The 51,026-nt window shown below is 29.3% G+C and overlaps 6 protein-coding genes across 6 annotated transcripts; 3 read left to right on the top strand and 3 right to left on the bottom strand.

Annotated features, from left to right (window-relative positions):
• Nucleotides 1-2,677: 2,677 nt before the first annotated feature.
• HELRODRAFT_105496 (hypothetical protein) lies at nucleotides 2,678-11,723 on the bottom strand (the record flags this gene model as incomplete). The annotated part of the gene is made up of 14 exons (XM_009011215.1): nucleotides 11,417-11,723; nucleotides 9,150-9,266; nucleotides 7,153-7,259; nucleotides 6,875-6,941; nucleotides 6,552-6,639; nucleotides 5,768-5,899; nucleotides 5,559-5,645; nucleotides 5,287-5,385; nucleotides 4,866-4,967; nucleotides 4,629-4,702; nucleotides 4,309-4,386; nucleotides 3,899-4,050; nucleotides 3,445-3,522; nucleotides 2,678-2,845 (listed from the first exon to the last, which is right to left on the bottom strand). The coding sequence occupies exons 1-14, from the start codon at nucleotides 11,559-11,561 to the stop codon at nucleotides 2,678-2,680; spliced, it is 1,494 nt and encodes a 497-aa protein (XP_009009463.1). The 5' UTR covers nucleotides 11,562-11,723.
• Nucleotides 11,724-12,491: 768 nt separating this feature from the next.
• On the top strand, nucleotides 12,492-19,360 carry HELRODRAFT_105492 (hypothetical protein; the record flags this gene model as incomplete). Its single annotated transcript, XM_009011214.1, has 12 exons — nucleotides 12,492-12,588; nucleotides 13,032-13,190; nucleotides 13,431-13,558; nucleotides 14,183-14,256; nucleotides 14,399-14,564; nucleotides 15,112-15,169; nucleotides 15,372-15,403; nucleotides 16,596-16,692; nucleotides 17,537-17,601; nucleotides 17,778-17,917; nucleotides 18,706-18,761; nucleotides 18,928-19,360. 12 exons carry the CDS (start codon nucleotides 12,492-12,494, stop codon nucleotides 19,005-19,007), a joined length of 1,152 nt encoding a protein of 383 aa, XP_009009462.1. The 3' UTR covers nucleotides 19,008-19,360.
• A 5,307-nt stretch (nucleotides 19,361-24,667) lies between these two features.
• On the bottom strand, nucleotides 24,668-25,177 carry HELRODRAFT_62837 (hypothetical protein; the record flags this gene model as incomplete). The annotated part of the gene is made up of 1 exon (XM_009011213.1): nucleotides 24,668-25,177. A coding segment is annotated over one exon (510 nt), but the record flags the coding sequence as incomplete, so codon positions are not given.
• A 6,077-nt stretch (nucleotides 25,178-31,254) lies between these two features.
• Nucleotides 31,255-35,412, top strand: HELRODRAFT_150593 (hypothetical protein; the record flags this gene model as incomplete). The annotated part of the gene is made up of 5 exons (XM_009011212.1): nucleotides 31,255-31,352; nucleotides 31,837-31,894; nucleotides 33,626-33,775; nucleotides 34,783-34,964; nucleotides 35,289-35,412. Coding segments are annotated over 5 exons (612 nt in total), but the record flags the coding sequence as incomplete, so codon positions are not given.
• Nucleotides 35,413-36,239: 827 nt separating this feature from the next.
• HELRODRAFT_137178 (hypothetical protein) lies at nucleotides 36,240-37,471 on the top strand (the record flags this gene model as incomplete). The annotated part of the gene is made up of 4 exons (XM_009011211.1): nucleotides 36,240-36,287; nucleotides 36,430-36,506; nucleotides 36,753-36,801; nucleotides 37,343-37,471. Coding segments are annotated over 4 exons (303 nt in total), but the record flags the coding sequence as incomplete, so codon positions are not given.
• A 9,940-nt stretch (nucleotides 37,472-47,411) lies between these two features.
• On the bottom strand, nucleotides 47,412-50,865 carry HELRODRAFT_184840 (hypothetical protein). Its single transcript, XM_009011210.1, has 9 exons — nucleotides 50,592-50,865; nucleotides 50,441-50,503; nucleotides 50,326-50,368; nucleotides 50,175-50,256; nucleotides 49,879-50,113; nucleotides 49,225-49,403; nucleotides 48,957-49,107; nucleotides 48,546-48,716; nucleotides 47,412-48,266 (listed from the first exon to the last, which is right to left on the bottom strand). The coding sequence occupies exons 1-9, from the start codon at nucleotides 50,801-50,803 to the stop codon at nucleotides 47,933-47,935; spliced, it is 1,470 nt and encodes a 489-aa protein (XP_009009458.1). The 5' UTR covers nucleotides 50,804-50,865; the 3' UTR covers nucleotides 47,412-47,932.
• Nucleotides 50,866-51,026: the final 161 nt, after the last annotated feature.

The following is a 51,026-nucleotide window of genomic DNA, read 5'->3' as shown; positions in this document are numbered from 1 at the left end:
TTATTAAATAAAATCAGAAAAAACGTATACATCTAATATACATACATGTAAATAGATATATTAAACAAGTTACTAAACACCTTCGAAAAATTCAAATTCATTTTTTTTACTGAGGCCGGTATGTCCTAATTTTCCACTACAATTCAACGGTTATTCACTGCTGAATTATCTAACCAGTGACTTGAATGAATAGCCTACAATAAAAATATATAAATATGAATAGGCAATATCGCTATACGTACTTATATATGTGTGTTGTGTGAGTAGTGTGCATATGCGTACGCGCACCTTTCTGCATAATAACGGCTTAAGTACATTGACCACAACTCAACGCAATCAGCCTATAACTGGCGTACGTATGTATGTATATATATTGTATGTATATGTGTATATATTGTATGTATATGCATATATGTATATATATTGTATGTATATGTATATATAAATGAATACATACATATGCCTATAATATGTTTATTTTACGTGTCAAAATATACATATATGCAGTGTACCATCACCATAATAATAATAATAATAATACAAACGCGAACAACAATTTAGAACGATGACCTATTTAAATACTGCGTAAAAATGAACTAACTGAACTTGCGTCTGGGACAAATTTCAATGTTAATATATTAGAAAATTTTCACATGCATATAATCATATATATATATATTGTACATACACATATAAGTGAATTATGCTGTAAATATAAATATACAGTATCATATACGTATATAATTTTTAATATTTTTTTAAACGTATGCAATCAATAAAAAATAAAATTACAAAAAAATATAGTGGGATGAGAAGCAAGGCATTTAGTATATATCGTGCTACTATACTCATCTAATGCATGTTTTAATGTATGAATGAACATACGGGTATATTCGTGTTTATATAATTCAAAATAAGTAATTATACATAAGGATTTATATATAGTGGGATGTATATATGTATGTATATATGTATATATATATATATATATATATATACATACATATATATATATATATATATATATATTGGAAGTAGACAATATTTTATCCAGTATTGTATGAATTCTACCGAATTGTTGACATTAGTCATTTTAAAGTGTTTTTTCAATTTTCTTTACTAGAGTTTTCTGGAAATTGTTCAATTTATTGAAAATAGAATTATTATCCAAGTTCATTATGAAAATTTAATGAATTTTTGTATTGATTGACTTGCATTTCCAAAATAAAGTAGTCAACTAACTAACTAACCAGCTAATCAGTTACGATAAAAGCTAATCTAAAAAACTGTATGGATGGGAATGAAACATAAATAGAGATTGGTTGAAATAAATATGAAAAAAACAAACAAAATAAAACCGTGTAAAGTGCTTTAGTGGAAAAAATTTTAAACCCAATTTAATCGTTGTAAATGAAAATTATCTGAAGCAAAAATATAAATGAAAAAATTGACGTATGTAATACGTATAATAAAGGTTACTCGAATGATTAATATAATCGAACGTGTTTTTAAATATTCGTTTAAATATATGCTATACAAATACAACAAATTAAACAAGACAAAAATGTGAATGGTAAATAAAAGTTGTTGAAAATTGATTAATATTATTTAAACTAAAAAATGGAACGAACAAATCACACGACTTGGAGAGATAAGCATCTATTTTATAATTTGAGATAACTGAAGAACAATTTATTTGAAGGAATTAAAAATATTGTAAAAAATTATTTTAATATAATAATAAAAAAACTGCCTATTAAACAGTACTTTGCAATGGAAGGAACCATGGACCAATGTTTTTCTTCATCTGAATGCCCATTATTTATGTTGTTGCATTATCAAAACACTTTAATACAATCGTTATACAGAACATACAATGACACAATATTGACAAATCCTAATATTTACAAATAGGCTTTGGCATTAGCAATATACGTAACTCGAAGAAATTCTTCCAACGCATATAACAAACAATGATGATAGACTAATTTTTTAACGTACGTTTGTCGTTAATTCTTTTAAAACCTCTCAATAATATGTATACTTAATGAATATACGAATATTATACATATATATATGTGTGTGTGTGTGTGTGTGTGTGTTTATATAATTATGGAACACTTTATGTTATCAAATGGAATTAAAAAGGCGCCTACCAGCCTTGATCATCGTAGCTATGCATGTAGATAGTGCGTTCAAAAATATCATTATTAATAATATGAACAATAACAATGATATAAATAACAGAATCGATGGTGATCATTACAATTTCTTTGCAAAAATAAAAAGAGTTCCTTGGGATATGTGACAGATGATGTGAAGAATAAAATTCGTAACTTGTTCACTAGTTTGATCGCACACACAAGCACGAAAACGGAGGTATAACACGCGCAGACACGCGCACAGAAACATACGCACACAAGCAAACAAATAAGTTCAATGTACACAAGGTTCAGAGGGATCGACGTTTATCAAAAATCTGACACACACAAACATCGTCAAAAGTTAGGGATAATTTAATGAAGATAGCATAAGTGAGTGAGATCATTAGCTCACTAACGAAAAAACAAACCGGAGGCACATACATTCACAGGCACGTACACTCGACCACACACACAAAACAAAATTTCCTTCGGAATATACATACATGCATATATGGCTAACATTTAAGAAGCAGTTATTTGATGAAAAGTTCTCTGTAGTATGATATTAAAAGAACCGTGCAGGAGTTGATCTGACTGATGCTGGCGAGGGAGGCCTGGTTCTTTGACCAGATGAGGTTTGGACCAAACACTATGGCCAGGTTGTATTCGTTCATCTTGTTTCTGCCACTTTCTGCCGATACCTTACAAAAAAGAATAGCAACGACATATAAAATGTCAAAATAAACATCACACACATCAACATCACCGTTATATGATTTTCTGAAAAAACATTTTTTCACTTATTTTCTTCCGAAACATTATAGTCAATGCAGCCACTAGACCTCTCACTCTTCCTTTCAACATCTCTCTGACCACATAATCTTCCATCTTCAACAATGTTCTTTTGCATACCAAACTCTGCATTGTTGCTTTTTATAATAGGCCTGAGAAGGACGAAACTTAACTACGATCTCTTTTTCAAACAAACATAAAATTTTATCTAAAGCTCTACTGATACATTCATGAATCTTCCAAACTTGAACATACAAGCTTGAACTTGTTGAAGTATTTCATGTGTAGCAGGACATTCAAAAATGATAATATCTCACTGTAAAGCTTATTAAAAAATATTTGATAACAATTAGCATGACTTTAACTTATTTAAAAGTAAACACTGAAAACCAGGCCAACACTAAAATGATTACTTCCTCTCATTTTAAGAGATCATAGAATTGTTTTAATTACAATGAATGTAAATAAATCGATTTATTAATGAAAAACAAATTCAAAAAAGGCGCACTTCAGTTAGGAAGCTGATGATGTACTTGAGAATGTAGTAGTTGTCTTCAACCAATTCCTCCACCAGAATTCTTCGCATCTCTTTCAATCTTTCTTCAAATTCAAGAGCTACATTTATGTAAAAAAAAGTCTGTAAATTCTACTTATTGTTGCATTAATTTATGGCTCTTGCATTAAATTCAATAATAATTTCATGAAGAAAGTGCAAAGCTATGATAAGGTTAGTAACAGGAACACTTGAGTAGGCTAATGTTACTAAAAGGCATATTTGAAGTTAGGTAAATGCGATGATAAAATAAAATATCCAGATTTAGATCAGTGAATTATATAAAACATATGTATAAAAAATGTAAAATAATATTGAAAAGCAAAAATATAAACAGTATAAGCAAAACAAAACCACCACAATAAAAATTTGAACGGGGAAACAAAACGACAACAACAACAAAGACAACAAAGATGGTAAGAAAAGATCTCATACATTGAACTTTGATGATGTGGTCGTAGAGTTCGTAGGTAAGTAGAGGTTCTGGAAGCTGTCTGAGGAAACTTTTCAAGATGGCAGCTGGAAGGTGAATGTCGTATGTGCTGAAGTCAACCTCCTTACCTGTTATAATATTAATCATGACATATTGCACACGTCTTTAATGTCATTGTTGCTAACATTTTCAACTTGTAAAGCCAATTCAACGAATTTTCAAAAGTTCATTAGTTTAAAATATCTTTAAACAATTTGCAGACACAAATTTTCAAGAGTTTACATCTATATTGAAATGCTGATCATAAATAAACATGAATTCATGTCAATAAAAGATCCATTCCTCCCGTGAGAACAACTTTCAGTGAGCAAATGTTAGCAGCTAACCTTCATTGAATGTCTTCTGAACCAACTTGAGTTCCAATGCATTGGCTGATCTTCTGAAGAGACCCTCCGTGTGCAATCCTTTGTTTGAATGCAATTTTTAAAATCATTACAGCTACTTAAATCGTTACATTCGTTAAATTCTCAAGATATTTAAATGTTATGGACTATTCCTGACAATTAGAAACCATTGTGTGAATAATAACAAGAAAACTTTTGTTAAAATAAAAAAAACAATTTAATAAAATATAATTTGATTGTGAAAAATTATAAAATAATATTCCTATAAAGAATTGAATGATACATTGAACAAACCAACAAACCATGTTCCCTGAGGTATTCAACACATTGACTGACTACAGTTGGAATGATGGAGCCATTATTGTGGCTCTTTATGCTAGTTGAGTGGTTAGTTGGTTAGTCAGTTGGTTGTTCAATTGAAACGAATCGATCAATTGAAGAAAAATATTTGCCAAAAACAGAAACAGTTCAAAAATTTAATATATTTTTCAATTGAATTAGTTTAAAACAAAATGGAATAAATGAAAAAGAGAACTGACTATGCAAGTTCAACCCCAAACTGTTGCTTGGGCAGAGGTGCATGCACAATGCTTGTAGGTACAGGCTTTGGTTTGTTCTTGGCCAACAAGAATGCATCGTAGCTGTCAACATTAGAAAGGATGTGCTAATTAGTAGATTAGTAAAAATTATTTCTGGAAATTAACTAATTATACTGCAATAAAATATATAAACATTTGAAATAAATTCGACTCCAAAATAATGATATTATTTCTTTGAATTTTATATTTTATACATAAAAAATAAATATATAACTTGTGTTAAAAAATTATAAGGAAAAGAAAAAAACAAGACAAATGATAAATAAAGACCAAACGATAACAAGATGATGGATCCAAAGTAAGAATAATAATGAATTGTTTTTAATAACACGAGCAAAAAGTGAATTTGAATAATACTTACTCTCTGACTCTGTGTGGAATGACCAGTTGGTCCAGTTGAAGCTGTTGGGCAAGTTCATGCAAATAGTTGATGTAGCTCACCTTACGTCCAAACTTTGCACTTGATGAGGTTGACAACAAAAATTATTAGCACTGTGATAACCACCAATCATTGAGATCGGTAAAAAGTTTTAAAAAAGAGCTTAAAAAAACTGATGATGATGATGAATGATCAAAGCTGCCCACCAAGAATGAAATATTTGAATGATTAAACCGTCAAATACTGGCACTTACCTAATGATAGGGCGAAAGATGTTCCATAAAAATTTTATGAAGTTCGTCGGATGGACGAGGTACAAAGCTTTCAGATTCTTTTTGTACCTGTAAAAATAAAAATACTAGTCACATACAATAACCGGGAATTAATAATCATCAAAGAAAATCATAATAATATACCATATTTAGATGCTACAGAATCATTAATAACGGATATGATGACCAACTTTCTATCAAACTCGGAGTAGGCCTGCCTAAGCCAGGCAAATGACGGTTTGTTCTGGCTGTTGAGTCCGTAGTGGAAGTAGACGACCGTGTAGTCACTCTCGACGTACTGATCCAACAAGTGCTTCAAGTATCTGCAGGCGTGGTGGGCGGGCGTGAGAGTGGAAAATTACCATAATTATAGCATAAATAATAATAATATTATTATTGTTATTGTTGTTATTGTAGTCATAATTGTTATTTTAAATATATAGTAAAGTAATAAATTAGATTGAGAGTTTTAAAATGTAAGGTGAAGATGGTTGCTCTAGTAGTGATGTTTATATGCAAGCCATAGAACAATAAGCATTTATGAAACTAACGATCATCCTTATATAATAAGATTGTTATAGTAGGGTGATAATTAATTACTAATCTAATTACTGCTAATTATTGTAATGAATTTAATCTTGGTCAAATTATCACAAAAATGTTATCATAGCTATGATAACATTTTTGTGCCCACTTCTTAATTATATGCATCCCCTCCCCTCACATCACATCATTACCATCATCACCACCAGAACTATTTTCATTGTAATTACCATCAGTGCAATTATCATCATCACCACTAGCATCATCGTCATCATCTTCGTCATCATCACCACATTGACGTCATTATTCATTATCATAATCGCTGTCGTTGCTATTGTCATCATCATCATCATTATCACAACAGTCCTTATCATCATCATCTCAAATACATCATCATCACCAAACCATCACCGTCATCCTCCTCCTACTTACTTCATGAACTTCTGGTGATCAAGTTCTTCTCTGGGGGGCAGACGACAAGCAGACACCACGATGACTTTCCTACCAAAAGCGTCGTCACCTGACATCAACATCATCATCACTATTATAATCCACACCAATGTTATCATCATCATCATCATCATCATCATCGTCATCATCATCATCATCATCATCATCATCATCCTAACTATCCCCATCACTACAAACATCATCGTCATTCGTCGTTATCATTGTTAATCATCATCATCGTTGTTATTAAATTAATTTATTCACAGAGTAAATGATTATTTTATCAAATAATAAATAACATCTACCAGCAAGTTGAATGATTCCAAACTTTGCAATATCTCTGAACTGAAGCTCCGGATCATTTTCATCTTCCTGGCAGGCAAAAATTTTTAAAATAAATAACAAAACTCTTTTTTTTAACAATTAAATGTTCTTTGTTGATTTCAAAGTTTGGAAACACTGAACAAAAAATTTTAAAAAGTATTAATCTATGTTGAAACTCAGATTTCAGCAGCTGAAAAATGAGATTAAAAAATTAGGACACCAGCGGCTTACTGGCAAACAAAAAACCCAACTACCTCACCTCATTTGGTGATCCAAGTTCAGCTTCAAAGTCCTCATCAATGAGCCCCTCTGGAGTCATGGCCCCTGTTCTTTGGAATGGTTGGTCCAACTCTTCCCTGGCAAGTTCTAACAACATATGTTGATGTAATATAATCTAGCAACATGTTATCATCCTATTTCGTTCATTATGTTTATATTAATGAAGAATATTTTTTTAAATATATTATGAGCTATAATTGTGAATAAAAAAATGTTAAGTAAAAATATTGATGTCTTGTGGGTGTCATAAACTTTCTTCTTTTACATGTTTTAATTACACAAAAGAAAAGATAAGGTTGAATAAACTCAAATCAACATAAAATATGAAACCTCTGCCTACCTAATTTCTTTCTGAAACCAGAATAAACAGGTGGAAAGAATTATTGGTAAGAAAAATTTATTTAAAAAGAAACAAGACAAATTGTAATAGACTAATTAGAAGTTTAAATGCCTATACATACATGTAAAAAATTTGTTCTTATGTAAGTTCACCATATATTTCAGCATCAATTTTAGGTTTTTGCTGTTAATTTTAACTTGAAAAACATTTATATAGACATCAATAATGATGAAATGTTATGAAATCATAAACATAATATTAATCAAGACATGAAAAACTCAGCAGATGATAAAAAACCATCAACCAAATAAACTCAACAAATCCAGTGTGAATAAAGAAATTATTCCCACACCACGCTGTATTGAGCTATATTGATAGAATAAATAAATCACAAAAATAAAAAAAATAAATAAAAAAATAAAATTAAATAAATAAATAAATATTAACATAATTATTGGAATGACTAAACAGCAGAAAACAAATTATGATGATATGTTCAAGAACTGCAGTTCACAGTGCACACAAAGTAAGCAACTGTGTGATTTAAGCAGTGGACAGAGTGCAGTACCCCTACATCCTGGACTGAATATATAATTTGCAATAATATCATTATTATTTTTGCAGTTGTTTTTATTATTATTGTTGTTGTTATTGATATTAAGACCAAACCATACAGACAATGATGAGTCATGTATGTCATGTGAGTGTTTACAAATAAAAGCCCAGTTAAATCTATATTAATTGATAAATGTGTGCGTAAATGTGTATGTGAGTGTGTGTGCCCGTGTAAATAGGTATGTGTAAATAGCATAAATAAATCTAAAAAAGACAGACATGTAATGTAAGGAAAAAAATAAAACGAGCATAACCTACAGTATAAGTAAATATGACAAATTAACAACAACAACAAAAAAAACAGGTGAAAATGAAATAGAACTTCCACCATTTGATGCGTTTGAAAACAATTTAAAAACATCCAGAAAAACGTATAGATACTTTCATAAATACCTTCTTCAGCTTCTAAATCTAACTCTATTTCCACAGTAATTAAATTATATATTTTTTATTTTAATTTAATAATAAAAATAAATAATAATAAAAATTATAATTATATTATTAATTATAATATTAATATAATTAATAATTAATTAATTAATATAATTATTAATTATATTAATAATTATAATCAGAATAAAAAAATTATAATTTAAACAATTTATCTTAATGAACACAAACTTGACTATTGATGCTTAAAGTCTATACAAATAAGTTCCTTACTGATGTAAAATCTAAAGTGTAAATAAACTTTCTAAAATTATAAGATGAAGAACAAACTATTGAATTTTATTTCATTTTATTTAGTTGAGCAACAAATTCAAATGATTCATTACATTATATAAAGTTATATGTACCTAACAAACACTTCTAACCAACACAAACTGAAATGATTCATTACATTATATAAAATTTTATGTCTAATAAACATTCCCAATCATGAAGAAATAACAAAACGATGATGAATTAACATTACAAACAGAAAGTTATTATAATGTAGTTTATGAGAGCATGTAATACATTTTTCAGTGATTACATTTCAAAGTTGTGAACAGTCAGTCACAATGATAAAATAGAAGTACCTTCAGTAGAAGCCAAATTGACTCCAGAGAGATCGAACTCCAGCCCATCACTGTTATCTTCCTCCCCACTGACGTCTCCGTTGTTCGAGGATAGTACACTGTCCCTCCTTTGCACTTCTGCTCAGAATTGCAATCATTGTTAATGTTTGTTTCATTGAAATTTTAGATGTGACTTGCCATGAAAATTGAAATTACAATAAAGATATTCTTTATCACAACTCTTCCGATCACTAGAGCCAAACATCACCAAACTATCAGAATGTATCACTCAATTATTTCTAACTCATCAACTTATACTCAGAGGTCATTGTTATCAAGCTCTATATTAATTTCTCTTTTTTTGTGATCTTATAACCGAGTAAATTATTCCAACTCTGACCTAACATAGTTGATGTAACGTTGATGTAAACCTACGCTTTCTATTTAGATACAACCATGTAGTCACTTTTTTCACCAACCCCAATTTTATATACAAAACCATTAGAGAAATTGAAAATTAATGATCTTAAGACTAATTATTTTCAATTTTCAACTAATGCATTTCACTTTTTCTAAATTACTCTTGGAGGCATGTCACCACTATCATGTAAACAGCTTTTATGTGAATTTAAAACTATTTAGCTTCCCTGCATGTTCCAGAATCATAAATTTATTTTCTGACAAATTTTGAAGTAATTTTAGTAAATAAGGTTATGTTATATTGAGCATTAAAATTTAAACCCCCTCTCATAGTCTCACCTCTATAAATACATATTCAAGAAAAGTGGTTCAATGCAATTTCTAAGTTTATAATTAACAAAAGCACACACATACCCAACAAAACTTACTAGGAGCAGAAGAATAAAATCAATATATCAATATGTCAGCATGTTTCAAATTGTTTGCTCAATAACAAATATAATTGTGGGTTAAACAACTGCTTCACAATTGAGCTAAGTGATTAACAATCATCTTATATATTATGCCTATTTCTTCATTATAATTTCTTACAGCAGGTTTTATATTTTTTTACATTTTACATTTTTTTTCTTCAAATAATACAGAAAAATATCTGTCAGTTTTTGTTTATTTGTTTATAAAATTTGTTGAATATTCTTTTTTAAAAAGCTTAAAATTTATTTTCATTAAACTACTTGTGTAATTGATATATCAGAGATAAGTTACAAAGTTACAAATACATACCAACAAGTAGCTGAACTTTTGACAAAAATTGTGCAAAATGTCAGTTTATTCATTCTTATGAAAAAGGATGGTAATGAGAAAATGATTGTTGGCAAAACACAATATCTTCCATATCAAATATAGCTTAACATAGATTTATTTTTTGTTTTCAATTGTGCAGCTTCAACTAGCATCTGTTGAAAATTTCTGTAACAGATACCACAAAACATGCACATTACAGAACACACCTCTCATTCTTTGCAAAGGAAATCACAGGCACCATAATACTTTCATATGCCGTATGATAGCCTCAGGTCTAAGGGATCAAGTAATGACAACATTAACATGATACTCATGCTACCAGGGTTAACTAAGACAAATGTACATTTACAATTGCTACAGTTTAAAATCATTGTTGTTGTTGCTGTTGTTGTTGTTGTTGTCGTTGTGGCTGTTGTTCATCTTTTCAATATTTTTCATGTCACCAATTTTGTTTTAAACTGTCATTTCTAATAAAATTACATATGAAATAAATTTAACATAATTTGAAAAATGTCTAATTTTTAAAACAAGATGATATAAATATAACCTGTTAATAAAAAAACCTTTATAAAATCATATGACAAAAATCTGTGTTTTAAAATTATAGTAGTAATATCAAAAATTAATACCGAAATCGAATATGCTTCTCTGACTTAAAACTAAAGTAAAAGAAGAAAATAATTCTATCTGGCAAGCCAGGACAAATTTTCTAGAAAAAAAATAAAGGGTTCAGCTTCTTAGACTCTTACATCATTAGAAAAGGAGTGTGGAGAGGATAGTTAGATGGTAGATTTTAAAACTCAGTTAATTAACTCTTTTAATCAAGATTAGCTTTTTAGTTTGTATTCCATGAAGCAAAATAAAATGAAAAATAATATTAGTAATTAATAATTAATTAATATTAATTTTTATAACTTATGTGTTATTTGTACTTTACTTACTCACCAGTCCCCAGCACTAACCTACTAACCAACCAGTAACCATCTACATTATAAAAACATTTCAATTTTGATAATTTAATTAAAAGAGTTAGTAAGATAGTAAATAAGTGAAGATAAAAAGACCTGCTATCAGGGCGCCATCTTGTTCTTGCTTCTTACCTTCATCGTATAATAAATGGTTGACTTTGTCAGCGATATTGTCTTGATTTACCAGGGGATGCTTTTTATCACTATCTGCTCCTTCTACGTATAAATTATCTTTCTCCATTTTTATTTTTAAAAAATATTTAAATACAAATTTAGAATATAGTTATCGAAAGCATTCAGTTCAGTTACTGAATTTTTCACGAACAAGCGATACTTATTAGCTTACTTATTTATTTATTATATTTTCTAATCTTGAATCTAATAAATCGAAAAATAGGACGCGTTTTGACTATCAGGCGATGCCTTTGCTGTTTAACAATTAAAGGTAAAGATGAACTAATGAGACAAAACCACACAAAACAAAATTATTTCATTAATTCATTAATTCATTTTTGTCAATTTAAACATTTATATGCATTACTGTTTTATTTAATAAATTGTTAAATGCAATAACTCTATAATTCAAAGTTTTTACAGCCATATACATAGGAAATCGTTGTGAGGACACACACTAGTAAAAAATTTACTATGAATAAATTTGATACGACATAAAATACATTTTATGAAAAATGGTTCTAATTTTGTTATATAAAACTTTTCTATCTTGAAATAATTGGTAATCTTCTACATTTCCTCGATGAATAATATCAATCATAGACTTAGAACAAATCTTAAAGTGGCAAGATTTAACTTTTCCATTCGAATACTTTTCCATTACCCAGACCAACTTGACGTCTTGTGCTGTGAGCATGGATATATATCCATGGCTGTGAGTTCATTACTTCATTTCACTATTTAAAATGTACTTTTGTCATTTTAAGTTGTAACAAAAAAGTTTCAAACCTCCCGTCAAAATATTTAGCTGAGAGGAAATCAATGACGTCAAATTTTATTGATTGATCTCACTATCATTATTTAATTTCCAATTTAAAATCCATATTGAATAAAACTAAAAGTGGACCTACATTTCCTTCTATTTTGTTTCTAGTTTGCCGTTCGTCTGATGAGGTTTTGTTCATTTAATTTTAATTAATTTTAGTATAAATAAAAAATGTTTCACAGAGCTTTTTTTAGCAATTTGCGTAAATTTGACGCCTATCCTAAAACATTAGATGATTTCCGCATTAAGACATGTGCAGGAGCTGCAAGTATAAAATTTAAATTTTCAATATTTTTTATTAAAAAAAACTCATTTTATTCAAATATATATGAATAAATAATTTATTACCTGAACTAATTTTTTAAAAGTATTATTTTTCAAATAATTGAATAATCACATTAAATATATGATTTTTAAATTATAATTTTATTATTGTAACTAAATTAGTTATTAGTAACTATCAATAATTTTATCACATATTCTTACTTACTTAGCTACTAATAATTTACTGTTCCTAATTGATTATAATGAAAATTGATAATGGATTTTGTTATCAAAATTAAAATATAAAATATATCTATCCTTTCTCTTCTTAATTGACAGCTTATTTTTTTATGAAATTGAGAAATTATATAAAAAAATTTTTCTATAGAACTTTCAATGGTTGATTCTTAAATAATAAATAATTCTATACTGATTTGTTTATTTTAGTTACAATTATAAGTGGAGTGATCATGACATTGTTGTTCTGGAGTGAGTTTATCTTCTTCATGACAAATGAGATTCAGCCAGAACTGTTCGTTGATGTGTCAAAGGGACAAAAGTTGAAAATTAACTTGAACATCACCTTTCATCACATTGGATGCTCATGTATGTTTCTGCTGAAGTTAACATAATTGGTCAATAAAACATCAATGTTCAAAATATTGAAAAATTTTAAGATCCTAAAGCGTAAATAATTGCAACATTCATAATGCATTATTTTTTAGTTATATATAAATAACCATTTCTTGAAGTTTGTAAAAAATGTCTTGTTAAGAAAACAATAATGTTAATAGTAGTAGTAAAGGTAAACTATGTATTATTGAGTTTTTTGTAAACAATTGAAAGTTCTGACGATTGATGCAATGGACGTTTCCGGGGAGCAACAAATTGATGTCGACCACAACATCTACAAGTTGAGGATTGACAACAAGGGCTTTTTCATTGATGACTCTCCTCAAAAAGAAGGTCTCAATCATTCCTGGTTTCATTTCCTCATTCGTACCCATAGTGAATTTTTAAGCAGAGTTGTAAAATTTTATATACATATTTTATAATCTCCTTTTTTTATGAAATGCTAATTTTAATGGGTGTTAGTTTTATAAAAGTAATAAAATTGCTTTATATTTTGCTCTCTTTGTTACATTTTGTTTTTTATTTTGTTCAAGTTATTGTTCAAGTTATTGTTCTTTATTTTTTCATGTTGAAAATATTTTTATCATTAAATAATATTTAGCACTTTTAAAATATTAATTCTATATTTATATACTGATGTTATGTTTCAATTTTTCTTTTCAAAGTCATCAATGAAAAATCAAAGAACACAGTGAGTGATTTTGAACTATTATTCAGTATTTAATCACCTATCATTTCAACGCTTGCCACAGTATTAAAATTTGTCAAATCATTATTGAAAAATATTATTCCACATATTGTTTTGGTTTTTTTTAATTTTATCTACCTTCTAATTCATAATTATTGATTGATGATTAATAATTAGTGGTAATAATAATAAAAATAATAGTGGTAATAAATATTGAACAGTCATAACTGATTTGCAATAATGAATATGAATGAATGAACAATAATGATCTGAATAGACAGTGTCAACAGTGGCTCCTCTAGACCCAAACAGATGTGAAAGTTGTTATGGAGCTGAAACAGTCGACATCAAGTACCTCAGATCATTTTTGCTCAAATTTTAATTTGCGTTTCATTCAGAATTTTTTTTTAGATAAATAGTTTAACATTTCCTTTTGCCTATACATATAAACGCACGTAGACATACATTCACTAACCTCCCCCCTTCAATCCAGGTGCTGCAACACATGTGATGATGTGAGGGAAGCCTACAGAAGAAGAGGGTGGGCTTTTTCAATTGACCTTGACATTGAACAATGCAAGAGAGACCACATGAAGATAAAGATCAAACAGCAACTCTCTGAAGGATGCATTGTCTTTGGATATCTTGAAGTCAACAAGGCAAGAACCCTAAACTTCCATTTCACTGCATATTTTATTAACAAAGATTTTTTTGTTTTTAGGGTTGATTCAAAAAAAGAATTATTGATGATATAAACAATATTTTATTTATAACTTTAAGCTTTTCTTCATTTTTTTACGTAAAAAGTATTTTACAGCTGCTGATTTTATATTAAAAATTAATGTTAATTGAATGACTTAATGTAGTTTCTCAATGCTTATTACTTTTATTAGGTTTAATTTTCTCAAAACTCATGGCTCAGTATTCCCAGCAGATAATTTTGAAATGGAATTGTTTTTTTGTTATCTTGTTGAATTATTTCATTAGTTGCTAATTTGTTTGAATATAACAAATTCATTTAAATATAACAACACATTCATATTATCATGAGTTTCTCATTAACATATTTATTTCTAAATAATTCGTTTTGGTTGTTCTTTTGTGTTTATTCTACCTTGTCCTCAGTTACTTTAATAAATTGTTTATTGTTACTTACCATGATCTTGATGTTATAATTTGTGAAACCAACACCTGTTTGTCGGCAAGGTGGCAGGGAACTTCCACATGGCTCCAGGTGTCAGCTTCTCACAGAACCACATGCACGGTCAGTTCCATCTTTCTGAATTTATTCATTTTAATTCTCATATTAACAAATTGCAAACAAATTATTCACTTCACATGTTAACAAATTAAATATTCTTTAATGTTCACAACATAGCATTAATTTGGTAACGTTTCAATGACCATATTACAATTGTCTCAGTTTATCATATATCATATGACCAATATTTTAAAATTCTTTGCAGTACATGACATGCAGGCAATTGGAACAACATCTGTAAGTGGTTGTTATTCATTATTTCTAATATATGTACAGAAATCTTTATACAGTCTTTGTTATTATCTTCATGTTTCCGTTTACATTTAAAGGAATTTTATTTTAAATCGTTTTTGTTTTTATAGATTGAAATATATATTTATATTTTTGAATAAAACAGATGTAATATATTTTTAGGAAACTTCAACATTATTATTTCATTGAGTTAAATGTATTTTAATTTAAGTTTTTTTTTAATTTTCATTGAATCACAAATATGTATAATTTATTGTACTACTACTACGACTACTGCTGCTGCTGCTACTTCTACTGCTGCTACTTCTACTGCTGCTACTTTTACTGCTACTATACTATTATTATTATTATAACTACTACTATTACTATTATAGGCGTTAATAAATTAACTTTTGTTTCTAAATCTGAAATAAACATATACTAGGATTCCAAATATTCATCTTATTAATTTCCAATTATTTCAATTTATTTCATTTAATAATTTTTAAAAAAATTTCTCAAAGATTGAATTTATGAAAGAACCTCAAGTAATATATATATATATATATATATATATATATATATATATACATATACATACATATACAATGTGCAACACACACATGTTATACACATTGACAGAATCTCATACATATGCATCAGACCTTGTTTTTATTGATCCAAAAATACTCAGACCTGTATTATTGCATTACAGTGTTACACCTTTTAAATGTTATACGCTTTATATTATATATATATATATATATATATATATATATAATGCATAATGTTTATTTCTTTGAAGAATTCTGTTTTAAATTTTTATTATAATTAATGATTTTGTTATAGAATAATTTGGATAAAATATATTTAATCATTTTTTTGCTAATGCAAATAAATGTATACACTTTGAAGATAAATACATAATATTTACATCAAAATTTAAATTTTTATTATAATTAATGATTTTTTTATAGAATAATTTGGATAAAATATATTTAATCATTTTTCTGCTAATGCAAATAAATGTATACACTTTGAAGATAAATACATAATATTTTTATTATTTATTTTGTTTATAATTATTTTTTTATACATATGTGTAGAATATATATTTATCATTATTAATTCAATCTTTTCTATCTATAGGCTCATTTACTTACAGCTAAATTAGTATTATTGAAATCCACAAATACAGTTTAACACGAGTCACACGGTTAATCACCTTTCATTTGGTGAAGACTACCCAGGCCAAAACAACCCACTAGATGGATCAGTCCTTACTGCTCATCAATGTTAGACTCTTTGTCTTCCTGTTTACATGTTCTTCATTCTATTCTCTTTTTAACTCTGTTTATTTAGTGAATTTTAAAGTTTGCCTGAGTGAATTATTTCTCATTTGTCAACATTTTATTAAATTTTTTAGGCAAGCACATTTTGAAAAAAAAATCAAAATGTCGGATTTTTGAAAAAATGTTGATGAAGGTTTGAAAACAGTTTAAAAAATTGTAGGTTGTAATAAATATTGAGGATAGTGGCATAATATCTTTGTGAGGATTTTTTATTATCCTCTTGAAAGGTGATGGAAATTAAATTCAAAAATCTGTGAGAAGAATTTCAATACTACAATTATAAGATGTATGAATTAATTGTTATAGATTTTGAAATTTTGATAGAGCTGATCATATTATGTTAGGAATGGTTATTGTTACTGACTGAAAGAGTTGACAATTTTTTTCTCAATTTGGAAGCGTGGAAAGGGTTTATTTACATTCTTAAAAAAGTAATTGTTTGATGGAAAAATAATTTTTTTGAAAAGAGTTAAAGGTTTTTATTGAAGGAAGTGAAAAGGCTTCAGTTCAAATTCACTGTGGTGCTACAAAATTAAAGCGAAACCAAAAAATTATCCAAACGTGAAATTGAATTTAGCTGCATCAATTTGCAATGCGCCAATCATACTTGTTTAGATTGGTAGGCTTATTAAATACTAAGGATCCAAGCAGATCAAATTTTAAAAATAAATTTTGTAACGAACGTAACGCATGTGACAGTTTTTTTTCAAATAATAATTTTAAGAACATTCAAATGATTATAAGAATGTGACATTTACTGTTTTTAACTTTTCAACCCATCACCCAGTGTCGACCATGTTTCATTACTATGTGAAAGTTGTCCCAACGACGTATTCCAAACTGAACGGAGAGGTCTGAACGTTTTTTCTATTGTACATCAACATATTTATTTCAATTTATTAACTATTTCGATTTCATCAGCCAAGATATAAATAAATTTTTAAAATCAAGATTTTTCAAACTATGATATGTGTCTGTTTTGAAAGTTATAGAAATGTAATAAATTGAAATAACGTAAACACATTCAGACGATATACACCAACCAATACTCGGTTACGAAGCACACAAAGATTTACACTACTGGCTTCTTTGGTGACTCTGGTCTGCCTGGCATCTTTTTCACCTATGAACTCTCTCCCATGATGGTCAAATACACTGAGAAGCGAAGGTCTTTTTTTCAATCTCTATTGGTCTTACTCGTTATTTTACACTTAATATGTATTAATTATATTTCACTCATTTACACATGCTTTAAATTTAGGGAACTGGGTGGGGTATTGTGTGGAAAGAAATGATCAGTGAAGATGAAAGGGAGGGTATATAAAGCATGTGTGAGAGCAGCGATGGTATATGGTGGTGAAACTTGGGTGTTGAGGAGAGAGGAGGAAAGTGTACTGCAGAGGGCTGAAAGAGCTATGGTGAGGATGATGTGTGGGGTTAAAGTGAAGGATAGGAGGAATAGTACAGAGCTGATGTCAATGATGGGACTGAATGAGGACTTTGTGACATTGATAAGGAGATCGAGATTGCGGTGGTATGGACATGTGTTGAGAAGGGATGAAAGGGTCGGGATTAGGCGAGCGTTGGAGTTCGAGGTTGAAGGAGTGGTAGGAAGGGGTCGTCCGCGATTGGGATGGAGAGAGCAGGTGGAGAAGGACAGGGTGAAAGCGGGGTTGCGTGATACTGAGGCGAGTGACAGATGTGGATGGCGTCGAGGGGTATTTCGGTTTCATCATAGGTAGCCAAACGGCAACCCCCGATCTCGGGGAAAATGTCGTCTAAACGTGTGTTGTTGTTGTTGTTGTTGTTACACATGCTTTAAACGTTATTGACTTACATTTGACTTCATTTTATGATTAATGTTCTCTGTTCCTGGCTTTAACTTTAAATACAATGTATTGAATGAAACAACAATACAAATAACATAATGGAAATTGCATGAAATAATTTACCCAGATCGTTCACTCATTTCTTGACCGGTGTGTGTGCTATCGTTGGCGGTGTTTTTACAGGTAATGTTCTTATTTTCGCCGGTTCAAGATTTATTAATTTGTTTTATGTATGTATTTATTAGCTTCTTTTTTAATTATGCTTGAATGTTGGCATCTTTTTATGAAATAATTCCTTTATTTGTTAAATAAACAAGCATGTTTAATCTTCATTTAATATTCTATACAGTTGCAGGATTGTTTGATTCTCTGCTCTATCATTCCTCAAGAGCCATTCAAAAGAAAATGGAGCTTGGGAAGGCTTCTTAGGAAATTTTTTTACGATTGTTCATTTCGTGGCGTTTTTAAATATAGCTATGAACATAATTTATTTATTGTAATTGTTATGGATTTTACTTATTAACCAAAAAATTGTACAGGGGTGATAGATTTTAACACAAACCTTCGGTACTGGTTATGCTAATAAAAATTTTTTTATAATTTCTAATTTTTAAGTCGTGGGCGTTATTCAATAATATTAGAGAATGTAAATTTGTTAACTCTAACATCTGGTGGGGGCCTGTCATATCGAATGTATAATTGTAAATTTGTCTACCCAAGTTTCAAAATTATTTTTCTGTAATTATTTTATTATTCATCATTTTCCGTGACAATAAATGTGTAAAAAAAATTTTGTTTACTTGAATTTTTATTCTTCCTGTTATTTTTTTACGAAACAGTTAATTGTCACAATTCAAATGATAGCTTCTTACTCATGTTATATATACATATGTATATTTAGACATCAACATATTGTTATCAAAAAAGTTTATAAAGCGCTTGTCCTGGATTGGTTGAGCAATCCTCCAAGATTCTGTCGCTTGCTGACATTTGCCGATCGCTCGTCTAAAGTCTTTTTCTATCTCTGCTATGATGTGCAAGGTGTGATTTCAGGCCACTTTTTTTAGTCTTATGATATCAACAGTTCTACCTTTCTTTATCCAATCACCTGCATCTTTTCTGTCTACCCGACAAATCCATCTCAATGTGACGTAATAAATCCTTGCTAGTGTTAAGAGCGCGGTTTGAGGCTCAAGCCGATGAAGGTCCGATAACGTCAAATGATAAATTAAATGGATGGATGTTGAGCAACTGTCTACGAATATTGAACCAACATAAATCAGCCTTAGCCTATACATAAGTACATGGAAACAATTGTCAAAAATTATCAATGACTCCATGGGGATTCAAAATAAAAAATTCCTATTTTGTGAAAGGTTTACCAACTTTACCAATATGTTTCTGAATTCAAAATTGCATTAGAATTTTTATAAATCGCTCATCATAAATATTCAAGTCAGAGATGGAGATTTAACACGTCGGATTGGTCATCATTTCAATTGTTCAGTTCATCGCTGTTTTGTAATGTACATATCTTTTCATAAATCGAAATCCAAGCAACTAAACACAATAATTGTACAAGAGATTTATATTTCTCAAAATTATTTCCATTAATCAAAAACTAAAGTAAGTTAAATTCTTGATAAAACATATAATAGAAAAAATCACTAAGTAATTAAATGTGTTTAAACATGTTTAAATATAATTGATATACATATCCTCTAAGTTAAACATGTATTTGGGTATGTATGCATGCATATATATATATATATATATATATATATATATATATATATATATCATAAACACACTCATAAACACACTCAAACATATAGTTGATATATATATATATTATATATATATAATAAAAATTAATAGAAATTCTCACCCCTACTTAGATATATATATAACGTGTGTGAATGAATATAACAAAAGCAATCGGAAGCTGTAGAATATTAAATTGACGGTGTGTTTATAATAATTTCAGTTAACTTAACCAATGATGTAAATATGATAAAAAAAATAAAAATAAAATAATTTATTGATTATCAAAAACTTTAACCTTTTAACTAAATAAATAAATACGCAGAATAAAAGCAAATGCGTATATTAAATATTCTTAATCAATGTATTGTATGAAGACGCGTGTATATATATGAGAATATGTATATATGTAATGTATAAAGACGCGTATATATATATATATATATATATATATATATAAACGCGTATTTAATAACTAATTGTTGGAGCGTGCGTGCCTAAGTAAATTTTTACATTTTTTCAATGTTGTCTAAACTTTTTTATTATCATTATCAATAAATAAATTAAATGTACGCCTATAGTTAAGAAAGAAATAAGCAAAATTAACCGATCAAACACGGAAAAATTGATGGAGTTACACTCATAAAACACTGGAAACCACCTATCTTCTGTACATAATGTTCGTAAGATTATTTATTATCTGTTGAATCTGAAATCCCATTGTACAAATGAAATTTCAATAATATCACCATATAAGAAAAGCTACATCTCAACTAAAGAAATGTAAAATGAAATATATTTTTATTTATATATATATAAACATAATATACATACACACACATATATATATGTAACTAAATGAATCACGATTAATCAAATTGTAAGAAATCATTTATTGAATTAGGCACGAAATTTATTAAACACAAAATACTATATACAAATTAACGTTAACATTTATATAGATACATATTTCTTTTCATTCGTTTATTCATTCTATTCATCTATTTAATAATCTATAAATGTACTTACAGCCCAATGTTATTTAATCTAAATTTAACGATAGGTTAGATTAAACGTGTGATGATGAGTTTGTCTGTGTTAGAATTTAACTGTGACATGATACATTCAGCACATATACATGCACATCTGCAGTTTTATATATAAAAAAAAGTACAAATGTGCTTCGATTGTTCGATGAAGAAAAGATACCAAAAAATATACTTTGGTATTAAATTAATTAATTAATTAACTAATCCACTTAATTAATTAATAAGATTTGATAATAACCAATTTAAAATATGTACAATATACATGTGTGTATATATATAAATATATATATATATATATATATACCGCATGGCTTAACTAACCGCTATCAAATGTACTAATAAACATATATATAACATATATATATATATATATATATATATATATATATATATATATATATATATATATATATATAAACAAATCAAATATGGATAGATATAAACACATATTATATATATATATATATATATATATATAGATACGCGTGAGTTAAACCTTAACACGATTTCAAGCATTAAATAATAACTTTTACACCGTATAATACATATACTAAAATTCTAAAGTATATTAACTGATAGACAAAATAGTTAAGCTAATAAATTAATTAAAAATGTTATTCGTAAAGAATTATGACGAAAATAAAATTATAACCAAATTTTGAAAGGGGGATAGCTAACTAGATAGAGCAAAGGGAACTTATCCTGCGATATCATTATACAATTATAAAAACTAATTGATCTTCATTGTACGCACGCGCGTTTGGGCATGCATACGGAGAAAAAGAATAACGTTAATTATGTTTTGAAGGCACTCGCAAGCAACATCATAAACCTACTGGGCAAATTTTCCAACTTTAGACTAGATACTAATATAAATATATATATACATATATATATATATATATATGTATATACATATATATTTGTATAAATAAATATGCATTTGTATGTACGCATACACACACACACACACACACACACACACACACACACACACACACACACACACACATGTATTATGTATGTATTGTACAAGAACGAATTAGAGGTTTAAAAGTTAAGAGTTATAACATAACTGGCGCACTTAACGAAACCAAAAATATAAGTAAAAGAGATATGATTGGAGAAAGTTAGAAGTAGATAAAATGTCAAAAGAAAGGAAAATATGTAGTCACAGAAGGAGGAATAGTTGATTGTTAAATTCGGATTCATATGTTTTTATTTCCTGGATGCTGAGAAGTTTATTGATTTGATAAGTGTTTAGCCTAGGAAAAAATAGAAAATGAAATGGTGGATCGGTTGAGTTAGTTCAATATGCTGATATGGAAATGGTTAAAAAATGGATAAACATCGTTGGTAATAACAGAAGTATTGAAGTAACCGGAGTGAAGAAGCACAATCAGACCTGGTTCAGGACAAAACACATCAATTGAAAAAACTGATTTTAGAAAATTGTCATAATTTTTTTTATTGTCAAATTATAGAACATTAATAGTAAAATGTAATTTGCCAAATGTGTTCAAGCTCAAGAATGTATTATTCATAAAACATATTGAAAAAACCTTCCGTTCCAGATTATGCATGGAGATGTATCAAGTAAAATCTTATCATCAGAAGAAGATGTGGTTAAAAGTCAGACAGAATGCGTCAGTGTGAGCTTCGTTTGAGTGGAAGTATAAATTTTAATTTATAAAACTGATGAAAAACTGAAGTAAAGAGAAAAAAATCATTAATTACATCTAGAAAATATTAATTAAAGCAAATACAAAATAATTAAATCCAGTGCACCTTAGCGACCATTTAAAAACTGAAACCAAATTTAGCTAGGAACAAAACCCAAAACCAAAAAGTTGAAAAAATGGCTAAATGTTACAAAAGAAAGAAAGATGTGATTCACGTTAGATAATGAAAAAAACATGCAAAAGTAGTATATACAAACATAATGAGACAACAAAATTTATAGTTGAACGATACAATACTTCTAGTTAATTTACATATAGTTTGTTAACTTTGATGATATGAATGATTAAATGCTTCCAGCCAACCATGGTGACCTACCTTACAAGAAGCACTAAATTTCTATCAAAAAATGTTAAACATGACGAAATTTAAAACCAACATAATAGTTTAACATTATAATGAAAAAAAAACAAATAAAATTAAAAAAAGACAAAAGAAGTGAGTTAATTTGAAAACTGAAAACCGAAAATTTTATTTTGGCCAAAATAAAGTTAATTAAAATACGCAATCATTTATTTCAAACATCTAACTATAATAGGTGGACATCTATTTACATGAATTCACGCTTACAAAAACATTAATAATGAAAAAAATCAATGTAGACATTTACTGAAACCTGTTGAATAAAAATATTTTAAAACAATAAATAGATATATTTACATAAATTTACATTAATATTATGTTTGAATCAGCTCACAATTTACACCATTATGTATGCAAGTTATAAATATAAATACAGAGAATATATAGAAATAAATAAATACACATATATGTATGTATGTATGTATATATATATATATATATATATATATATATATATATATATAGAAGTGAATATATATATATATATATACAAGTGAATATTTATGTATATATATATATATATATATATATATTTATATATATATATAAACATTTTTATTCACGTATGTGTGTTAATAATTTATAGTTATGTAATTACAGTACATAGACATAAAAATACACAAGACATAAGTAAGGATACATTCACATACTCATAGAAATATCAATTGATAAATATTTTCAACAAAGGATCAATAAAACAGCTCGATTTAGAGCTTCCATATTTAAAAAAAATGTTGACCAAATAAAAAGTGATTCAGTGAAACAACAGTTGAATAGTAAGTATTGGTATACAGATAGAAGAAAAAATTATTAAAAATTATTTGAAGTAATTATGAAAAAAAAGTTTAGCATATTTTTTATTTGTAAGAAATTCAACAGCAATGAATGAATGAATAAAATAAATAAATGAACGAATGAATGAATTATTTATTTATTTACAAATAATTATAACATATACATAGAATGTAAAGAAAGTAAAGATAAAAAAATTTCGCAAAAACTTAAATTAATTAAAAAATGAATATTTTTTCCATAAATGAATTTGATAAATACAAAAACTTAATAAGTAGATAGAAGATATTTAAACCAATCAACCATTTTTAAATTGATGATCACCTAATAATAAACCATCAAACAAATGAACAAAAAAGAAAAGGATAGAGATAATGAAGATTAATGAGGAGACAGCTTGGCATCATCAGCCAAACGCTGTTCATAGTGTTGAAAATCATCGAAGAGAGAAGTGGTGTGCCTGTACTGATGTATAATATAAAGAACCTGTTTGCCTTTGTCTGCTGGTACTTCCTGAGTGTCACGGGAGTTTGTGACTGGTTTGTTCTCGTTGTTCTCCAGTTTGATGTGACGAAGTTGGCTGTTGGGTACATCCTTCACGTACAGCCACTTAACACTGAACTGACCTTTCCATTTGTTCTGAGCCCAAACACCGGCTTGCTTCTCATAATCAAGTGCCGAAGTCATCATGGCCACTCCACAAAAATGTCCACTGCCATTTACACTGAAGAAGAGATAGATCTTACCCTTGTTGTCTCGCTCCCTGTAGGCTGCATCAAGTCTCTTGTTGCCGTACTCAGTGCTGCACCAGATTTGATACTTTATTGATCTGTGAATGTCGTCTTCGGAGTAACTCTTGATGACAAAAAATCTGGCGTCAGTCAAATCCCAATTGAAATCTTTATGAGAGTAGTGGGAGGGGTCGAGATGGTCGGCCAGATAATTTGCAGAAGAAGGACTTGCAGTGTTTTCAGCATCTGAATATTCGGATGTTTTGTCAGGGGATTTCTTTGAGCTATCCCTGTTAGCATTGTTCCAATATCGACCACTGCTTCCTGATCTGTAATACTGACCTGAATTATAGCACGATTTAAGAGATTACATTTACAGTTAGTGAATATAAAATAAATATTATAAAATATTTGAAAAAATATCAAAAATCTTATTTGTAGCGCAAAAAAACTGTGTATTAGAGGTAAATAGATAATAATTAGTTGATGAAAATCTAATGCAAAGATAAATATAAATTGCCTGTATGATTATTTAACAACTATGACTGCAATAACAACCAGATGACAACAAATTTAATTAAAAACATTAATGATAGCAATAGCAGCAATCAATCGATTTAAAAAAATAACTTCCATAAAGAACCTTTTGGAGTGAATGAATTGTAATCCATGAATTTCCCAACACTGTTGTACGGATATACCTGCCCCAACACTGTGCTCCAGTTGGTATAAGGATTGGTATAGGCTTCATCCACAGTCCTTTCTAAGCCCAACTGAGTAAATGACTGCTCGAGTGCCCTGATGTCTGACGTTTCTCCATTCACTCCAATTATGCTGGTGGTAGCAGGGAGAGCATAACTGCCATCGACGTAGTAATAATTTTCTGGAGGGGCATAGATAGGAGAGTTTAATGTTCCAGAGTTCCAATCAGTTGAATATTCCGGTCCAGGGTACCAGCCATAACCATCGATACTCCTGTACGGGTAGTATGGAGGTGCATATGTGTAAGTACCATTTAAGGCACCAGAGTCTGCGGGGTACCATGGGACATTTTGTGGGGAAGCAGGTGTGAAGGGCATTACAAACTGCTGCTGATAGTTAGTTACGTACTGCGTGTTTTCCACTCCTTCTGCAAGCTCTTGGTTTTCATCCTACAAAAAAAAACAAATTGTAACTCATGCACAAAGCAGAACTTACTTATCAACTGCAAATAAATAATCTTTATATTGAATAGAACAAAATATTAATTATAAATACAGTATAAGTATAATGACTGATTAATAAATCCTACTAATAAATATTACACATGAAAGCTTTTTTCATCAATCATTTGTCATCATCAGCGCTGAATATGGATTTTGGATTTTCAAAATTCATATTCAACACTGATGATGACAAATGATTGTCAAAAAAGCATTTTATGTTATAATGTACAAGTATATTTAAACAACAACGCAAAAAATTAATAAATAGCTCATCTATAATATAAATATATATATATATACGACATAAATATATATAAATATGCGTGTGAGTGTGTGTGTGTGTGTGCATATGCATTACTACCTCACCTAATTATAAGAATTAAATTGGTTCAATAAAAAGTATAATGACTGATTAACAAATCCTACTAATAAATATTACACATGAAAGCTTTTTTCGTCAATCATTTGTCATCATCAACGCTGAATATGGATTTTGGATTTTCAAAATTCATATTCAACACTGATGGTGACAAATGATTGTCAAAAAAGCATTTTATGTTATAATGTACACGTATATTTAAACAACAATGCAAAAAATTAATAAAAACATTGCTTATGAACTGAACAAACATGATAATGTACTGAAATTTTATGTATAAAAAACTGAAAAACTCAATTGCAAATTGAACAATGCTTGTAATGCTGATATTTTAAAACTATATATATATATATATATATATATATATATATATATATATATATATATATATACATTAATATATATGTGTGTGTGTAAGTGTGTGTGTGCATGTGCATTACTACCTTACCTTATTATAAGAATTAAATTGGTTTAATAAAAAATGTTATTTAAAAATAATCATAAAAATCTTATGATCATATTTATGAAAAGATCAAAAAATAATTAATGGTTAAATAAATAAAATTATAAAAAATTTAAATGAGCTAAAATTTAAATAAAAAAATTTATAAATGTAACTGGTAAATGATAAATTATTCAACACACAATTTACATTATATTTTCAACTTATTTTCAATTTATGTTTCAATTCATTTTATGTGTACAGTATCTTATCTGAATATAAGTGTAAATAACAACAAGAAAATCCTACCCTTACCAACTAGAAAAATAATCAAACAAAAGGAATAAATTACTGAATTTCTACACAAAAAGATAAAAATGACAAGAATGATTTTAATAATTTTTCTGACAGCATATTAGATTTTTTTAGAATAATACTATACTAACTAAAATTGAAATATTTATTTTGTTTAGCCTACTCTGAAAATCAAATTTTGTTTTATATTTATAATGTTAAATATTATTATTAGAAATTAAATAAAAGACAATTAAAAGAAAACGGAAGAGAAAGGAAATTGACCCTACCTGACAGTTGACACCGACTGCAATTTTTTCATCAGTTGGAGCTTCAGCTGAAATTAATAAATTGCCCAACAATGCATTTTAATATTGATAACGTTTTTATAAAAATGAGAAGATTAAAAAAATTATTAAAAAAATAAAACAATGGTTCGAACTTTGATCAGGAGTATTCACTGAATTCTGTTGTCCTGACACTTCAGCCATTTTATATTATTCTAAAAAAATCAATTCTATTTTTTCATTAATTAAAATTAACATTTATCTTATTGAAAAGTTCAAAAGCAATTTTAAAGAATTATTTCTCGTATAAAACCTCTATTACGTAAATTATTTATAAAAGTCGGAAGTTTTATCGCTGGCCAACTAAAAGTAAACAAGAGATTGACAACAAAATTGATTTAAAATAAAATTATAGATGTATACCTTTGTTCAAAATATAATTATTAGTTAAAACAGTTTTAGTATTTTTCTGTTGAAATTATTTTAATAGAATCATAACTTTTCAACTCTATGACGCATGACGCATTATCACATGAGAGCAACATCGTGCCTTCATTTGGCCGGGCATTCATGATTTTCGCTTCCTTTTTGATGTCTTAGATTTACATTTATCATCGCTTAAGTTCCAATCTTTCAATATAGTTGTTAAAATAATAATTCCGCTGTTTTCGTTCGATTTTTTAAGAAAATGACGTTGATATAGTGTTTAGGCTAGCAGTGTTTTACTAAATTCTTGTAGTACTAAATCATGAAAATGTATAATTTTATATAATTTTGACGTTTTTATATTACCCTACTACCTTGAATAGACGTATTAGTTACTATGTATCAGTAAACACGCGCTATTGTTCAATATATTTTTGAATGTAGCACTGACATAGTGAAGTCAACAAGTAGTTTTTTACTAGATCCAAGTAGTATCCAGTTTCCAAAGCATGGAAATGTTTAGTTCGATAATGGAAATCCCGACGTTTTATATATATTGCTATATATCTTTAATCAACCAAATGGTTATCATTATGATTATTGAACACAAACCATAGTTAAATATTTTTTTAGATTTGGTACTGATATAACTTATTAAGCTAGTATTTTTATTTTTCTACTAGATTCATGTAGTAAGCTACTCAATCTCGTGAGCATGAAAATGTATCATTTGGTAATTAATATCTTGAAACTACCGAATACATAGGGCATAATGAATTCGAGAACACGGTTTATGGTTTGATTATTTTTGGCTGACTTAGTGAATTAAGCTGGTAGTTTCCCATCTAGATTGATGTAGTGCTTAATATTCTGAGCATGAAATGACTAATTTTGCAGTCGAAATTTCGAAGTTTTTGATATAGGGTACCTTGAATCGAGAGAATAGTTGTCATTAACTATTAATGAAGACGCATAGTAGATTGATTTTTTGGAATGGGACGCTGATGTAGTAAGTTAAGCTGAATTTTTTCTTTAAATTCATATAGTACTCTTCTGAGCATGAAAATTTATAATTTGGTAAAGGAAACCTGTTTTACTGAACACGCACTATCTCTATATCTATCTTCAATTATCGCTTGGTCTGACTCTATGTATCTTAAATTAAATCTTTATGTTTGAATTAATTTGTTTTAATAAATCTAAACGCTTTTTTATTATTTTTTCTATTATTTTACCTGATTCTAAAACTCTTGATTTTTGATGTTTCTCATAAGTTTCGTAGTCTAGTCCTTATCTTTGATTCTAGCATGTCTCTTTCTTCTCAGAATAAGTGTTATAAAAGTTCTTACTTTCAACTACGTACAATAGAATAACTTTTGCCTTTTCTTGACGATCCTACTTTTTCTTGTTACTTCTTTAGTTTTATCTAGGATTGATTATTGTAACTTGCTCTACATTGCTCTAGGATTGATTATTGTAACTTGCTTCCTGATTTACACTAGAGCCCTGCGCGGTTTGCGGTTGTCGCGGTTTAAACCGCAAAAACCGCACCGCAACCGCGGTTTTTTGCGGTTGCGGTGCAAAATCATGCGGTTTTACGCGGTTGCGGTTTTGAAATATGCGGTTTTTCCGCGGCGCGGTTTTTTTTATCAAAACCGCGGTGACCGCAAAAATAGCGTTAAATATTTTTGTTCGTCCATAACATTTTAAAAATTGCATTATCATTGTAATAATTTTATATATTAAAATCTTAATATCTTTGGAAGCCGTTGAAGCAACCATTTTCTTTTTCCTGTTTACTTTGAAAGAAGTAGTTATTTTATTTACGGCGTGGTTAATTATCGATTATTTTATAAAAATGTCCGAGGTAAAAAATGTTGATCCACAGGTAGATGTAATTGATAAAGAAAGGGTAGGATCATCTCTCAATTATACACTGCAAAAGAGACGGTCCAGTTTAAATCCATACAAAATTGACAAACGTTATTTATTAAGAAGAGTAACAGTGATTTGGATGTGGATAGTTGTGATTTATAATGTCAATAAAAGCATTAATGTTGTTTTTCATTTCTTGCGGTGCGGTTTTCGGCGGTTTTGTGCGGTTGCGGTTTTCGACGCTGCGGTTGCGGTTTTGTGCGGTTGCGGTTTTGTGCGGTTGCGGTTTTTGAAAATTCCAACCGCGCGGGCTCTAATTTACACTATCCTTTAAATAAAGCTTTTAACTCTGCAGTAGTTCGTCTGGTTGCTCGTCTCTCTTTTTTTCATATTTTGTTCTATTGCATTGGTTGTCTACAAAAATTGAATAATTTTTAAAATTCGGACATTAATGTATAAGCCTCAATTTAAGTACTTATCAGTTATATTAACTGAACCTAAACTTAAAATCGTCTTCTTGTTCTCTTTACTTTTTTCTCTTTAAACACCAATTACTAAATCTGCATTTGCTTTTTCTGGCCCTTTTCATAAACATCTCAAGTCAGGCATTATATTTTTTGACATAGGCGCAATTAACAGCTTTAATTCAACAAATTGTGTTGATTAAATTAAAAAAATTGTTTTTTGTTTTTTTTTGTGAACAGTCAGCCAAATACTGTGTTCGTTAATAATCATCTCAAGTTAGCCACTATAATTTGTGACACTGTCGTGATGTACTGCATTGTTTTAAATCAATGCAATCGATCAAATACATATTATGAATATTATTTCAATTGTATTTCTACAAACTGTATTGATAAAGTTGAGAAAATTTGTGTTTTTGTGAAAAGTCAGCCACTATATTTTGTGACATTGAAGCAAGTATCACATTATTTTAATACAATTATAGTTCAGATACATATAAATAATATTATATCAATTATATTATAACAAATTGTTTCGATTTTGTTAATAAAAATAGCATTTTCATGCGTTTATTTACTTACAAAGTTAGTCTGCCACTGTATGTACATTATGTGTTGTTACGATGTTTTACATTATTTCAAAATAAATTTCGAGTAATTTTTATTGAACTTACGGTAATATTACTATATTTTATTCATTTTTATGTTTTGGTATCTCAGCATCACTACGTGTTCACGTACACATACATTCTGCATGCAAGTCAGCCAAGTTAGCCAACCATAAGTCAGCCAATTAGTCTGACTCTATTTAGTCTTGTGAAGTATTAGCTTCTGAAAATTATATTTTCATCTAAATAAAAACATGAGTGTATGGAAAAGGTTGCAAAGGGTTGGAAAGAGAGCTTCCAAATATCAGTTTACAACATCCTACAGAGAATTGTCTATTGAGTGCGTCAAGAAATGGTAAAGTAGTATATTTATTTTATTTTGTATTTTGTTTACTCTTGAGTCTTGAATGAATGTAATTTGTAATTATTCTGTTTTTTTTTAATCTATGGCAAATCATTATCTTATTAATAAAAAAAATTATACCACCATGCAATACAATGATGGTATATATTACAGTACAAATTAATTGATCTAATTCTGGTTAGAGATGGAAATTGTTCTCAAAAAACTTTTTATGATATGCACCATAAAAAATTGTTTGTTTTCTTTAGTTAGTCTTTTATGCTTTGATAGATTGACAGATCTCTACTTTATTCATTATATTCCATATGTCTTATTAATTTAATAGATTTAAAAGTGAATGAATTTTTATTCTCCAATGAGGTAACTAATTAAGTTTTGTGAGTTATGGGATGGTTTTATCTTTTATCAAACACTATTTCAGGTTAATATCAATTTAAAACTCAAAATGTTTATTTGATTTGATTTTGTGTTCTAGGCAGCCGAACAAGATATGCATTGTCTGGATGAGGAGGAACAGAAGGAAGTGTTCAGAGGTGAATTATAATTTTTTTCATTTATATTTGTGTATGCATATTCCATTGATTATATTATGTATTTAAATGTATCATCTATTAATTTTTATATACATTCATTAATTGTTTTAATTATTGACTAATTTTAATTAATTATAGACTATAGAGTTTAAATTTTTTACTTTTGAAATTTAAACAGAAATCACTAGTTACATTAATTAATCTAATAATTTTAATATAATTGTATTCTGTATATATGAAAATTTTCTTTAATTGATATAATTTTTTTTGCTTAATTATTTTATTCAATGTAATAAATAGCATTGATTCATTCAATGTTTTTGCTATAATAAATAATTATAACTAAAAATTTGATTTAATTATTTATTTTCTGTCATGGTATGATTCATTTGTTTTATGTTTTCTCCATTACTCCTCCCTCTCTCTCTCTTTCAATAAATAATCATTATATGTCATCATTTTGATTTATGGTTAGGATTTCATTGGGACATCTGACATCTCATTTTTTATTTTTTACAATTTTTCTTCATTCTACTATTTCTGCTCTGTTTTTGTTTTCTAGACATATTTGTATTTGTTGATGGATACATTTTTGTGTTTTCTATTTTTTTTATTATGTTTAATACATTTTCCAAAGTTGTTGACTAAATTATATTTAGTTAGTATTTTTTTGTTATTGCCTGTGTCTTTTTGTATTTTATATTTTTTGATGTTTTGATGGTTTTCTAAATTGTTGTTGTTTATCTACTATGGTGATGAAAACCATAAAGAGAATACAGATGGATGATAGAGATTATAGTATTGATGGTGGTGACAATGATATCCTGGATTATGTTTACGATGATGATGATGATGACGATGATGATGATGATGTGGAAAGTGATTTTAGTGATAATGATTCTTATAATAAGATCATTTTGCAATGTGATTTTTTTTTAACTTGCAACCATTAGAATGTAGAATTTTATTGGGTACATCTATTTTTCTCTATAGTATTGTTAATGTGAAAATATCAAACTTTTAAAATGTAGATAGTATCATTGATTTTTAAAACATTGCAATTTTTTAAACAATTTTTTTTAATTTTAAACAATTAGGAGAAAGGATTTGTTGATAAGATACAAACTTAGCAGTAAAACGTGTTGCTGATAACTGAAAATCCCTTATGTAAGGATGTAACAAACATTTTTTTAAAATTTCCTTTGAAACAACCTACTTGCATACACTACTAAGATGCCTTTAGATTGAATTCAATGAATTGTTTGTATGTACTGTACACTTATTAACATGTGTGACATTTTTCGCTTAATGGTGATGATTGGTTCTTTCTTTCATTATTTCTTTGATGTTTCTCTGTGTTGACCTATGCTGTTTAAAAATTTTTGCAATTATTTTTTCATGGTGCATTTACAATAAAATTTGTATAGCTTGCTTTTAAATTGTTGAGAATGTTATCTTCATCAAAATTATTCAATTAATTAGACTGACAAAAATATTTTGTTCACATACATAAATTAAAATATTACAAATTAGATAGTTAATCACCAAATGAGTCCTATTAATAAGGAAATTATCTTTTCACAGTGTATTATTTAGTTGTCATTTGTTCTCAATTCTTAACAAATAATTTAAAAATGGTTTTGAAATTGTAGTACAAGCAAATAAGCAATTAAAAGTTTAATAGGCAATTTTAGCAAAAAAAGTATAATAACTGCCATTCATATGACGCAGCTGCACACCTGGGAGCCGACACTGGACAATCCCTACATGGGCATTGTGTCCTGGCCTGTGCCAGAGAATGTCGAAATCACGGTCACCCTTTTTAAAAGCAGCAAGACAAATGTATATGAAGATAAGGAATGGATCTTCACAATTGAAGATGTAAGGATTTTTTTTTCGTTTCAATTAAATTCAGATTAAAGTTTACTTTTGAGGTATATTTTAACATCTCACTTCAGGTTTGGTACCTTTAATTAATGCAACATTATTTTCTTTATATTTTATATTTTAAAATGTTCTCTTAATTTTTATTGAGTCAACTGGAAGTGTATTGAAAAATGAACTGGAGATGGTTATGCAGATATGTGTGTACTGTACACATTTTGTACACATTTGTTTGCATGTGTGTACTGTACTTACGTTTGCACTCTACATATGTGTTTATATGCTTGTGTGTGCAGTACATATATGTGTGTAGATGTGTAATTAATTATTAAGTGTTGGTATCTGTTGTCAACATTAACTGTGATGAATGAGATAATGAGCCTCCTATTTTTTGAAATAATGATATTCATCACATCTAGCAAGAGATGTTGTCGTTGTTGTTATTATTATTATTATTTTGGTTTTTATTGTTGTTGGATGATGGAGTGATTTATATATCTTTAATGTTCCTTATTTTTATGGATTTTAAACTCTGTCACAAACAATAATAATGGTGATAACGATGATGATGATGATGACATCAGTAAATACGCTATGATTCAATGAAATTATATTCTTATTGTACACTTTATCAGTAACACATATTATATTGTGATAATATAAATTAATATAAAATATGTCAAACTAATTCATATAATTTCAGAATGATGCTATTTGGCAAATTAGTACTATTATATAGTTAATGCTTGACAATGTAGCATGCATGAAACTTTTTTTACATTTAAAAAAAACACAAAATCACTTTTGATTTTACGAACAAACACAACTACACACACACACATACACACTCATACACGCACACACACACGCACACACACATACAGACTTTTTTAGTTTCACAGACACACAGACAAACAACACAACAACACACACCCAAGCATCTTACAATACACAAATACACATATAAAGATCTAACCTAAAACTTTCACAACAACCAATTGCAGCACGACAAAAAAGGTCGTCGCAAACAACTGGCCACAGCTTGCATGAACATGAAGGACTACGCTGGCACTGTTCCACTACAGAAGGACGTTGACCTAAAGTTGAAGCCTGTCTCCAAGAAGATTTTGTCTGGAAGGCTTCAACTAACTGTCTCTTCCATGCTTATTAGGGAAGGAAATGCCACGTTAGTTCATATTTTTCTTTTACTTTTTATTACTTTTTTCTTTTTTTTTTATTGATTTTGTTATTGCTATAATTGTAATGATTATTTTTGTTATGAGTGTTGTTTGTATTCATTAAGATTTTAGTACATGCTGCATATTTTTATCACCGGTTTTCATCATCCCTTTATTTCAAATTTTTTCAAATATTTTGAATATTCTTCATTTGCGTCCTATGTTTGAATATTTTTAATTAATGTCCTATGCCTTTTTAAACATTTTCAGCTTCATTTGTACACTTATGATATCTTAACAATTTGTTCTCGGCCACAAATGGTCGGGAGTAGTGATGACGACATGCAGAGTATGGCGAGTCTCATGAGCATGGATAAGTTAGGTGACGTTGGAAACATGGATGACATCGATGAAGATGACGAAAATGTTCCAGACGATGACGACGTCGTTGCACAAGCCGCTGTTAAGTTCCAAATATTCTCAAATGACAAGGAAGACGACGAAGATGACGACGATGGTGGCAAATTGAATGATAAAGATGGTCCAGTTGGTACAGTTAGAAGAAGAGATGTTGCACATGTGGCGAACAACTTCGACTCCTCTATAAATAGTTCCATCTCTGGAGTGACGCCCATAAAACAGCACGACAAATTGATGGTGAATTCTCATATGTCCAATGGCTCTGAAGGTGATAGCTCCTTCTCGTCGTCCCATCGTTTCATATCGAGCACACCTAACAAATGTCAACAACAAAACGAAAAACAAAATCATCATCAACATCAACAACAACAACAACAGCAGCAACAGAATTTGAACAATGGTTATTCAGATACTGGTGGCCATGATAAGAGGTGATTATTATTAATGTTCAATAATGAATATTTACCCATTCATCTAGTGATTATGATGAAAAGTTTGTTTTAGGGTTTATAAATGTTCAATTGATTTGATGATTATATGCTTGTTACTCACCTGCAGAGCGACACCTGATAAATACGATAGTCCTGATCAGTACCTCCAATCAAAAAGAGATTCCTTGGAATTGAAACTTAATCAATCCGTTAGATCAACTCTTAAAATTCTGTCATTTTTCATTTTAAACGATACGAAATTCCCATAATAAGCTCTAATGGAATTACATTTAAATACAGATACAGGTTGGCCCGACCCCTCATCACGCTCCACCATCATCATCAACATCATCAGCAGCATCATCATCATTACCGTCTGCAAAACCGACGTTGCCCGTGGTATCTGGCATTGCTTCAACTCCAACTGTAGATCTGCTTGAGTGGTGTAAGGAGGTCACTCAAGGTTATCGAGGGGTCAAGGTCAGATCACATATTTTTATATATTCATGTGTTAAGATACTGTTTTGGGCGTTTTGTTATCTGATTATATATCATTCATAGTTTGTGTCATTGGAATGTTAATTATTATTACCTAACGATAATTCCCCTGAAAAATGATCAGGTGACCAACATGACAACGTCCTGGAGAAATGGCATGGCATTCTGTGCACTCATTCACAAGTTCAGACCTGATCTTATGTTAGAAACCAGCTGTCATTTTAAATTTCCTGTATTGTCCAGATGCATATTTTTATTTCACCACAAAAATTAATTTGGCAATTCATATTTTTTATTCAATTTATTTTGGTTCATTTCCAAGTAGACATTTTTCAATTTTTCAAATATTAAAGGATTTAAACAACTAATTTTTGTACCTCAATATTTTGTTATCATTTATTTATAACTGATGGATTTGAAGTTGCAATATATTTTTTTATTCTTCAGAAATTTCGATTCGCTCTCTCCATTGGACATAAAATCCAACTGCAAACTCGTAAGTCGATGTTGAGTTGTTAACAACAACCTCTCTTCACGTTTCTTTGTTTCATTCCACTGAGAAAACATTTTTGTGATTATTAATAGTTTAAAAAATATTTTTATCTCGTTTTTTATAGCAGGATTGTTCATTGTTTTAATATTATGGTTTTGAATGAGTGTGTTATCAGTGTGAAGAGAGAGAGAGAGAGAGAGAGAGAGAAAGAGGGAGAGAGAGAGAGAGAGAGAGGGAGAGAGAGAGAGAGAGAGAGAGAGAGACGGCAAACAACAAATACAACAAATTTTGTATGAGCTGGGCATGTACATAGATAGATGCACGCACATCTTTATTCATCAGTCAGAGAATTCATGTAGATAAGTGTATGACTGAAATGTTAGTTTAAATCATTGTTGTCATTTATTCAGCTGTATTCTGTCAGATAACATTTACTAACCTCACTGTAAATAGCATAAAATCGATGCGTTTTTGATCTACTGGAACCGTAATGCTATGTTTCAGTATTTTTTGCATTGTAAAGAAATCTTTTGAAATTTTTCAGGCCTTCGATACAGCAGCCGATCTCGGAATTCCGAAAGTCCTCGAGCCATCTGACATGGTGTTACTTGCTGTTCCTGACAAGTTAAGTGTCATGACTTATTTGTATCAGCTGAGGTCATACTTCACCAATCAATCTCTCCACATCCAGCAGATTGGTTCGTGTGTTTTATTTCTTCATTTCTTTACAATTTTACAAATTTATTTGTTTTTGTTTGATAATTTGATTTTTCCACTAGTTAAAGATGATGTTATCTAATTTAATGCATTACTTTTTAAAGTCCATATTTTTTATTGCTGTGTAATTTTCAAATTTGATTTCACGATAACTATTTTTTTTTTTTTCGTTCAACGAATAATATCTGCTGTATTGATTATCATATCATATCATATCTTCTAAAACCTCTGAAGTTACGAGAAAATTTCTTATACAAATAATATATTTATTGCTAATTCTATTTTAATATACTTGATGAATTATGAAGAACCAATTATTATTATTGTCATTTCCTTTCTCTATATTTTGTCGGTTGTAATTTAAAATATAGTTCTGATATGACTTTATTTGTGAACAATGAGACAATTTGGATTCACTGAAACCGGCCATCACAACATTAGCACATATGGTAACAACATAACATCAACATTAGCGCATAACATCAACATCACATCAACGTAACATTAACACATAACATCAACAGGACAGCAACATAACATCAACAGATCAGCAACATAACTTCATCACGCAGGCCTAACAGCCAAGGACAGCACGTACATAATAGCAGCCAGGGAAGAGAGCAACAGCAAAAACAACAAACTCCAACTTCACCCTTCTGTCGCCAGTGATATTGCTGGCGACATGATGAAACATCAAATAACGACAACAGCAACGACACAAGCAGATGATGTTGACGCTAATCATCGTCAGTTACTCACCGATCATGAAAGCCAGTACAAGAATACTCTTACTGATGTCAGCAATGATTCAGCTTTTGAATGCTCCGTGTCAGTTTTTTGTTGCTCACTTTTTTTTTAATTTTTATTGAATTTATTATTTATAATAATTAGATTTTATTATGCATTTAAAGATTCTTTTTAATTTTGTCAGTATATTATAATTTTTAATGAATTCAAGTGTTTTTAGTTTGTGAGTATGTACAGTAATTTCTATGTATTCAAGTTATTTAAAATAATTTTGATTACTGCATGATATAATTTTTCATACACCTGCCTACACACCAGAATATTTTTCTATAATTAATTTTTTTAGACTGTCATCGAATTGAGTTGATTCAATCCTTACCTTATTTGCATAACTTTCTTTTACAGAAACTCTTTCAATTCTGACTCTGGCAATGGTGGAAACACGTCAAGAGTTAGTCAACTTCTGGTCGAAATTATTTTTTTTAATTGATTAAATCATATATTTTTTAGAAAATTTATAATAATGATAATAAGAAAAATTAATTATTAACATTTTTTTCACCCAACAGCAAAAAATAAAACATCTTACTCTGAACCCATACAAAGGTCATAAGTTCATCGAAAAGGTCACTGACCTAACACCAACTAGTCCTACAGGGGGCAAGGTCATTCAGGTATCCTTGCTATTGCTACACTCTTTTATTTTATCTTTTTCAATTTTATTTCTTTGTTGTTTGTTTATTTTATTGTCCTACCTATTTATTTATTTATCAAAAATTGTACTTTGACTAATGATCCAGACTTCAATTTAGTGGCTAATTATCATCTGATATATTTTTGGTCAGAAAAGCTGAAATTTTTTATGATAATTAGATTTTTTAACTGCTGTTGGTTGCTTTATTGCCCCATTTTACTAAGACATTTCAGTAGCATCCCTTTTTATTATTTATGACATCTTGTGTCTGTTACCATTAACCAATGTCTACATTACTCTGACGACGTTTATAATTGATGATGACAGTGAAAATGATGATGACGGCAATTGTGACGATAATGAAGATGACGATGACAATAATTGTGAAGACAATGAAGGTGACGATAATTGTGACGGTGGGGAAGATGATGATGACATGACGATGACGACATATAGAGGTTGTTCAGGATAATGATGATGATGATGATAGCTTGATGATGATGATGATGATAGCTTGATGATGATGATGATGATAGCTTGATGATGATGACGATGATGATTCACAGGTACAAAAATCCAATCTAGTAGACTTCAAAGAGAGAGCTCGAGCTTTACTGGAGAAGGCTCGGTGGGAAGCTACCTCACCTGTTTCTGACGTACCAGCTTCCAATAAGGTGTGTGTGTGCGTTTGTGTGTGCGTGTGGTTGTAACTGTGTGGTGTTTGTAGCTGTGGAGTGTTTGTATTTGTGTGATGTATGTATTTGTGTGGTTTTTATTTTGTGAATGTATTTGTAAAGGTTTTTCTGCGGTGTTTAGTGTTTGTGTGTGGGTTTCAGTTTGGTGTTTGTATTCTTTTGTTAGTTCGATGCATGTTGAGTGTTTTTGTGTTGGTGATAAGTATAAAGAAATAGTTGTGGGCTAACATGTTCACGTGTAGTCATATATAAAATTGTTAATTATGGAAAATGTTATGACCATGATATGATGGTAGATGAAGCTTATAAAGATGGCTGGTTTAATGCAGTAGCATGTGGAAAAATAAGAGAATTAATTTTACATGTTATTGGTCTGATGATTCAAGATGTGAAAATATTAAGTTGTGCAGCGCAATACTATTAAAATGTATTAAATGAAATTTTTTAAGAGACGTGATTGATCTGTTTTAGTGCAATGATTTTTTAATTTAGTATGAACTTTCATTCTGCTGTTTGTTTAGTTAGCTGTGGAATTTTTTCTCTTTTTGTCATTATAAATTCTGTGTTATTATATATATATATACTGGTGGTATATGCGTTGTTGCTCAATTCCTGTACGTGTATTTAAATGCGACTCGGTTTTTGGCTAGGTTATTGAATTTCATAAAAATGAAGATGAGTGAGGTCAGAGATATAAAATGTTAAAACAAAGAAATTGATAGATTTATAGATAAATTTGATAAAAGGCAATTAATGGAGTTTAAATTTAGTTGGTTTTTTCTATGTCTACATTTTTTGTCATTTGTTTGCTTTAATTTTTGTCAAATAAAATTTCATTTAGAAAAAATATGAGAGCTGCTCAATAAAGAATGAGACACAAATTTTAAACTAAACATGCTTCTATTTTATTTTTTATTCTGCAGGCTAACTCTGTAGCATCTGTTTCATCATCCGAATTCAACAGCAGCAGCTGCAGCAACCTGCCACACGTTCCTCCTAGCGCGTCGGCGTCTGATACTTCACACAACCACAACAAACCTGTTGATATAGGTTTCTTTGGGGGAGTAGAGGAGTGGAAAATGGAAAATATTGATACTGTTTTGGTTTTCTTTATGACATATTTGAAATGTTATATCAAATTTAATAATTAGTTTTGATTTAATTAGTTAGTTAATTAGTTAATGTTTAACAATTAGTTGGTATTCGGTTATTAATTAACTATTGGTAGTTAATATTGCTGTTTAGTTCATGTTCAGTTCATTTTAAATTAATTTCAATATTCTTTTATTATGGAGTTTTGTTTATTTTTATTTTGATTTGGTTTCTTTTGGTTGGAAATTTTTCATGTTATTTATTATTATTTTAATTATTTAATCATTTAATTATATTATTATTTTTATATTTTTATAATTATTGTCTAATAAATCTTGAATTAGTTTGGTTTTTTTCCATTTTTCATTCAACACATAATTCAATTTGATGTTATTATAATTTTATTTGAATTAGTTAATGGCGTTTCAAGGATTCAGTTTCATCAGTTTAAAAAGAATGGTTAGGTATTTAGTGAGAATTTTTTGTTTTAATCACATTATGCAGTTTTATTTTATTTATGTTTCACGAATTTCTCTTTCAATTATTTATATTTGTTTCTAATTTGTTTTTTGCTATTTTTTAGTTTTATTATCGATATTTTTCATTTTAAATAGTTTATTTTATTTAGTTACCAAGTTTTGCGCTAGTTCAGTTTTCATATAAAATATAGAATAATTTTTAAAATTTGCACATTAAATCTGCTTTTGCTTTTTCTGGCCCTTTTTTTCTGGAACTCTCTACCTTCTTCTCTAACTACTTATCCATCACTTACGAAGTTCAGAGCGGATCTCAAGACCCATCTGTTTTCAAAATTCATTGAAGAGCGCTGTTGAACATCGCGGAAATAGCGCTTTATAAACTTGATTGATTGATTGATTCATTCATTTATTCATTCATTTATTCATTCGTTTATCCATTCATTCATTTATTCATTCATTCATTCATTCATATATCAAAACTAGCCTACCCGCTGCACGTTACAATTTACAACTATAACTGATGTATTTTTAAATTTTTTTTAACTTAATTTAATTTAATTTGATTGAAAATGAATTGTAAAGTTAATTTAATAATAATCCATTAGATGGAGTTTCCACACTTCCTTCACCATCAGCCACATCACCATCTTCCTCCTCCACCTTTGATGTGAAGTTGAAAAAGATTGTTCTCAACAAACCATCCCCTGTTTCATGTGCTTCCAATGTCACGGTTTGTCGTGCTGTTCACTTTATAATTCTTTGTTCTTCATCGTTTTTTTATCCTGTTGATTTTTATTGCTAGTTCACTCTATTGTTCTTCATCTTTTTTTGTTGTTTGTTCACTCTATTGTTTATTGTTTGTTCTCTTCAATCTTTCTTCTTTTGTATGCTGCTTGCTCAGATATTTTTGTTTGCTGGTTGACAGTGCTATTTTTCTAAAAGTTTGCTTCATTGTTTATTTCAAAGTTAATGAATAGTTTCCAGTATGGGTTTTAAACATACTCAAATTTAAATTGATCTCATATGTAATGAAATAATTATAATTATCGTTGACTGCAGCCACTGAAGAAAACCACCAACGCAGCCTTGACACCTCACAAAGTTCGATATTTCATTTCAGTTGGTTTATTTAATTGAGCTTTATTCGTTATATGTAAGCTGAGATGCTGAAATATAAATGGAAATTTAAAAGTTTAAAAATGATTCCACTCATATTACAATATTGTGCTGTAATGATATTGCCAGTCTCAATACAGTTTAATAGCAAACAACTGAACACGCTGTCAAATGTCACGTTAAAATGTTATCTGCTGAATTAAAAGCAGGCTAAAGATGTGGCGAGTTATGTACAGCTGGAGATGGATGCGCTGGACTGCGAACAGATGCAGATCGATAAGAGGGCGGCTGAGGTGGAGAAGGCACTGAGGAATGTTATGGATTCAGGTTGGTTGGTTAGTTGGCATGTTGGTGGTTAGCTGGTTGGTGGTTGGTTGCTTGCTTATATGGCTGGCGGTCGGTTGGTTTTTTAGCTAGCTTGGTGGTTAATTTAGGAGAACAATGGTTGATGTTTAGATTTATTAATTTGTATTAAAAATTACAATAATAGTAATAATACTTGAAATGAAAGGCAATCTTGAAGCCTTCTAGTCAAAATTTATTTCACAATAGAAGTGCTAGCACAACATTAAATTTTTAAACGTTATAGATTGCAATCGCGTCGACATCAATCAACACTTTCAATCTTTTTGGAAGTTTTTTAAAAAATAGTTCTTGTGAAATAACAAAAAAAATTGAAAGAATGTTTGAAAAACCAGGGAATGTGGTTGAGGAGGATAAGTTGATGCAGGAGTGGTTCCTACTGGTCAACAAGAAGAATGCTCTCATCAGAAGGCAGATGCAACTCAACATATTGTCAGTTCAATTCTTCTTCTTCTCACATTATCTCTCATTTTTGTATGTAAATATTTCATTTCTATGTTCCGTTGGTATCAACTCGTTATTTTTCTACTTAATTTTGTTTCTATTATTTCATTTGTTTAAATGTTTCAATAATTCGTTCTCTCGGTTTTAAGAAGCTTTTTTTTATAAATTGGGTTTGTCTAAGTTCTTAGAGCAACGTTCATGTCAAAATCTACAAGTTCTTACACTGTTGTTGGATTACACTAAATTGTTATAGTTTTAATTATAATTTGATCTTCAGTCACAAGCAAACCAATACATGTATAAAATAGCGATAACGTAGCAGCAACATGACGACAGCAAAAACAACGTTGACAGGGAGAAAGAGGAAGACCTGGAGAAGAGATTTGAACTACTGAACAGAGAGTTGAGGCAGTCGATGGCCGTCGATGGTCAGTTGGTCTTCTTGTCCATTTTTTATTCCAATCGCCATAGCTTTTAATTTTAACTTGACCCAAACTAGATAGCAACATGCAAACTAATGAAGTCAAATGAAAATAGCATTGTAACAACAATAACAGTGCTACATAACACAAGATTTAAGTTATAAACGCGCACACACACACACTTATACATATATCTACAATTTTTAATGGAATATTTTTAAGTAATTATCGTTATTATTACTATGAAGCATGAAAATGGTAAAAGAGTTATCAGAATACAAATTAAATTGGAGTTAATTAAGTATTCTTAAATTATGTAGAATATTTATCTGTTGTATTGACGGAGTTAATAATAATAATAATGCAAATAGACTTGTTAACAACAAATTATTGAGTTAGCTGTATTGAATTGTAGTGCTCACAAACCTAAATTGACGTCAAATTAATTGATGCAATCAATAAGATTGGGACGAAGCCAATTAATTGCTGTAATCAATTAGATTGTGACAAAGTCCATTATATGATATAATTAATTTGATTGTTACGAAAACAATTAAATGATGTAATTAATTAGATAGCGACAAGTCAGACGAGCAAAAGAAAAGAGAGAAGTTGTTGCTGGAGGAGTTGGTTGTCATCGTGAACAAGAGGGATGAACTGGTGCAGCATCTCGATTCACAGGAGAGAGGGCGAGTGACGATAGCGATGATGATCACGATGATTCATTCGTTTTGATGATGATTATTATGTTATTGGTGATTATAACAATTAAAATAATAAGTATGATAATGAACATGATGAGAAACATGATGGTGAACACGATGACAATCATGATGGTGAACACGATAATACACAAAATGATGATCATCATGTTGAACATCGTGACAAACATGCATTCACAGGATAGAGGAAGATGAAGAGATTGAACTGTCATGCAGTCAGAGACTGAGCGAGAAATCTTACAGAGAAGATGAGAAGAGTTGCCTCGTTATGTGACGTCATCACGAGATCACGTGATGACGATGTTGGAGTAGTTTTATCGTTATACTGTGCGATCATGTAGTCATGTGATCTTTGATCTTAGGTATGTGATGAAGTGACTATAATGCTTGTAACACGATAATGCATATACTGATAATGTGAGTTATTCAATAAAGATTGTGTTAGTCTTGAGAGATGTAAGATGAAATATAAATGGAAAGGCACTGTTGAAATAAATAATCTCCTTATTGCATGCATGATGATTGCATTTCATTCGCATGCAGATGACGGTGACTTCAGTTTGTCGCAACTTTAATTCAATTTTGCAAAAAAATACTCTTATCTTGAATTGTAAATTGAACTCTGGGCATCACTTTGTTTTCTTTTCCATACACGCGTGTTGCACGTGGCACATTTTAATTCATTGCTCCATTTGTTTGATGTCTGGAGAAATGTATTGTCAAAATGTCAGTAAACAATTATCCATTTGAACAAGCAAATTTTGTTTTATTTTGCATTTTTTGACATTACAATTGTAAATAATACAATTTATTTAACAACCCCAGCAATATTTTATAAGAATATCAATGAAAATTTCGTAGATATATTTAAATATTTTTGCCGAACTCTCATATCAAATTGCGTATTAATGGCAGATAATGCTAAAAGTTTTATTAACAATTTATAATAATACTTTTTTTTCTTAGTTTATGATGGAATGTTTCTTAAAAAAATTATCTTATCTAACTGAAGCTAAGATAATAAAATTGACATGCTTAAAAATTAAGATGTATCAATAATAATGATCAGTAATGAGGTGTCTTCATGTAGTAGATGTACGATGTGTTGACGATGTCTTTATTGGATGTAAACAAAATGTTCTTTTGAAAGTTATGTTATATATTGATATTCGAAGTCATTTCACTTGTTTCATGAACGTACAGAGCACATGTTCGTGCACACTTTTCAAGACATGTATGTCATCAAATCGAAAAATGTTATTCATTCGTTGAATAATATGTTGAAAGAATGTGAAAAATTCTGCATTGACTTTATGTATTATTATTAATTTATTAATGCTTTTTATTTTGTTGGTTGTTAATATTAATATTATTTTCTATATATTTTATTTATTTATTATTTGTTATCCGTTTCATGTCATACGACTTAGATCTTGTATGTGTGTGTTTGTGTGTTTATGTGTGTATATGTGCGTTTGTTTGTGTGTGCGTTCATGCATGATGCATGAGTGTGCATGTTTAAGTTTAAATATACTTATATATATATATACATATTTATTTGTGTGGACGTACACGTTTCCATATTTAGCTATTAGATTATTAATTATATTTAATAATTAATTTTCAGCACACGCTGTTAATAATTAATCTGTATTATTTTCGCTTTCCAGCTTACGTTCGTTTCGTTAAATTTATTTCTCTACGTTCGTGTTGTTATTTCATTTTATTTAAGTAGAAATGTTACTTGCAATAATTCATATTGTGTGAAGTCATGTGAACAGTCAAGCCTCTCTTCCCGTTCATTGCATTTTCTTTCTTATCTTTCTTTACAGTCCAGTTTTCATTTTTTTACATGTATTACATCTATAGTCATTTTTGTTTGCAGCGTTTTAAAGCATGCTATCGCCATTACGCTAAAATGCGATTATTATTAAGTTATTTTTGTTTATTATATTTATTGCCTGCTTCTAGTCACGCTGTCTCCGTGTTTTTCATTGTTTTTATTTATTTCTTTTGAATTACGTTGATTTCACTTCTTTATGAGGTTTTATAGATATCCAGACCGAATCGTGTTTCGTTTTAATATTTATAATAAGAAATGCCTAAAATGCTTATTGCACATAACTAACATCAAACTCGTTTTCAAACGATAAGTTAGTCGATTTAGCATAGTTTCTAAGGTAGGGATTAGGTTCTTCGTATTTTAACGAACCAACTGATAACAAACAACTTCTGAATAGTAATTTTTAAGCTGATTTAAGACAAATGTGTTGCACTAAAATACATCTAAACATACACGAGCAACGAAAGTTCAAAATTCACCATGGAATCTGAGGTTCAGTACACAGGATAATTTCATATTTGTGACAACAATTAATTATTCAACCACAATGTTTTCACGGCGCCATTCACGTAGCGTTGAATGGCTACTCAACGAATTTCGGGAAATGTTTTGACAATATGTGAAAGTTCAGAAGAATGAAGGAAGAATGAACAATAAACAAGAGAAGACGTCCGAGGTGCATCAAAACAGACAGAATATGATTCGGATGGGAGTGGGTGTTTAAGAAGAGGGGAGTTGCAATTTATTTAAATAGGATCTAAACTAGACAACACAATGACCAGACATATTAGAAAAACTTCCAGAACATTTAAGGAAAGACTGTTATCGACGGTGTTAAAAGCAGTTGAATAAACAAAATAGAGTTAAACTGCAAAAATGTTGTGTGCTTCAACTAAGTGAAGATTAACCATTTCCTAGGACTTTAGATACAAAAGAAAGATTAGAAAAAGATCTGTAATTGGACAAAGAAGAGAACGATGGATTCAACATCAATAGAATTACTTAATTAATACCTTATTTCGATTTACCGTTGTAAATTGGATTTAATCTGCAAATTGGTAATTTCCAAATTGTTGATCGTAGATTTTAAAGAGCGATGACAAAATATATAAAATTTAACCTACTTTTTAAACTTTAAAGTTTTACCACTCGCACAAATCAATAACAAATATTCATCTTCACACTCGAAATTGTACCACATATATATCAAAGAAGGGCTTCACACGACTTCATTTAAAAAAACGAACCAAATAATTAAATTTGTTTTCTATTCAAATGTACCCCGTGTTATAACGTTTATTCTTTTTTTTATTGTATTATTACTTCTAATTTTGCATATGATAACATATGCCAGAATAAAACAGAGACATAAAACATTATGTTTGCGATGACGATAAACTGTAGTCGGATGGATAAGATGTAAAATGTTATGTCAAAAAAACGTTATAAAATAATATTAATAGTAATAAACAAAATTTAGTGCAAATTACTATTTAAAAAAAATGAAGTATCTTAAAAAGAAACTGTTAATATGTGTTGATTTTCAAACGAAAATAATCATGATAATGTTAGATTTTAAATACAAAAATACTAAACAAAAAAGTATTATATATAAGCTTACATTTTCAATATTTTCAGGCTAAAAGTTCATCCTATTTGAAACAGTCTATTTGATTAAAATCAGTTTTAAATACAGCTGTTGTATATACACGGGCGTTAAATACAGATGTACAAACACATGTGTGAAAAACTCAACAATTGTTTGAACAACAAACAAGTTGATTGCATCATCATGCGAGGTTAATTAGGAGAAGAAACACCAAAGGCTTTGAAGATTGACGAAATAAAACTCGACGATCTCTCCTGCTGACAAAAGATATCGGAGTGAGGCAATGTTGCGGATACAAATTCCCAGTCTTTGTCAACCACCTTTATAACAGAACCTCTGCCGGGGGCTGCTTTGAAGTCATCAACATAATCGTCATCGTCGTCATCATCACAATCATTGAAGCATGCAAATATGCTATCATGGCAAGGATTTTTATGAAGGTCATTATTGTTTTTCGAGCCTCCTGCATCCTCACCAACTCTCTCCATCGAGTCATCTCCATATGGATCATTGAACAGAGCGTCACTGACGGTTCAATTTAAATTTATACGCAATTTCAATGATAATGTTTTGCAAATCATGGTTTCATTGTATGTACGCAGTTCATGTATTATTTTTTTTTTTGAAAATTTAATTCATCCGCCTAGCTTTCTATTCCAACTGTCACATTCAATTTTTTTAAATCATGAAAATTAACATGTAAACATTGGTGAAATAAAATTCGAAGAGAGATTTATAAAAGATAAAATCATCATTAATGAGTAACGAATATTTCTAAATGAATTAACAAAAGGTGGAACTAACCAGCCAAGGTGTGGGGACCTGATGAGATGAAGGATGTTGATAACGGTGTGCATGCCCTGGAGTTTGGACCTGTCCACATGCTCGTACAAACAAAAGTGTAGAATGTTCTTGTTCAACCTGTTCGCATACCTTACTAATTGCTCCTCTTTCAAGTTTTCAGCAGAAAAGACTCTGTAGAATTAAACAATCTCATCTTCATGCATCACGATTAAATCAACAATCCAGAGATCTAAATATTTAAAATTTTTACAAAAGTCAAATTTCAACAGAGTAAAAGACAAACTAGATGCATTGGAAAATTTGAACTATATGAAGATATAATTAAGATTTACATATTAGTACAACAAATTCTTGGGTGCCAATTGCACTCGTTAATCAAGTTATACATTAAAAATTTTTTAAATGTCCCACTTGAAATGCATGGAATATGGAAGTTTATAGCCAAGGAAATATGCACAGAAGAAAACCAGTTGAGATAGGAAAGACAATCCAGCACAAACACTCCACTGAGCAGCTGTTTTTGGCTCTTCATGTATTTGCAATAGAGGATCATTAGCTCCACCTATATTAAAATAATATTAATCAAAAACAAAAAAATAAAATTTAGAAAACAGATATGAAAATCATCCATTATTCATTCAAAAATAGATAAACCAAAAACATTTAACAGATTACCTACCTGAATGCATGTAAGCCACATAGTCACCATTCCCTGGAAGTGACGCTTCAATAACTTTGTACATCTGGTCCCAGCCTGAATCAGCATAGACCCATCTTCCTCCCACATATGCTGTGAATTGAGCATCTTTCAACAGGCTTATCAATGTGTTGCTACCATTCAGAGAGTCAGTGGAATCACTTGTTTGTTGCAGATTTATTTATTTTATTCTAATTGCTTCAAAACGTTAAGAAATAATTTATTGCATTTATAAAAATGTTATCATTTTTGTAACTGCAATTTTAAATGTTATCATAATGCTTCCACTTGAATGTGTGGAAAAACTAATTGGATAAAAATGATTAAGCATTTATAAATTTGTTTTGTTAAAGATAATAAAATGTGTGATGAACAGAATTAATAGCAACAAGCTTCTCAAGAGTTTGAACAAATAAATATAATAATAAAATAAGATAAGCAACATCGACAAACATTTTCTTTTAAAAAACATGTGCTTTTTGTGTCACAATAAGACAGAAACATTTATGATAGCCAGTTAGAAAACAAAGCTTCAAATGAAGCTAATTGAGATGATGTCTTAAATAAAGATAATATTAAAACATTATAGCATCATTAATTCATGAAAACAGTTGTTTTTAATATTTATAACATTACCTAGTTGGCTTATACGTAGTGATGGGAAAGAGACATTCAACCAGTTGTTTGACGTACAATCTTCGTATTTCAATCAAACCCTTCCTTGCTCTTTTGAATTTGTCAGCATACATGTCATGCTTATCCACTAATTCCCTCTTCACCTTCTGAATATTTGCAAACTTGGCTCGTACCAACGTAATATCTTTTTGAGTTTTTTCTCTGTCGGATCTTAATTTACTAAAATTTGATCGATCTGCATGATATAAAAATATTTTAAGTAGGCTTTATTTTAAAATGTAAATAATATAAAAAACCTTTATTGTATTGAGTTTTCAAGCATGTGAGTGCAGTCTTCAAGAATGTTAATTTTTGTCTGGCCGATGTTATAGCCAATTTCTAAAACAAGTTAAAATAAATGAGGACAATGATAAATCATCAACACACAGATATAAAATTCATACTAACTTTCCTCTTTTCCTCAATTTGTTTTGCTAATAATGACTCAATCCTGTAGAAATTAAAATTAGAAATGATAAACTTTATGCAGTTCAATATAGTTTAAAAATAAATTAAAAGTGACTTTTTCTTCAGTTCATTGTTATCGGATTTCAATGTCTCCCACAACTTCTTTGCTTCACGATAACTATTGTGAATGAATTTATAATTAAAATAATATATATAGAGATTTTGACTTGATATATAAATAAAAAACAATAATATAGATGTCGTACTCTAAATTTTTAATAGCCTGCGACAAGTTGTTCTGATGGGAAGATCTGGTGAAGGTTCCATTGTTGACACACTTCTGACAGTAGAACGGCCGTTTCGTACAGTCGCACAACTGACAAATCTCGACAGCCACAGATATTTCACTTTTACGGCAATCCGCCGAACAAATTAACTCAATCGAAGAATAATCTTTATGAATAAATTTAAATTCCATGTTCTTAATTAAACGACAAAAACAAAAAAGGCTTTTTAACAATAGTAAAAATTTTGTTTTATGTACAAAAAACTAAAAGTTAGTTAAATAGCGATGGGCCATTTGTAATCATTGAAATTTTTTATTCGATGACAACCTGTATTTAGACGGCATTTGATAGTATCTGCGAATCTCTTTCAAGTATTTGATAGTGTGCAATACTCTGCGAAACCGAAATGCATAT

This window comes from Helobdella robusta (genome assembly GCF_000326865.2).
Source record: "Helobdella robusta unplaced genomic scaffold HELROscaffold_1, whole genome shotgun sequence".
NCBI lineage: Eukaryota > Metazoa > Annelida > Clitellata > Rhynchobdellida > Glossiphoniidae > Helobdella > Helobdella robusta.
This window is presented reverse-complemented; position numbering and strand designations above follow the sequence as displayed.

Excerpts from the sequence above, each read along its gene's own strand:
- HELRODRAFT_184840 (XM_009011210.1), bottom strand. The coding sequence starts at position 50,803 with ATGGAATTTAAATTTATTCATAAAGATTATTCTTCGATTGAGTTAATT. Across the intron at positions 50,504-50,591 it reads CAGGCTATTAAAAATTTAGA|TTATCGTGAAGCAAAGAAGT; the intron begins GTACGACATCTA and ends CATTCACAATAG. Across the intron at positions 48,717-48,956 it reads CCATATTCCATGCATTTCAA|AGTCTTTTCTGCTGAAAACT; the intron begins GTGGGACATTTA and ends TTAATTCTACAG.